This window comes from Acinonyx jubatus, chromosome E4 (assembly GCF_027475565.1).
Source record: "Acinonyx jubatus isolate Ajub_Pintada_27869175 chromosome E4, VMU_Ajub_asm_v1.0, whole genome shotgun sequence".
In the NCBI taxonomy this organism is placed as follows: Eukaryota; Metazoa; Chordata; class Mammalia; order Carnivora; family Felidae; genus Acinonyx; species Acinonyx jubatus.
The window spans coordinates 37,007,976-37,079,693 of record NC_069395.1 but is presented as its reverse complement, the minus strand read 5'-3'; the positions used below and the strand labels follow the sequence as shown (position 1 = coordinate 37,079,693).

Here is a 71,718-nt window from a genome sequence, read left to right as displayed (position 1 = left end):
ACTCGCTACGCATTAGCTGCTCTCATGATGATTGTTCCAATGATTATCATGTACTTTCTCTGCTCAGAAACATTCAGCAACCCCTCCCTCTCTTATAATAAGGGAGCTCTGTTTCCTTGGCCTGAATTTTGAGGCTCTGACTCATCTCTGCGGACCCGTAGACTTCTAAGCCCAAACCTGGGCTCCCTTCTGAGGTCACTGATCTTCTATGTTCTTTCCAAACCCACCACCCTCCTCCTCACTACCTTGACTTTGCTCAGGGTGTGGGCTGTTGGCCTCTAGTGGAAATTCAAGGCTCCCCTCTCTCTTTTCAGTAACCCCCCCCCAAACGCTCTTCCACCCACGTAGGGGGTATTGACTGCCAGGCTGGTGGGGGAGGCCCTGCCAGGATCACAGTGGCTGAGTGCTTGGATGGGGTCTCGGGGTTCCTCTTTGTTTTCACGAGGCCAGATGGCAAACTGAGTCCAGGCTGAAGCAGAGAGTAGAAGTGGGGGATGAGTGGTTTGGTCGGCACTGCCTATTGCCTCAAATAGGCCTTAAGGTCACCAGGAGCTTACTCAATGACATAATAAAAGACATGTACGCGTGTGCAAATTCTGTGGCTGTATCTACTGTCGGCATTGCTGCAGGAAGAAGGGAGCAAACATGCTTCCTGTATGTTTGGACGGCTTCAGGAGCATTTTTTCACTTCATTTCTGTAACAACTCTGTGCAGTGGCCATTGTTCTCTCTCTACAGGGGAGCGAACTAAGGCCCAGAATGCTTAGGCAACTTTCCCAAAGATACACAGCAAAGAAATCATTAAGTCAATAATTCAAATTCAGGCCTTTGGACACTGAGCACATTTGTATCGTACCACAGAGGACTTTGGAATTAACATCACGGCTAAGGTGGAGGTGGGCATGGGGTGAGCATGTCCTTCCTGGTCTGAGGAGGTTTTCTGAGGGTTGATGACTGATCTTGATCAGGCTTATGAAAGGCAGAGACATGAAGGCTGTGCGCAAAACTCCGCTCACTTCTTTCCTAACATTCCTACAGCTGTGTTGGACTACAGAACTCTTAAAACTCTGTTACTCGTCTCGGCTGCCTCTAAGTACCCAGGACAGAGCCCTTGCCAGCCCTATTTCATCCCATGCTGAGCCCTCTGCTTGCTTCAGACCTCCTGGTACCCCAGCTTCAGGGCCTTTGGGGACCGAGGGACAAGATGGGCCTCACTCCCCAAAAGGGGAATCCTGGAAGGCTGCCACACTCTATCTCCCTCCCTGGCTGGCACCAGGCCACATCCCATACCAACGCGTGGGCGTATAGCCATGGGAGCCATAAGTAAGGCCAGCACCCTCCGGCCTCATTCTGGCGAGGGCCACGCTATGCCAGCCTGCTGAGGTCACTTGGCTTCCCCTTCCCCTGGCTTCCAGACCCTCCTCTTGGGTGGTTGCCTCCCATGCGGGGTTGTGGCAAGGATCCTGAGCCAGAAGGTACATGGGGGCGTGTGGCTCGACCCTCGCTGAGGACAATTCCATGGGAGAAGGAGCAGGAGAGCTGGTAAGCAGCCTGCCACTCTCTCTACTGACCGGCGTGCAGTGGGGGTGGGGTACCAGAAGGACTATGGCAACTTTGACTCTGAGGCAGCCTGGAGCGGCTCTTCTCCACTCACCCCCTGCCTGCAGCCTTCCCACCCCTGTCTGGTGGGCCCTGCCTCATTCTGTGGGCTCCTGCAGCCCAGGGCTGCCTGGGGATGGCAGGGTGGCTACCGTGAACAGTGCTCCCACAACTGCCCCTCAAAGGTATGTGGGGTCGGATGCGCGGCTTGCCAGCAGCCCTACTGGCCAAGACCTGGCGTGGTGGGGAGGGAGGTGGGGAGATGCGTGGAGCTTGGGAGAGGGTGGGTCCTAGAGGCAAGCATTTGGGCACCACTGTTTGCCTCTGCGGTAGGTCCGTACGGAAAACCTCCCGTTATGCTTCCCCCCTGAAGCGAAAATGTTCCTAAGGTCCATTCCCCGGCTATTAGGTCACTGGACAGTCTCCAGGGACTGGGTAATGCTGCTTCTTCCCATAAAACAAAGCTATAAACTATGGTTCTGCCCTCCTGTGGCCGCAGGCCTGTGCCCCCAGTGCTCACGCCTCTCAAGGCCGAAGTCAAAATCTACAAGAAGTCGAAATCTACAACGAGCTCAGCCAGGGAACCCCAGGGGTCTTCACACGGCTATCTTCCCCATCTCCTCAGCCCGGGGGAGTACAGAGGTAAGGGATGAGCTTGAAGAGGTAGAGGCAATGAAATCGTCCTTCTCATTTTCACACAGGGAAACTGAGGCTGAGCAGTAGAATTGCTTGCTGAAGAGTCACATCGACAGCCCGTACCTGGAGCTGGATGTTACACATTAGCTCCTCACACGCACTGCACCTCTAAGGCACATAACATCACCATGCTAGCTTGCCAAGAGAGGAAACCAGACTCAGCGGTTTAGGTAATTCCCTAGTATCACACGGCTCAGAAGTGGAATATGGATTCTACCTCTGGCCAGTGACGTCTCTCCCCTCTGCTGCTAGCCCTGGGGCCATCATGCAAGTGCTTTGAGAATGAATCTGCACCCTTGAGGGTCCCCAGAAAGGGACACAGTAGAGGCACTGCGGGGGGGGGGGGGGGGGGGGAGGGGAGGAATGGACTCAGCCAGTCAGCTCTGGGTTCCTGCTGGCTGTGGGTCTTTGGGCAAGCTGTTACCGCACTAAGCCTCACTGTCTTCATTGTTAAAGTGGGTCTAATAGTAGCACTTATGTTATAGGTTGTAAAGATGAATGAGCTCACGTAGCGAAGGGCTCAGTGCCAGGCATATGTTTCGTGTTTCAATACTGGAGTTTTTATTGCTGTCACCCCAAGACGTGAGGTGCAGGCATCATCTCTGTCCTAGTAGTCCATCCTGTCCCTTCCCCAGTGGTGGCATTTCAGGAACACGGAGCCATGGCCATGAGAGATGGACCAAGGGTAAGGGGACACTGATTTCCATTTTACAATTGTGAGTCTCTTGACCTCATGAGCAGCAGCAGGGCCCAGGTTCCATGGCCACCTCCTGCTCCAGCCCCCGGGGCAAGGATGGTCACTAATGCACCAGGGCAAGGATCTGATAGCCTCAGCTCTCCCTCTCCTTCTCTCCTTAGCCTCCTCTGTTTCTCTTCTCAGTGGCTACAAACTGTCAGGGGTTGGGTGGGGCGCAGGGGAGGCCGGGGTCTCCAAGTTCATGGAGCCCCAGACAGTGGCCATGAGCCCAGCCAGCTGTGGTCCGGGGGCCACCCAGGAGGGTGTGGAGGGCTCGAGGCTTACACATCCCTCTACTGAGGACAGCCTCCCCCCCTCTGGATTCTGATAGTGAGTGCTCGGGCCGTGCTGCTGACAGCTGAAGTCAGATAACCTCCTGTCTTCCTGTCGTCTCTGCCGAGTGAGGGGAAGGAAAACCAAAACCACTGGGCCTGAATGGGCCTGGGAATAACTATCTGGGAGTGTGACAGCTGGTCTAGAATAAAGTGCACTGCTTTCTCTCTTTTCACCTTTTTGTTTTGTTTTGTTTTCACCCTTTGAATAGCCTTCTCTAGTGGCAACATGCAGAAGGGAATTATTATTATTATTATTATTATTTCTCTTCGTGATATAATTATAGGAGCTCCCAAAGCACAGCCTCACACCCTTGGCACTGCTGGGGAAGTTAGGTATGTAATTACATCACCCACCTCTCCTCCCTCCCTCCTCTCTTCACTCTCCCTCCTGCCCAGCCCAGCCAGGTCCCTCCCCCAAACGCGTTCATGGGATTTCTCTGGCTCTGGGCCAGTGAGATCATTGTGTCTCTCTCCCTGACTCCCCACTGCTTCTGGAAGGCTTTCCTTTTAGCACCATCCTCCGCTGGGTCCAAACTCAGCAACTCCTGCCGTTAAAGCTCCCGGAGCTGAGATGACGAGTCTGGAAGGGCTTTGCTCTGGATTCTCAGCCTCAGGGGGGGTATATGCAGAACGCTGCTAGCCATGGACCAAAGTCAATACTGTACAAGGTGGAGGAGGTACAGGGACCTGGGCATGCGGGGGTGGGGAGTAGGGGTGGGAGTGGGCCTTGCAGTCAGTTCTCTGACTGGGCCCCTCTTCTGGAGACTCCCTCAGGCTCTGCAGTCCTTCCAGAAGCTGAGAAGGGCAACCTCAGGGAAGTTGGCCAGGCATTGAGCGGGCCCTGTGGCCTGCCTCTGGTTGGGAAGTCTGGCTGCAGCTCCTTCTAAGAGTTGCCTCGTGGGGAAGGAAGGTTGCTTGGTTACCAAGTGGCTTCTTGGCCATTTGTTGTGGATGCAGTAAGTGGCACAAGGCCTGTGGAGATAAGGCAGCAGTGTCCCCACCCAGGGGCCCCACGGCAGAGATACCAGTTGTCTTGTTCTGTTTCTGGAGGCGATGACTCACGAGAGAGGCAGGGTGGGGAAGGGAGGGTGCCTGCAGCCCCAGCTTTCTGTAGGAACACATCCCAGGAACCCCTGAAGCCTGGGAAAGGCCAGTAAGACCTGGTGCCTGCTGCCCCACTCCTCAGGTGCTCCATTATTGGCCCCAATTCTCTTACGACAAAATCACTCGAGAGCTATGCCCTTGGCCCTCCTTACTGCTCCCGTTGAGTGTGCTTCTGTAGAGCCAAGTCAGTTGGGGGATTCAGATCATCTGTAGGGTAGAGAATGCCAGTAGGGACAATCTTGAGTGATGACCTGAGTGGTTAGGAAGGAAAGTTGCTGTTGGCTTTTAGTAAACCGTTTTTACCACTCGGAGAATCAGCAAAAAATTGGGTAACGGAATAAAGTTCTAATGTGGTAGCCAGTCAGAGGCATATCATGTCTACAAAGTCAGAGACTTGTTCTCTTTTCTTTATACTCTTTCTGTGTTTCTGCCTTCTTCCCATCCCTTTGCTCAACACCTGTCCTTCTATGATCTGGGCATCCCAGGTGCCGGGGGTGTTAGATGACAGGCTTCCCCATGAGCAGGGGACACAGTGGGGGGCAGAGGAGGGACAACGCCAACCTGTACGTCAGGTGTCAGATGGCCCGTGGCACTAGAATACTGAATTCTGCCTGGGGTGGAGTTGAGCATCAGAGGAAGCTTCTAAGAAGTGACATCTGGGCTAGGCCTTCAAGGATGAGACACTCCCCAAGGGGACAAGCCAAGGAAGGCACTGTGGGCCCAGGGAGGATTGCCAATAAATATATAGAACATCCAGGTTAAACTTAAATAAACAGTAAAAAAATTTTAGCGCATGTCCCAAATATTTCATGAGACACACTTATATTTAAAAAGGTGTTTGTTATTTATTCAAAATTTACATTTAACTGGACATCCTGAAGTTCGATTTGCTAAATGTGGCAACTCTAGCTCCAGGAACCAGCAGGAGCAAAGACAGAAACAGCATTTGAAGGAAGGAGGAATGATCAGGCTGTTTAAGAACCACAGGGCCTTGGGCCATTGGCAGCCATGATGATTTTGTTGGGTAGGTCCCCGCTTCGCTTAGGATTAGACCACCTGGCAGCAAATGGCAGCTGCCCTTAGCTGCTGCTCTAGCCCTTTCTCCCAGGACCACCTCACCACGAGCTAGAGAAATCCAGTTTCAAGTATTCACAATTTCTTTTTTCATAAGCTTCTGTATCCAGCCTCTTCCCTTGAGTCAATATTCAGCAAACACTTACTACATGCCACTACTGTGTTTGGCATTGGAGAGACAGTGGCACATGGAACAGACATAGCCCTTGGCCACATGGAATTTACAACACATACCTTTTAAACCTTTTCTGATAGTATATGTGATGGGCGGAAGTAGCCAGTAAAAAAAAAAAAAGCACACATAAACATAAAAACTAATTTTCTCTTCTCTTTCTCTCTCTTGTTTAATACTTATTTCAGAGAAAGGAAACTTTCTTAGCCAGAGACCTCCCCTGGAATTCATAACTCCTTCTGCATTTCCACCATGGAGCTGGAACAACTGAGTTCTCGGAGCGCTCTGTCATTCCGTCTCGTGCACCGGATTGAGAACCCCCTGGGAACAGAGCACTGTTAAAAGATACAGAAGAAGAAAGAAAGGTGACGGTCCCAGCCCTCAAATGCTAGTGTGATGAGGGACACAGAGTGCACACTAAAAACAAATACCCTCCACCCTCCAACGGGAAACCACCTCTAATACAAGTATTTAGTTACAAACACAAATCAGTAACAACAGTGGCGTTATTTCTGTCAAGGCTGATAATGGCCTCCAAGTGTTAGGCAAGTACTGGGCACTGAGTACTTCTCACGCATCGTTCCATTTAGCATGTGCCCCAGAACGATGCTGTAGGCTCCATACTATCATTAGCCCCAATGCACAGTTGAAATGGCAGCCCGGAAAGACAGGGTAATTTGCCCAGGGTCCAAATGGCAAGCGGCAGAGCCAGGTCTGAAGTGGGGGCTTCAAAATTGCAGACCTCACAAACTTAACCACAGCATTAAAGACCTGGAGGGATGGTCTGTGCCACTGAAATCTGGAATTGCCTGTAAGTAAATGCAGATGTGTGTGCATTTTCACAAGTATGTTTGCTTCCACACCAAGGAACTGGTCTTAGCCAAACCCTTTCACCGGCTAAGGATGGTAACTGAGCCAGGAGACTTTAGGTAAATCATCTCAAGGGTGAAAATGCAAACCTTCTCTCCTTGTTCATTCCTCCCCTGGAGAATCACTGTCTGGCTGGAATCTCTAGGGTAGTAATTCTGAAACCATCGGCTTCCCAGTACCTGAGAACTCGTTAGAAATGCCAATTTTCCGGCCATCAACGATTTCCACTGAATCAGAAACTTCCATCCTCGGCATCTGTGTGTAACAAGTCCCCCAGGTAGTTCCGATGCCCCTTTAGGTCTGAAAGCCACTATTCTAAAAGGACTTGCGATTTTTAACAGCCACCAAGGTTCTAGAGCCCCTGCTCTATCAATGAAGGAGGAGGCAGCTCTAAACAGCTTGTAGTTGGGACTAGGGTAAACCAGGCCTCGTGCCTGGCACATGACAGATATTCAATGAATGTATTTGGATAAATGCATACCTGGTACGCAGGGGCCACAGCCCTGTAACCATGCCAGGAGGGTCTGTCACTTGGATAACACGTTGGCTGGACTGCAATATTGGGCAGACCAGAGACGCCCTGAAGAGCAGAAGGGTAGTGTTTTCCTTCCACTTACATCTCAGGATGGACGGAGACCATGAGAAGGGCTCACCATGCTTCTGACTTTTGGAGGGGTAAGCAGGAGGTATCCAAAGAGTTAAAAGTTACCACAGGGATAGCTGGCTTATCTGGCGTTGTGCTGATAAACCAACTCTGAGTAGAAAGCTCTGGCTTGCAGCATTTGCTGATTCCTGTGATGTCAATACCTCCGCCATGGCCCATGGACGCGCAGTTGGCTCTCAGGGCCTGCTCCATCACACCACTGGCCCTAGCAACTTGCTTAAAACCATAAGACTACTTGTTTTCAAGTGTAACAGTAATATATATGTATGGAACAATCAAACAGCACAGGAGGCCTAAAAGGAGAAACTACCCACCACCCCTGGTCTTACCCCCAGAGGAGACCCCCAGAAGATGCAATAGCTTCTGGTTTTAGTTCCATAGCTCCAAAGGGTGAGCTTAAATGGGCATGTATTGGTCTAGCATCCCCAGTGTCCACTGATGGGACTAGGGATCTAGCTCACCTCTAGCACCTTCCACCCCCTGCCACTCCCACCCGCCACAGGGTTATTTTGGTGATACTTTGCAGTTCTTCCATTGGTTACCTTCCTGCTTTTAAATAATAGTAGTGGGCACTTGCCTACTGTTGGCTCTTAAAACAGGTGCTGTTAGAGCCATTTTAATTTTTTTTCTTTTACATTTATTCATTTTTGATAGAGACAGAGCACAAGTGGGGGAGGGGCAGAGAGAGAAGGAGACACAGAATCCGAAGCAGGCTCCAGGCTCCGAGCTCTCAGCACAGAGCCCGACACAAGGCTCGAACTCACGGACCGCGAGATCATGACCTGAGCCGAAGTCGGACGCTTAACCGACTGAGCCACCCAGGCACCCCTTGAGCCATTTTAGACATAGTAATGATTGGATCTTCACAGCAGCCCTCTGAGGTAGGTTCTGTTTTCATTCCCATTTTATAGATGAAAAAACTGAGGCAGAGAGAGGTTAAGTAATTTGCCCAAGCTAGTAAAAGGCAGAGATGGAATTCAAATGCAGACAGAGTGGCTCCAGAGTCCATGCTTTTAAACTCCTCAGAGAAAGATCATATAAAGTTACTTAGTGTGGGGGGCAGGGAAGAGCTGCACGTCAAACAATCACAGGAATATAAATATATCAGTAAGCTGTAGACTATTTGCTTTTATTGCCCTTAGAAAAAGCAAGCCAAGGGGCGCCTGGGTGGCTCAGTCGGTTGAGCGTCCGACTTCGGCTCAGGTCATGATCTCGTGGTCCGTGAGTTCGAGCCCTGTGTCGGGCTCTGTGCTGACAGCTCGGAGTCTGGAGCCTGCTTCAGATTCAGATTCTGTGTCTCCCTCTCTCTCTCTGCCCCTCCCCCACTCACACTCTATCTCTCTCTCTGTCAAAAATAAATAAACATTAAAAAATTAACAAAAAAAAAGAAAAGAAAAAGCAAGCCAAGGGAAGGACGATGTCTACAGAAGAACGCTCCTGCCCTCAGGTAGACTGGGCTGGAAGTGTTCAGGGCCCTGCTCACCATTAGAGATATGGCAGGTGAGAGTTCCTTAAAGGCCTGTGGCTAAATATCATTTATATTTGCATATGACATCCCCAGGTAATTTCATGAAGGTGTATCTACGGATGTGGCTTGTTTTTCCCACTCATCCACCCTGTATGCTCTGGGTGGGCCCCTTCAACCTGGAAGGTTTGAATCTATTTTCATTTTGGGGAAACTTTCTTCTCTTGGTTCTTTGATAGTTTCTTCCTCTTTATTTTCATTCTTGGATGTTGGGATGCTAAGATTGATTCTCTGTCTCAATTTCTTTTCGGCTTATATCCTGGAAGATTGGTTCACCTTTTTCTTTTAGCCATTCTATGCAATATTTTATTGTCGCAATCATGGTTTTAATTTCCAAGGCCCTTTCGTCCTCTTTAATTGTTCCTTTTCCACACCAACCTATTTTGGGTTTATAGATGAGGTCTGTGTCTTCTCAGACCACTCTGAAGTTACAAATTAGAGTTATCTTAGAGGTCCTTGAATTGGTTCCATCTCCTTTGGGGCCAGTTGTTCTGGTTTCTTATCTTGACTTTTCTACTTCCTGGTTTTTCTGTTCTTTGAAATCAGCTCACAAATTCACCATTCATTTGTTCCAGTTCCTAGCACCTAGCCCCTCTTCTGTGTCTCTGCACGAGGCCGTGTGCCTAGCGTTGCGAACGATGGTAAGTGCCTGTCCTCATGGAGCTCTGCATTTTGCAATAGACCCTGTCATGATAGATCAGATCCCCTGAGCATTGGACCATCCCGTGTTTGTATCTTCCACACTGTACGTCACATTTTGGTCTCTTGTCTACCAGCCTCACTAGACTGGTCAGGAGCTCACATTGTATATATTGATCCCAAGGAGGTCCTTCCGTAAAAGTCTGATACACCTTGGTTGAATGAAACAGACTTGAGTTTTGTTACTATTGATATATTTACACACACACACACACACACACACACAGATGCTGTTGAGATGTGCCAGGGCTTCTGGAAGGATGGCAGAGAGCGGAACCAAATGGCGTTCCTCTGGAAGGTTTGGCAGAGGCATGAAAGTCAGAGTAACTCCAAGCCCACAGCCGCCCTGCTCACGTACCCACTCACTTTCTGAATAAACAGAGCCACCGTCTCCTCCTCTCTCTCCAGCAGCTACAGACTGTCACTTTTGCCTACTGTTTCCGAGCATCAACCTTCTGCCTCCTACCGCCTGAGAACCCGCAGTTCCGAAACCATCATCACGAGGAGGCAGGGGCAGGAATGCAGTTATCAGGTGCTCTCGGCTGCTTCCCTTCCTCTTCCTGCTTCCCCAGAGTCACCCCCCCTTCTAGATGACAGTGGACCACGGGTCCAGGAGCTCAGTTCATTTGTTCCTGCATTCATTCATTCAGCCATAAATCCTTTTCTCAGGAAACATTATGTATTGGACTTCGTGCTAGGCCCCAGAAATGTAACAAAAAAGATACGGTGCCCTTCTTACAGGTTCCGGGAGTTCACCGTCTAGGAGACTAAAGCATTTGACATTTTTCTAGGAGTGAGCAGCATGACTCTACCCGCCCAGCCTGCACCAACTCTGTGTCATCGAATTTAACCTCTGCTCCTGGGCCTGCCTCCACACTGCCTCCACACCTCCTTAGGGACGTGTTCAATAGGTAGGTGGTGTTGGCTGAATGAATGAGTGTGTGAGGGAATGAATGAGTGGCACTGCCCAGCATGATGGGGACCTGCCTAGCTTCTTCACCCCAAGGGCGCAGGGATGCATCACCCACTCCCAGAGTTCATGGAATCCCACTGAGAGTCTGAGACCCGGAGCAGAGACGACACCGCCCGCAGCCTCCTTCCTCCTGCACCCACCCTGGGGGAGGGGCGGACTCTCTGGGCCCAGGCGCCGGCTGGGGAGGGTTGTGCTCATTAAAACCTGGATCAAAGCGAGTGGAGAAATGCCGAGTCTCATTAACAACCGTTAACAACGGGCCAGCCGGCCAGGCCCAGGGAGTGAGGAAGGAGGAGGGTGGGTGAAGGGAGGCTCTAGGGTGCAAGGAGTTGCTTCTAATGAGCTTCCGCCTTAAAGAAAGAAAAACAGGTGTTAACATCAGGTCCAGAGCCTGGACCTTGCGATGCCGGTTCTGAGCTGGGGCTGTGGTCAGCCCAGAGGAGGCGGCCCAGGCTTCCTGGGGCATTCTGCCAGGTGTGGTCACAAAGCCAAACTCAGCTGCGCAGTCAGTGGCCAATGACAAGTGACATTGGAATTCCCCATTTTCCTGCCCTCCCCTGTCAGAGCATTGGCTCTGCCCTTTGCTCCCCAGGTAGTGGGGATGGCTTCTCTGAGAAGCTTCTCCACGCTCATGTGCAGTGGAGCTGGGCTGGAGTGTGGGCTCCGAGTTCTGTGAGGCTGGGAGCTCAGGCCAGGAATCCAGAAGAGGGGCCTTCTTCCTCCAGGATATATGAAAGGGCTGCAGGAAACCACCGACTGCTGGGAGGAATCTGAGGGCCAAGTGAGCCTGCTGAGCAGAAGCTCCCCTCCCAAGTCTCAGGGCAGCTCTTGGCAAGAGCACAGGCAGGCAGGGACAATGGGAGGACAGGAGAGTGTGCAGGCCCAGATATGGGGGCATTCAAGGCTAGGACTCCAGCCCTGTGAACATCGAGGAGCAGAGTAAGATATAGAGGTTCTGCTTGTAGGACCAAGGCTGCTGAGCCTGTGAACAGCGTGGCCTGGACCAAGGGGCATGCCAGGAAGAAGGTCGGGTGCTGGGGTGGATGAGTAGCCCAGGGTAGAGATCTGTGCCTGGACGCCAGGTCCCAGAGGTCCAGCTGTCACAAAGATTACAAAGCCCTTAATGGAAGGCTCTTGGAAGACCCCAGGAGGGCAGGTGGGCAGGTTTCCTGGGGCTGGTTGAAAAGCTTAGTGGGGTCTGTTTGCAAAACACCTGGAGAATCTGGGTCTCTGGCTCATCAGGCTGGAGAGTGTTCCACCTGGCTCATGGTTAGGTGTGTGGGCAGCAAGGACCGCAGGGGACATGAGGAGGTTGCTCCCCAAAGACCCTAACCCTTAGTCCTTATACTGGAAAGAGAAAGAGAGCTGTCTTCAAGAAAAGCGCAGTGAGTTGGGAGTTCTTTCCATTTGCACGTTTTCATACCCCCCTAAGAAGTCAGCTTTTCCCCTTCTCTAGCTCCGCCTCTCCCTCTCAGCCATCCCACACAGCCCTGACCATACTGGAGACCGCAGTGGTCTCCAACACGGCCTAAGCCCCAGGGGCGGGGCGGGGGGGGGGGGTGGGGGGGGGGTGCAGAGCCCTACTTCCTCCATGCTTTTGGAAACAGCGAGGGACAAGGTCCTGCTGAGGCTCTAGACACTCGCCCTGTGCTGAGTCTGAGTGAATGTGCTTAAGTGTGTGGTGTATACGAAAGGGTGTGTGTGAGTGTGAACATGTGTCAGTGTATGAGATGTGTGTGCATGATAGCAAGTGAACTAGTATGTGAGGGCATGGGCCTGTGGGTACATGAATGTGTATTGTGCATGTGCGGTGTGTATGTGATGGGCGTGAGTGTGTAAGGAGGCTCCCCAGCCCGCCAGGCCCTACACTCCCTACAAGGGACCCTTTGCAGTGATCATGATGCTCTCCTGGAGCAGTGCTTGTTGGGATGGAGAGATCAAGTTTCTAGGTCTAGCGCTGGGCTCTGTAGGGCTGTCCCCAATTCCCTAGTTAAATGGACTGACAGCTTCCCGGCTTTGTCTTCCTCCCTTGACCCCATCCCATGAGTGTGCGTGTGCCTGCAAGTACACATAAGCACACTGTGTGGTCACTGCGGGTGGGCCTCTGGGGGACTTCACACAGCTGACCCCAGGTGCACACGTCTCACTGTGGGCATGGGTGGCTCCTGTCTCTGTGGATGAAGATGTTCTCATCCACCGTGAGGATACTGGACATGGCCTTTGAGCCTGTGTCAGGAGCTTGGCTCCAACAGGCACACCAGTCAGTGGGTAGGAAGTTGCCTTAAGTCAGAGGGGCACTGTGTGGCCCCCTTGAGAATTGAGCCCACTGCCCTGGTCACTTGAGCCACCCTCTGAGGATGGGAACAAATTGTTCAAGCTCTGCACTTTACTGACAAGGAAACTGAGGCTCAGAGAAGTGATGTGACTTTCCCCAAAGTCACCTGACCGAGCTGAGGCCAAGTTACCGTTTCCAGACTGCTCACCCAGTGACCCTTGCCACCTGCCCCCATTCAAGGGCACTCAGGGCCAGTGGCATCAGAACTGTCTGGTGGCTTTGTAAAAACTCAGATTTGCAGGCCCTACCTCAGATTATGAGCCAGAACTCACAGTTGGGGACCTGAGGTCTGCTTTCTTACCAAGCGCTCCAGATGTTTTTGATCCTTAGCCAGTTTGGGGGCACTAGATGGGGAGACCAGGGTCTGACTGGGTCAGGCCTCCTGGTGGAGTAAACACGGCAGGCTCAGGGAGGAGTGACCTCCCCCACCCCTCATACTCCCCCGAACTGGTTTTCCCAGTATATTCTTCTTACCCCCTCGAACACATATCAGAAATTCTCAGGGTGCTTGGGAAAGGTGAGCGAGTGACGACCTTCAGCCTGTTCCCATCAGACATGCCAGGGCAGCTGCCCTCGCCAAGGTGGTGCACATTGCAGCTGAGGAGGCCTAGAAAGTGCGCAGAAGTGGCACTAACCACTAAGTGCTAACCGAGGGACCGTTTTGGCCTGGGCACCTTGACTTTGCCTCAGGCAGGTTGGCCCAGGAGGGAGCCAGTCACTCCAGCCCTGGCTGCCAAGAGCAGCCCTCACAAGATGGCTGCCGGCCAGCCGTCCGTGTTGTTTGGCTCAGGGGGACTGCTCTCTCTGACAGGAAGCCTTTAATCTCCACAGTGGTAATCACGAGTTGAGAGGGACCAGCTTCCCATTCCAGGGAGCTCAGTGGAATTGTGCAACACAGCCTTTTGCAGGGAGAGCCCCCTTTCATCTGAGCACACCAAGTGTCTTGTTATCCATGTGGCCTGGGAACAGAGAGAACACTTGTCAGCATCTGTCCCCTGTGTACGTGCAGCTTAGCTATGGCTCTGGGAATTGATGAACAAAACAGGATTGGGGGGGGGGGGGCGTGAAGGCTGAGGGTATGTAGCTGGATGGCCCATAATCATCTGGAGTGGGCACTTTCATCTGTAGTGGGCTCTCCACAACTGGCTTGAGACTTTCCACATTCTGGTGGGGAAACCTCTCAAGAAAGAGGGTCCCTTTGGAATAGGGTAGGAACTGTGTCTCCTTCTTCGTCTGTTTCGGGCTTCATACAGGGGGGCTCTTTGTAAGCCTCAGCCCCCCCCAGACTCTTCCCCGCAAAGTGTAGAGTCCAAGGAGCCTCTACATCTGGCTGAAGCTGTGGGGAGGTCAGGTTCAGAGGACTCTGACACCCACTCCCAGGAGAAACTGACACAGAGGGTATGTGGTTAAGTGAGCCCTGGAGGTATATTCACTCACTCACTCATTTGTTCCTTCAACACACCTTTACTGAGGGCTTCTTATGTGTTCTAGCCTCTGAGGAAGAGAGAGTCCTTGTTCTGTGGAGCTTATATTCTTACGGGAGGGCTTAGATAGAAAGTAAATAAACAGGTTAATACATAATTAGGAAAGGGCTATGGAAGAATGAAGTGAAGATAGGGAGGGGAAGGACTATTTGGGGTAGGGTGGTTAGGGAAATGGGTCCAGGACGCACCGACTTATTCTACTGTTAAGCCTGGTATTGAAAACATCCTAGATTCCCTCATTATTCGTAGAAATCAGATGTGAAACACCCATTGAGAGCCCTCCTTTGTCCCCTCACTACCCACTCTGTAGACAACTTGCCTGAGAGTTGAATATTCCTACATCTAAATTAATCAACCACAAACCACACAACTTCTTTCTGTTATGACAAAAATTGGCAGGTTGATTCACCTCTGTTCCCTTTACAGCTACTTCATCCAAGCCTAGGGCTGACGGTGAGTTCTGCTTATGTCACCATGGGCTCCATTGCAAGAAAGTGTCCCCTTTAGGTCATCTCCTAACTTTCACTTTCCTGAAGCGACGCCTTGGATCGGCCCTGCGTGGTGCCCCCCTTTTATGAGGACAGAGGTGCAAAGGTACCATTTGTGATAAGGGAAGGTCTGCCAGTACTGATACCGGCACCCCCATGCTGATAGGTGCTTGGTCGGGATATGAGGCAGGAGACATTCCCTGAGAGGCAGCGGGTGGGGTGGATTTAAAGGCAGAGCTATAGCCGGAGTCCCTGCCCGCTGTGTGGCCTGGAGGGACCGCCTGTTTGGGAGTCGGGAAGACCCAAGTTGCTACTTCCTGGGTTGCCTCAGTCCCTCTAAGCCCCGGTTTCCTCACCTGTAAAAGGAGGATCTTTACCTAGCTTGAAGAAACTGCACAAGACCCTGGCGGGGGGACAAACACCTAATAAATGACACTGGCTGTGGCTCCCTGGGCAAATAGCTTAATCTCACTCAGCTTTGATTCTTCATCTGCGAAAGCGAGATAGCAATGTATTGTCCTCCTGGGGTCACGTGAGGGTGAGGTGACACATGTAAAGTGACCTGCCACAGCGCCTGTGTCTAATCTACATTGGGAGCGCATCCCAAAGTGAGCCAGCAGGTAGACAGGACAGAGAGGGGCACGATACTGCCTAGGAAGCCCTCGGCATCGCAGGGGATGGGCCCTCCTCCCCGGCCACTGGCCTGGCCTAGTCAGCAAAGAGAAAGTGAGGGAGGGGAAGTGAGGGGAAGGACTTTCTGGATGTTTTTGCTGATTTCGGTTTTGGTTTCAGGATGGGAACCGACATCAGTAACGTGCCAGCTGAACAGATCACATAACCAAAGGAGGGCCGCATGGTATTAGGCCAGAGGTTAGAGAAAAGTGCAGCCTCACGGCCTCTACATCCCCTGCTGGAGAGAGAGTTCTGCTTTTCCAGGTTCACCATTAGCCTTTCCATCTGCTGACTCATTCTCACACAGCTCCAGCCCCGGAAAGCTGAGCATGTGGAAGGAGGCCTATTAATAGCCTTTTCCTGGGACACTCATCCTGACTTTTCCTAAGACAGTTTAAATGCAACCACTGATGCCCTACCCCTCACTCTCCTCCCCACCCACCGCTGCCCTCACAGAGACTGAGAAGGAACAGTTCTGGGCACTGAGTAGTGCCCAGAAGGTTCTGGAGCTTCCCTTCTGTCACTTCTAAATTTGTTGGGGTTTCAAAATGGAGGCCTGTTAACTTTGGTCAGAGAGCAAGGCGTGGGGAGCTCTTTCTTTAGTGTTCCTAAAGGGCTCCAGCAGGGTCCCCACACAGCCTTTACGTGGGAAGCTGTAACAAGTGAGAAGAAGGACGCAGCACAAATCCTGGAATATGTCCCGAGGCCCATGGCCCGGCAGAGGGCAGAAATCCCCAACGGTGGAAAGCAGCCGTGCCAGTCAGTATGGCTGGGTTTGTGTGGGAAGAGGTTCCGGGGTCCCTGGGATTCTGCCCACTCCAGGGTGCAGTCGAACCCAGCTCAGCAGACAGGCCACAGAGCAGAGAAGGCTCTCAGACCATATGCGGACATGCTGCTGGCCTCTGCCTCCATGACCATAGCCCCACACAGAACAACCCGCTCTGGGGGCATCATCCACTGAAGGAAAGAACCGTGACTGGGTGGAATAGAAGCCAGGACAGGACAAACTGAGGTCCCCTGAGCAGACCTAAAGAGATAATGAGTGGGCCAGGTTCTTGGATAGTACTGGGGAGCTGGCCCACACAGTCTCTTCTGTATGGGGGCGTGGGTAAGAGGCAGCCTCATGTAGCACAGAGCACTGTTTTTTTCATCTACTGCTTATGTGACCTTGATCAAGACATGACCCCTCTCTGGACCTCAGTTTCCTCAACTATAAAAAGATAGTGCTAGACAAGAGGCGTTCTAAGGTCTCTTCTGGACCTGAGCTTCCTGGTTAATATTATGCACCTATTTGGAAAGTGTGGCTCTGTATAGGGTGAAAGAGAGGAATGGCTAAGGGAGTCAGTGGGTGGACCGGTGGGGGTAACAAGGGACAAAGGGGAAAGAGTGGGGGTTCTCTCCCTCTTTCCTTCTCCCCTCCCTTTTGTTAGAAAGGCTTACCGTGTCCCCTCCCACCCGACCTCGCTGGCAGGGCCACTGCTACATGGGAAAAGCAGAGTTTCATGTGTCACTTTTCTGGGCCTGAGACATGCCTCTGCTACCAGGCCCTGTCAGCCGAATCTGCTCCCTCTTCCATCCACACTCTGGCCCCCAGTTCTCCCCTTTTCCTCTACTGCCCCTACATTCCAGTCAGGATTCAGAGGCTCCTGGGCCACGAGGACTCTGCAGGAATGAGAGTGATGCGAAGGAGGTCTGGGTAATGAACAGAAGAGGCTTGGCCTATTGGGATGGGGGTTGGGAAGAGAGGAAGAGAGAGAGAGAGAGAGAGAGAGACCTAGGCAGAGGATGTGGGTGCTCCCCCCAACTCCACACCCAACAACCAGCCAGACCTGCATGGTCCCAAACATTTTCTGCCTTCTCTTCTCCAGCTTTAAAGTGGGCAAACCTAAGCTTTCTGCTCAGGAGGAGGTTAGGGACATTCCCAGAGGCCTCAGGTAGCCTGTTGCTTCACTAGCCCTGGCAGGGAGGCACAGTCACCTCTGTCAGGAGAGTGTCACTGGGGCCCTGAGGGTAGTAAGGGTCAACAGATTAACTGCTGGGGTGAGAATAGCCCAGCCCCCAGTCCAGGATACTTCACCATCATTCAAGGGGAATCTGGGCTGGGGCACTCCTCCTCTAACCCCCTGAACTCAGTTCGAAGGGAAGATGGAAACAGCTAAAATGATTTCCTGGCTGGCGCTCCCGCCCGCATGTCTGTCTAGCAATTGCTCATGCCGACAGAAGCCACCTTGCACACGGCCCCTGGATCCAGATTTCTGCAAAGCGGTGCCAGGGAACCATGGGGGAAGGGAGGGGCATCTGGCTAATGAACTTGCTTTGAGCCAAGAGGGAGTTTTTGGTTCGAAAATGGATTGTGTTTTGCTCCGTGAATATTTCTCTGGCATTACTTTGCTGACTGTGAAAAAGAGGCTTTCGGCCAAAAAAAGTAAGTCTTCCTGGAACAAACAGACGACTGAGAACTAACCCAACACAAAGAGATGGTATTTTTCCCTTTCCGCACGGTATCCACAATTACAATAAACATGTAGCGAGCACTGGCTGAAGGGGAGCCGTGTGCTAAGAGGACAGATTCTGGAATCAAACTGGCTGGTTTCAATCAGAGCCCTCTGACTGGATGTGTGATGTGGCTTCAGCTTCCTCATCTGTAAATGGGGATAATAATAGGTGAGGCTTACGCTGAGGGTCTTTTTTTTTTTTTAACAAAGCAGTTAGAACTGTACGTAGTACATGGTCAATGCTCAGTAACTATTACTTTAACTATTGTTATCTATACTATTGATAACTACATAGCAATAGTTACTACGTATAACTAGATATAACTAATACACTGGCAGCTGTTAATAACTATAACTATTGTTATCACTTTATTACAGACATTTAGGACCATCATTTCTACTGTTAAGGACATTTATAATCTAGTTAAATGGTACGAAACAAACACATGCAAATTTAGATAATAAATAATACTTTGAATTACTCAGTACAGCAGCATACAAATGGGGCATATGATTGATTGCCAAATGGGTGGTACAGCTTCCTGACCAGGCTGTGCCCACAGTCCATTTCTAGGTTGCCGGTTCTCGCCTCCCTCAACCCTATGGAAGGGACAGCCCAATGAAGACTACACAACCCACCCACCGCCTGTCCACAGGTGTTTGAACCAAGGGTGAAAACTTGGCCCAGTAATGGGCCAACCATAGGCCAGCCAGGGACCTGGCGTGGCTTGGTGAATAAAGTTTAGTTATTCTAATCAGATCCTCTCTGGGAAATCTGGATTGGGCCCATGGAAAAAAGGAAACACACGCTGAGGGAACAGAAGCTGAAAGGCCACCCTGAGGTTGAAGTGAGGACATGGGGGGTATGCGTACCCTGACGTTGCTAGGAAACAACAGTGACCAAGAGGCTGCCCGTCCTCAGAGACGGGCCCTCAGCAGACACGGAGTGGAAAAGAGCATGAGGAGGCAACCAGGAGGCTCTTGAGGAGAGATGAGAGGGAGCAACACTGGGAGCTGTCTCGGTTCCTAATGACCTTCTGAAGGAACTTAAGTCAATGTGACTCTTGGGACTGAGAGAGTGGGACTGTAATTTGGAAATGGAAGGGACCATGGGAGCTGTATCCACCTGAGGAGAGAACAGAGGTTTCTGTCTGGGGGGCCAGGAGGACATCAAAGGGGCAGAGGGGCTGGAGGAAGGAGCGTCCAGAGGACAGGCATGGCGCTGGAAAAGCATGAAGAAATGTGAGGAGACTGGATCTAACAATTAGATCAGAATTTGGAAATATTCAGAAAGATACCTTGTTCTATCAGTTAGGATGTCAGTTGCACTTACCAGAAAATCTGCCCAAGCCCAACTTAAATTCTAAGGGAAAAAGACTGGGAAAAGGCAGCAGGTGCAACAGGCTTCAGCCGAAGTCCAACCAGAGTTTAAAGGCCACGGCAAGGACGTTGCATTTATGCCTTCCACTCTTCTTCTGAAGGCGGCATCATCCTAAACCCACCGGCCTGGCTTTGTTTAAGTCAACCTGCCAAATGACCAATGTGCCAAAAACATAATTGAAGAAACATTCTTTTTTAAAACAGTCAATGAAAATGCATATATTTTTAATTTGATTCAAAAGCTGGCTCTCAGCTAATTGGCTTTCAAAAAATTGTTGTTAGGCAAGTTGCCCTGCTTTCAGCTATTCTTGGAAATGAAGATGCCTGGTAGCAGCCCCTAGGCTATTGGCTTCTCTATTTGGGTCCAGGAGGAGAAAGAGCCTCTGTGCCCCAGCCTGACCAGCAGAAGTCCTGCGGTTTGCTCTGGTGGGTCATCTGGGCTCACATACCATTCCCGAGCCAATGACACTGGCCCGGACAATGTGCTGGCTGGTGTGGACCTAGCTCAGTGGCTTTTCCTGAAATAGTCACTAGGGCCACGGTGATGGGTCAGCATCGGTGGGCTTAAGCCATCCAAGCACCACTCTTGACACTGAGGTGGATGAAATCACACCATAGGCACATGGCTGGGAGACTGCATGGAAAGACCTTGGAGGTCACAGCTGCTGAGAAGGCAATTAGCAATAGCCAGCCAAGGGGACTAGACTATATTCTCTAGGCAGCAAGGTGACATGGGAGACTTTTAAATCTTGGATGTAACCTCTTCAGGCAGTATTTCAGGAAGATAAGTCTGGCTGTACAGTGGATAGGAGGAGGGGAAAGTCTGGCAAACCAGTGGGGTTATTGGCGAGTACAGGAGGTTGGGCAGTGAGGATTGAAACTAGGGAACCAAGTGAGAAAGGGAAGAGAGGGGCAACTAGGAAGAATCTTGAAAGAAGAAGTAATAAGAATCTGTGCCTTATTTGGCAGTAAGGAAGTAGGTGGATGGTGGTAGAGGGAGGAGTAAAAAATGACCCCAAGGTCTGTGACCTCGATGAAAATTTGGAGTGTCTGCCTCACTCCTTATCCACCTTCTCCAAAGCTATCCCCTCACTCACAGGAAAGGGTGGCTGTCCCAGTGCCCCATTGTGTCGGCAGCCTGGCACTCCTCCCACTTCTGGGAATGGACCCTTCCCTCCTTTTGGGAACTACCCGGTCCCCACCATCCCTCCATGGTTATTGTGAGGGCACTGTGCTAAACACAACCCCCGTCTAGGGGCACCTGACTGACCCAAGATGGGTCAATTAGAACTCTTCCTCAACTTACCAGAAGAACTGAGAGAGTGATGCCCGCTATTGGCCTTATTCTTCCACATGGTCCAAGGAGCAGAGGAAGCCAGTCTGTAATACAGAGAAGATCAAAGCAGATGCAGATATGGCGTCCGAGAGTGAGCCTGGGAGCAGCCGCCTGGATCCCTGACGACTGTCTGCTTTCTGCATGTACTTCCTGTTCTTGGGAGCTGCAAGACACCCTCTGGATTCTTCATACACATTGTAAGCAACTATTTCCGAAGTCAGGAAATCGAGAGTAGCTGCTCATTCTGAAGAGAGGCTATATCATTTTGGAACTTATTTGCATTACCAGTGAATTTATTGGAGGTATCCAAGCTGGACCATCACTTAGAAGACATGTCACAAGGAAATGCCAACAACTGGTAAGCAGATCCTCAACTAAAGGAGGAAGCCATGGCAGAGGGTGAGAGCTTCCAGAGAGGAAGAGTGGAACCTTGCAGAGATTTATAGATTATTAGGTGTAAGGGGACCCAGCAGAGATATAGTGATTTATCAGAGAGTTAGGGGAACTGGGATGGAATGTCCAAAGAATCCAAGGCAATACAAGGACTTAACCAACAGGGAAATACGGGTGACTTCGGGCAGGCTTTGGAGTTGGCTGATTCAGCAGCTCAGTCAGGTTACTTAAAACCCACATTTATGTCTACTTCTCTGTTCTGCTGCACTGGGCACTGGCTTCATCTAAAAGTTGACTCCTCCTTTGGCTGAGTTACCAGAATGGTGGAAGAGAGTGAAACATTTCCCAGTCAAGGACTCTAAGCTTCTCTCTGCAATCTGATTAGGCCACTTTAGATCACGTGCACATCTCTAGCCCAGTAAGACTCACCAGATAAATGCCATTTCCTGATTGGCTTAGATCAGTGAGGAGCCACTCCTTAAGCTGGGGGGGGGGGGGGGGGGGGGAATCAGAGTCCCCTGAAGCCCCTGACCAAACATGGCTGCTCCACCTGAGGCTGCCAGGAACTTGCTTAGAGTTGTGTTGGGGAGGAAGAAAGGGGATCGGAAGCACCAGAGGCAATACCCCCCTCCACACACACACGTGGCCCACAAGGCCCGCATGTGCTGGCCTTGCCTCACCTTGAATTTTTCTCTCTGTGCTTTGTAAAGTTCCCAGAGTGCACTAGGTTTCTTTCTACCTCCTGCTCTTCTCATAGGCTGGTCCCTCTGTGGGGAATAGTCTCTATATTTGCTGCCTAATTCCTATTCTTGTATCAAGTCTCACTTAAATGTCATTCCTGAAAGAGAACTTTACAATCCCCCCAAACTAAGTTAACCCCTCGCCCCCTTGTGTCCCTATTGGAATCTAATTTCGAGCTGTAATTATGTCCATATTTTATTCATTTGTAGCTCTGTGGGGCAGAGGCCATGTCTGTTCTGGTCACCAATGAGTTTTCAGAGGTTGGCAGATGCTCAAGAAATACTTGATGAAGGGATGAAGTGGATAGTGTACCCACTTCTTCTCACTCATGTCTATAGTCTTCTTCAAGCACCTGAGACATCTTTGGAGGTTACTTGAGTGTAAATATTTCTACAGAACAGTATCTCTTCTAAAAAAATGATGCCTTTAAGAGAACCTAAATAATTAGGGATGCTTTGAAAGCTTATAGAATCCAAGCAGTGGGACTTTTTAAAAAAATCATATATTTGTATCATGTTCAAGTATCATGTTCATGCTTCATGTCAGTTACACAGATAAAGACAAGGCTAGAAAAAAATTCGTGAGCTAGCCCAACACTGTCTTTGTTCCAGTCCCTACCTCATTAGTTAATTATATTACCAAATATTTATTGAATGCCTCCTCTGCATCAACCATTGGGCTGGGCTCTAAGACTTGGCCCTGTTTCATGAAAGTTTACATTAGGGTCATTTTATCTATGAGGGCAGGAACTGAATGGATACATCTTCAGAATGATTTTTCACTACAGAGTTTGAAACAGTAAGTTTTTCTGGTTAACCTTTTGGATAATCCAATTAACTTTTGTTGCCAGAACATTCTAGTCTCCTTTGCTAGTCAGAGTTTCTTCACAGGAGGGGCTTACGGGCCAGCAATCTGTTAGGAAGGGAGGCTGGAAGCTTGTCTTGAAATCATGTTTGCACAGCAAGCACGCTGTTTCTGCTCAGACTGTATGGCTATTTGGCATGGTTAGAGGCAGCTATTGGAAATTATGGGGTAATTAAATCACTGCCTCTTCCCAACCACCCCCTTGGAGCTACCATTGATCCTAGTTAACTGAAGCATAATTGTATTTGGTTTATCAGACTTTCAGATATGTCGGGCTTCAAAATCCACTAAGATCTCAAAAAGAAAATTTCAAAGGGAAGAAGTAGCAGTGATCTTGTCTGATAACTTGTTCATCAATTTCTTTTTCTTTTTTTTAAGTTTATTTCAAGAGAGACAGAATGAACAAGTGGGGAAGGGACAGAGAGAGAAGAGAGAGAGAGAGAGACAGAGAGAGAGAGAGAATCCCAATCAGGCTCCACACTGATAGTGTGGAGCCCAATGTGGAGCTCAAACTCACAAACTGTGAGATCATGACCTGAGCCGAAACCAAGAGTCGGTCACTTAACTGACTGAGCCACCCAGGCACCCCTATCAATTTCTTTTCCAATTGCCCTGTCCTCACCTCTGAGAGGGAGACTTAGGTGAGAAACTGACTCTCAGGGTTGATGCCCATGACAGGCATTAAGAAAGAGAATATTTAGGGGCGCGTGTGTGGCTCAGTCGGTTGGGCGTCCGACTTCGACTCAGGTCATGATCTTATGGTTTGTGGGTTCTGGCTCTGCTTTGGGCTCTGTACTGACAGCATGACACCTGGAGCCTGCTATGAGTTCTGTGTTTCCCCCTCTCTCTGCCCCTGCCCCACTTATGTTCTGTCTCTCTCTCTCTCAAAAGTGAATAAACATTTAAAAAAAAAAAGAGAGAGAGAGAATATTTAATTACTTGGGGGAGGGGGAGTTTTTGACCTTAAAAAGAAAAAAAAAAAGGAAAATATGGTTAGAGTGCCAAGTTATAAATCTGTAAACTGGCAACATGGAAGTATATATTTACCTACTTTATAGGGATATCATGGCATCAGAATCAGAGGAATGTGCTGTGCAAATACAAAGGATGTAATTTAATTGCTTCCAAATGGCCTTTCTTGTTTTATTATCACCCATCCACTCCTCATGTGTTGAAAAAAAAAACAAAACTTGTCTGTATTTATCCTCACTTATGCTGAATGAACATATTTCACTCAAGGAAAGCAAAACTAGACAGGTCTGGCTTAATTGCACAATCAGATATTAATATACTGTTTTTGAAGATAAATGCTTCATGACCTCAGAATGAATCAGCTCCTGGGGCAAGGATACATTGGATGCAGCAGGCGGGATGCCTGCCGTCCGCCATTTATGCTACGTGCTGCAAGCACCGTGGGGCTGAGCCTCACGGTCATATCATGTATCTACCATATGCAAGCGAGGCTAACACAAATGTGTGGACTTGGACTTCATTCTCTTTCTCCTTCCTAGATTCTACTCTGGAAGTTCAGTTCTGTGGTTATGCAGTCCTCCTGGGTGAAGGCTTATAATGATAATGACATTCCTAATAATAGCTAACATTTACTGTGCACCTATCATGGGCCAGACATGGGGCTAAATGTTTTCGTCCTCATCTTTGGAGCTGGCCCCGTACCATTATGAGGTGTATTTTATCATCTTGCTATTTTTCTAATTTTGCAGCTGACAGCATGAGCAGAGAGCAGTTCAGTCTCCTGCCCAAGGTCGCACCCCTGGGGTTTAAACTGGGTGTGCCTGGCTCAGAAGGGGAAACTCCACAGAACCAGTGAGCTGAGGTTTCGGGGTCCTGCACTTACATGGCCCCTGGCATGGCCCAGTGCCTAATTCTGTGTCATAATTTTGTGTTCTTTTTTCTTAAAGAGGCCCCAAAACTGTGTTAGCTGTAGTCCCCATAAAATCTGGATTCATCACTGGCTTGAGGGCAGAGCCTTCATTCATAATCTCCAAAGTGTAATTTCTTTTTTTTTTTAAAGTATATTTATTTTTGAGAGAGAGAGAGAGAGAGAGAGAGAGAGAAAGCGGGGGAGGGGCATACAGAGGGGGACAGAGGCTCCGAAGCAGGCTTAATGTGGAGTTCGAACTCATGAACCAGGAGATCATGACCTGAGCCGAAGTCTAATGCTCAACTGACTGAGCCACACAGGCACCCCTCCAAAGCGTAATTTCTAACCAATCATAAAACACAAACCTGAATGACAAGTACTGTCTTACTTCCAACACAAAGCAGGTGTTCAGTTCGGATTGAATGAAAGCATAGGTGACTGAATAAACGTCCTACTCGGAAACCATCCTATGGATGGATCACTATCATCGGCCAAAAACTATAGGGTGGATTAAAAAGCTCGGATGGGGTGCCTGGGTGGCTCAGTCGGTTAAGCGGCCGACTTCAGCTCAGGTCATGATCTTGCAGTCCATGAGTTCAAGCCCCGCGTCGGGCTCTGTGCTGACAGCTCAGAGCCTGGAGCCTGTTTCAGATTCTGTGTCTCCCTTGCTCTGACCCTCCCCCGTTCATGCTCTGTCTCTCTGTGTCTCAAAAATAAATGTTTAAAAAAAAAAATTAAAAAAAATAAAAAGCTCGGAAGCCAGAGCACCTTGGGAGCCTTTAAAGGAAACGGATTCTCTCCTGAAGTAGGGCACAGAGTAGCAGCTGGACAGTGTAAAAGAGAAGACGGGATTCTTTTCTGTACCATCTCACTATTGGCAAACCAGGGACAATACCACACTGGTAAATTTGCGGTGACTCCCTCTTTGCAGGCACTTCCATAAGAGACACCTCATTTCACTTAGCTTATCCAATTAACAAAGGGAGACAAACAAATTAAAAGGAAGTCCCTGAGGTGGTTGAGACTCTGTGTGCCTAAGTGGATAAACAACATAATTGGAATCACCTACCCTGATGAAAGCACCCTGCTCTGGGCTGGCTGCGAACAAGTAGTTCTAGTTTTGCAAGACTTTGCTAGTGTCATTTCAAGGAAAGGCTAAGAGGAAATGTGTTCAAAATGTGTTTAAAACAAGTTTTTGGTTAGATGGTGCAGATGGTGAGGATTGATACATATTGGAAGTAACTACTGAAGGAAGTTGCATGGTGTATGTTCCTCATGCCTAAAATGCAATCTTGTCTCCAACACAAGACTGGAGATTCCAGTTCCCTAATGGGATGCATGTTACCCCATGATTTACCCCGAACTATGTGCCGGAATGAGGAGATTCTAGACAGTGGACGACCCTTGAGAACAATAGTGGTGGCTCCCAGGATCACCTATGCTTTTCTGGTGACATGACTCCAAAGTGCAAGATCATGACCTGAGCCTAATTCAGACGCTTAACCGACTGAGCCACCCAGGCACCCAGTAAGGAAGGATTTTTTAAGGATGATGCAAAAATCAGAAACCAGAAAGAAAAAAAAATTGACTTGATTATATAAAACCTCTTAAAAACTCAGTACAACAAAGAATAATTATAGACAAGTCAGGAGACAAATGACAAAGTGGAGAAAACACGTACAACACATGTGATGGTTGAAGATATCTGTAGTGGATGCTGGAAAGTGCTGACCAGAGCCCGCCTCCAGTATTGAGGTCAGTCCCCAGCTATCAGGTCATGTATATTGGTGTCTCAGAGCTAGGCTCTTCTCCTCAACTCCACAGCTGAAAAGAGTCACTTTTCCTGGTCATCCTCACTCCCTGGGCACAACCCTCAGTGACTTGTCACTTGTCACTTGTCACCCTCTTTCCTCAAGGCAGAACAATGAAGGGTCATCCTAGCTCCAGAGCTCCCCAGTGGAAGTAGCTGAGTGAAGCCTTCTTCCTAATCCTCCTTTTTGTCCCTCCTTCTTAGCTACTCATCCCATGGGCTCTCCCCAGTAAACTCCTGCATGGGAATCTGTCTCAGAGTCTATTTCTGGAGAACTCAACCTAAGATAATATCCTTAATATGTAAAGAACTTGTGTAAATCAACAAGAGAATTTAAAAATGGGCAAAAGACAAAAACAGCCAATTTTGATCTGCATCATAGTTAAAATGACCTCTACCTTTTGTCACAGAAAGTTCGCTTCTGGAGTTTGTCATAGAGAAATACCCTCACAAGTGTGTCGAGCTGTATAGTTAAGAATGCCCATGGGAGCATTGTTTATAATAGGGAAAAACTGGAAACAATCTTAATGCCCATCAATTTGTTAAGTCAATGTCATATTATGCAGTTATTAAAAACAATGATTTAGATAGCTATAAACATAAAACTATATTTAACATTCAAGCATATTCCTTAAAATACATTCTGTAAAATAGGTCACACAATATATAGCATATATACAGAATAGATAAACAGCTTGGGAGATTATAGAAAAAACTTTAGTAAATATATTTAGGATTTTAGGGGGTTCTTATTTTCCTCCTCATACTTTGCTGTATTTTCTGCAAAGAATTATAATGAGCATTACTTACACAAGCAGAGGAAAAATAGAAGGATGTTACTGGATAAGGCTTTAGAATTAGATTCAAGCGTACTGATTAAAACCCAAGCTTATTTTAGGGTGGGCCTGGGTTGCTCAGTCGGTTGAGTGTCCAGCTTCTGATTTGGCTCAGGTCATGATCTCATGGTTCATGAGTTTGAGCCCTGTGTCTGGTTCCATGCTAACAGTGTGTCAGGCTCCATTGCTGACAGCAGGGAGCCTGCTTGGGATTCTCTCTCCTTCTCTTTCTGCCCTTGCCCTGCTTATGCTCTCTCTCTCTCCCTCCCTCTTAAGATAAATAAATAAAACTTAAAAAAAATAATCGCTCAAGTGTATTTTCATTTTCTCATTTCTAATTATTTCAATTAAAGCAGAATAATTAACCTCAAAATTAACCTTACCAGCAGTATACAAACAAAACCTTACTTTATGGTTTTGCAGCTCATATTAATCCATGAGAGTCACGTACTACCTGCTGGACACGTGCTGTTTCTGTGTGTGCTTTGCCCGAGCAGTACCTAGTCTCTTTATCCAGGTAAGGAGGCCTGGCTTGCCCTTAGGGAGCCCTTCCTCCCCATCCTGAGGCCATGAGGTTTCTGTGAGGCTGACCCCACAACCCCTGTGGAGGAGCACATAACCTGTCCACACCTTGCATCTCTCCGGCCAGGAGGGCATTCAGGAGGCACATGTGTCCCAAGTTTGTCCCAAGAGAGCCAAACGGCAGAACTTCGGTTACCTCTATTGAAAAAGCAATGCTCTCTGTTAACTGGTGTTGCCAAAGTGGTCAAAACTCAACTTGGAGAAATGCTGCTGAGTTCGAAATCAACACAACAAAGCAGAGCAGAGGGATGGAGAGAGAAACGTTTCTGAAGACAGTGTTGGTGCCTTTCAATCCAGCTGTGCTCAAAGATTACTTCTTGTATTTTTTGGTTACATGAACCAATACATGCTCCGTTTTTGCTTAGGACTGTTTGAGTTGAACCTCCTTTGCATCTCGGATGATGTGGTATTAGACACATCCTACTATCACTCCATGCAAAGCAAAATCGTATTCATTTGTTCAATCTTTCGATCATTCCACATAATGTATTGAGCGCTGTCTTGGTCAGCTCAGGCCGCCATAACAGAATACCACAGACTGGGGGGCTTAAACAACAGAAATGTATTTCTCACAAATCGGGAGGCTGGAAGTCCGAGATCAAGGTGCCAGCAAGGTAGGTTTCATTCTGAGGCCTCTTGGCTTCCCGGTGCTACTATCTTGTGCTCACGTGTCTTCTGTGTGCATGCTGAGACAGAAAGCAAGCTCTTTGGTGTCTCTTCTTATAAGGGCACTAATCCCATCATAAAAGCCTCATCCTTGTGATCTCAGGTAACCCTAATGACCCCTCAGAGCCCCCATCTCCAAATGTCATCACATTGTGGGGGTAGGGCTCCAATACATGAATTTTGAGGGGGATAAGGTATTCAATCTATAACAACACCTAGGACCCACAACGTATGCCATCAAGTATGCTCATCCTGGGAATACAGGGGAGAATGGCACAATCTCTACCCTTAACAGGAGAGGTACACTTGGTGGGAACTCAATCCCAGAGAGTCGTCCTTGGGAATGCTCAAGTTTCTTCCCAAGAACTTTCCCAGTTGCCACGAAGCAAAATGTAGGCCATCATTTTTATCTTCTCTCCTGCTGGAGAAGTAGCGTCTGCCTTCTCTTTGGCTGTCTCTGGTGTTCTTTCTTTGGACACTTCTACTGTCTCTCAAGCCAAAGAGGCTGCACCTGGGAGGCCCGAGGTGGGCAGTCTGGACCAGCCCTGCTGTTGGTAGTGATACAGATGCCTTTTTGCCCTGGTGTCCATCTTGCTGCTTGTGCTCTCTTCTTGTTGGATGGCCTTTCCTCTCCTTTGGACACAGTGAGATTGACTTGGGGGTGACTTATAGGAAAAAAGATAAAGGAAGAAATGCTGCCTCGTGCCTATGTCAAAGGGGTTCTGCATGAGCTCCGTCCAGCCTAAACCATGGGTTCCATTTTGGGGGTCAGGGCACGTGTCCCGGAAACAGTCTTTGTTATTGGCCATTGTTCTCTCTGACAACGGGTTTCCTTAGAGAAATCTCATGGAAAGGAGTTGCTGGCCAGAGGCCAGGGTCTGGGCCCTCCTGGGTTCACTGGCCAGATGATACCTTTACCTCATTACCATTCTCAGCCCACAGATGTGTATAAGGCCTTCTAGGGAAAAGTGCTCAGAATAAGAAGGGCTGGGAGTGTAGGTCAGCTGGACAGCTCTCTCAAAAGTCCCTCTGAGAGAATTTTTGAGGCTATAGATCACATCTCCAGAAGGCAAAATTAAGCATCCTCAGCAGATTCCATTAGAATAAGGGTAACCCAGTGAGGTCATGTCTGGTAATTATAGAATTATACTAATTATTTTTTAATGTATTCAAGGCTTGAGAACACTGGATTCTCACTATACAGCATAAACTTTCAGAACCAAGCCCAAACCCTACCTGTAGAAACTGCACAAATGAGAAGTGAGCCCCCAGCCACACTTTGAGATTGAGTGCCCTAAATTCAGCCAAATGACAAACTATCGACTTTATGGAGCTGCCTACTGAATTTTTTGTCTTTCCTCTCAATCTTGGAGAATCATAGAATTCAGCAACCTCTCAGTCCGGTAGTTCTTCTTTTGGCTCTAGGAGAGCTTTTGCCGCCTTCACTCGTCCAGGCCCCGCTTCTGGAGGTTGCTTCGAAAGGTCTAGGGTGGGGTCCCAGCATCTGAATAATCACCGATCAATCCCTAAATTAGCAGATGGGGAACTGAGACCCAGAGAGAGACAGCAATTTGTCTCAGGTGGACAATAACCACCTGTCAAAGAACCAGGGTTAGCACTCAGGTTTCCTGACTCTGATCCAGTGTTCTTTTCACTACACAAGTACAAGCACAAAGAAGTAGGTATCCTTACTCAAACGGCTAGTTACCCTGTTACCCCAGTGCCCACCTTGAAGAATGGAGTGTGGCTCCAGTCTATGCTTGGGAACACTGCTCGGTGATTTATACCACTGCCAAACAGACAAAACTGCCATTTGGGTAACAGCTGCCAGACATATCTGTCCTTCATTTTCAAAGACAAGGCCACTCGCCCTTTGTATTCTACTGTAGTAGACAAGATAGGGAAATGCGTGACACTTGTCTCCCTCTGTTTGCTGCACGTTTACTCTTAATGCCCTGTGGTTTGTGGCTGTGGTTGCTTGTTTACAAAACCTGGCACTCAAAGTCATGGTCAGCCCAAAGCCTCTGTTGCAGAAGAAATCACCATTTATGCTATAGCTTCCCAGAGGGGCCTCTCTGCTGCCATCCTTTCTACTCTTTCCTCCCAAAGCTCCAGCATTGGATTATAGGCATTTTCAATGAATGCAGGAGACGTTGACCCCACAACGTCAATCGAGAAAGAAGTATTTGTTGAGAGGTAGTACATACCCAGCATCATGTTTATGTTACACTCATCCTGTAGTTAGAAGGCATTTCAGGGTGTTGGGGAAAAGGAATATAAGCTGCTTCAGAGCTCTCTTTTGGAAACAGAAGTCCCCCTTATTCCTAGCACACCCAAAAGAACACCAAAATGCATTACTCTTGGAGGAAAACATTCTTTGGATACTCTGGGAAACACTCACCCAACCTCTCTCTACACTGAGCCTGTCCGTAGGAGCTTAGCCAGGTGCCATTATCAACCAGCTCAAAAGTGCCACCTTGGTTAACAGAAATCTGGCAACTACAAGTCATACTGCCTCCTGGACAGTGGGACTTGTCACCCATTATAACCAGCTGTGTTTTACTGTTGAAGAAATCTAAAGACTGAGTGATTAAAGCCCAGCCAAGTTCACTCTCATGGAGTTCAGAGTACAACCAGAGCAGAAGGAACACGCGCTGGGTTTCTAGAATCAAAGGACACTATAGCTGGAAGGGATTTCAAGAGGTCATTTGGTTCACTTGCTCCGCTGTGGGTGAACAATGAAACCATCCAAGACTAATGATTGTCTGGGGGCAAAGGCTTCACAATGCCTCCAACCTCTTGGTTCCTGAAGCTCTTCCTTAAGTCTCAACAAACTCTGTCTCTTGCTGTTACTCTTTCTACCTTCCCAAGCCATGTTTAATGGAGAGAAAAGCGTTTCTCTACTGTGAGGCCTTCCTTGTTCTGTTGAAGAGTCAGCTCAGGGGAAGTCTTGAAAGACCCACTTGGAGAGTCTCTGTGGGGAACTCCAGCAGGCAAAGGAAGACTATTCTGTATCTTTGGCTCTTTTTTGCTCTGCCTGAATGCCAGACAATTGTACTTCCCTAATCCATCCTCTCCAGGGATTATTTTCCCCGGAGAAGAGAAGGCTGAGAGACAAATCATTGGGATGCAAATGCAGAAGATATTGAACAAAAGCATCCGTGACCACAGGCAACTGCGGGGTGAAGGCTTTCAGGTGGGTTGATGGGAGGGTTGTTTCTGCTTCTGCAGGGTTATTCTTGAAGTAAACTCTGATCCAGAGGGCTGCTGTGGAGTCCTCCTTTCCAGGAGGACTAACAGATGGGAGAAGGCTTCACCACAGGGATGATTTCCCTGTGCTTCCCAATGGGAGGAGAAAGATGGAGAAACTTTCCTTGGACTCTTTCCAACTTTCTAGTGGTTCTTCCCCTCGTCTGAAAAAGCACTAGTTCTAAGCATTTTGAAAGACCAGTGTGAGAAGGAACTAATAAGCACATGCAGCTCAATGAGACTCCCTTTGAATTTGGCTCTGGCCCTGCATTAAACCAGCAGGGACAAGCCTAAAATGAGATGGTTCTTATGTGGCTCCCCAGGCAAAATTTTGAAAGCTAACAACTGAAATTTTCTTCCTGATATTTTCCCACCCTACTGCCTCCTTCAATTATTGCAGTGGGAGGAGATGCAGAGTTCTGAGATTAATTCCATGTATCGGGTTTTATTTCATTAAGTCTCTTTTGGGGGTAAACTATCCACTGGCATTTGCATTGCTTGTTCTTGAATGAGGACCTAACATGAAATGCTTCAATTGGGAGAAGAATTTCTCTTAAGACACTTCTTCCTAAAGGTAAAATGAGATATCTCAAACCTTGCAGAAGAGCTTTAAAGAAAAAATGATGGCAAATACATAGCCTGTTCTTTACAGTGGCACCCTTCAGAACACTTTTCACCAGTCTCTTCCAATCTACCAGCAAGCATGTGCATCCATTAGGAAGTAACGACTGAGCCCAGCTTTAGACCAGGCTGTTTGGGGTTTACCCCAAAATGGAAGTTTGGTCTCTGCCCTTAACAAGTGTCCAGACCAGTCAGGCTACAAGACTAACTCAGACTCATGCAAGGCAACACACATTTAGGTGCTAAGAAGTGTTGGTGTTTTTGTGGATAAAAGTAATCAGGAAGCTTTTATTAAAGAGTGTATAGCTTGAGCTTGCTTTTCAAGAAATGACAGATTTGGAAGAAGCAGAGCAAAAAACAAACAAACAAACAAACAAACAGAAATGGGGAGGGTGGGGGAGGCGGGGAGGGGAAGCAAATTGTGAGAATTCAAATGAATTTTAAAACTACTAATTATAGATCACTTCAATCATATAAAAAGGTGCAGAAATCACTGTGCCTCAGACTTTATCAATCTATAGCCAATCTTGCTTCACCTTTCCCCTCATCCATTTTTTCCCACATCCTGGATTATTTTTGAGGCAAATCTCAGACATCATTTCATTCTATCTGTAAATACTTCAGTACTTTACTAGCATTTTAATGTAAGCAAAGATCAAATTATACAGGTCAGAGCGTGTTTGAAAAAACAGCACAAAACTGAAAATCTTGGCGTAATAAAAAGATCCCCCCAAGCCTTAGCCAGCAGCACATGTATTCCCTTCTATTTTATTCAACAACGTCCCAACACATCAGAAGAATCCCTAATTCTTTTTGGAGGAGGTTGAAATAAAATATATATGTCCAGAAATACATGCTTTTTGCTATAATGCTTGGACCTTACTGGAATGTCGGAAGCATATGGACAAACACTTGTCTCTGTACATCTGCTGCAACTTAAGTATATTTCTTTATTCTATTTTCAACATAGATCAGAGCGGTATTTCAGGAAGACATGCCTTTCTTAAACCAGAGTCCAATAAAAGTGACCAGTGGAATCTGAGGATGGTGGGGCAGGGTGGGCCAGGAGGTAAAAGCACAGTGGGGGAGGGGAGAGAGCAGAGTGGGGTGGGGGGATGGAGAGGGCACAACTCTCAGGACTCTGGCTGGATGTGAAACTGAGTGGGAGGCAAAGAATGAAAGTGGAGCATGGTAATCTTGGAACAAGGATGAGTCATGCCGAAAATGAGATGCTTTCCCACTGATGCTTTGAATAATACCCCTTAGACTGGGAAAAGAAATCAAATGAGCACTGCGCTTGATCACCGTAGAGATAGAGAATGACATTCAGAGCACATCGTTGGAGACTGGGCAGCCCTCTTTGCTCTTCCACTCTTCTGGGTGACCTGGAACCAGCCAACGAACCTCTCAGGGTCTCAGACTCTACATCTTCAACCAAAGGAAAGCAGGGCTAAATTATCTCTGGATTCTTGGAGACCCACAATGGTCAACAATTCAATTATTTGAAATGTATTTTAAAATAGATATGAGGGGTGCCTGGGTGGCTCAGTCAGTTGAGTGTCTGACTCTTGATTTCAGCTCCAGTCATGATCTCATGGTTGGGAGTCTCTCTCTCTCTCTCTCTCTCTCTCTCTCTCTGTCTGCCCCCCTCCCCCTGCTCTCTCTCAAAAAATAAACTAAAAAAATTTTAATTGTTTTTAATGTTTATTTATTTTTGAGAGAGATAGAGACAGAGTGTGAGCAGGGGAGGGTCAGAGAGAGAGAGGAAGACACAGAATCTAAAGCAGGCTCCAGGCTCTGAGCTGTCAATACAGAGCCCGACGCAGGGCTTGAACCCACAAACCGTGAGATCATGACCTGAGCCGAAGTCGGACGCTCAACCAACTGAGCCACCCAGGCGTCCCTAAAAAATTTTTTTAATAGATATGAATTTGCAGTGGCTTGTGGATGGTTTCCTGTTAGCAACAGGAAGCAGCAGGAGTCCTTGAGACAACCCAGAACCTGCATGAACTGTCATATGGAGAAATTAAGTAATGGCACTAACACATGTATATCAAGTGTTAGTTACTCTACTAAGCAGCTCGCGTACATTCTCACAACAGCCCTGTGAAGTAAGTTCTAATATTATCACACTATCATGAGGAAACTGAGGCATAGGGAGGGTAAGTAATCTACCCAAGAAATATTGCCTATAGATAGGAAAGCCAGACTGGACAGCAGATCTATCTCAATTCCAAACCCTTTACCACTGCACGACATGCTCTCCTATTGTGCTAAGGTGCATAGAATGACTATTAAAGTCTTGTATTTTATCTTCCAATCAAAATCCAGGAACTTTATTTATTTTAAATGTTTATTCATTTTTGAGAGACAGAGAGGCAGAGCATGAGCGGGAGAGGTGCAGAGAGAGAGGGAGACACAGAATCCGAAGCAGGCTCCAGGCTCTGAGCTGTCAGCACAGAGTCCGACACGGGGCTTGAACCCATGAACCGCAAGATCATGACCTGAGCCAAAATCGGATGCTCAACCAACTGAGCTGCCCAGGCACCACCAGAAACCTTTTAAAAATATCTATCTGACTTAGGAGCCAGGTTGAGGAGGTTTCCCACTGAGTAAATCTGGGACAAATTCAGCACCAAAATTAAGTATAGTGATGAATTATAAGCCACTGTTAAAATAGGATTCATGAGTCCCCTTACTGATGATAGATAGATGATAGATAGATAGATAGATAGATAGATAATAGAGAACTAGAATACGAAGGATTAACTGGTAAACGCAGAGGGATTGCTGGAGCTGGAAAATCATCATTTGGCAATCATCAGAGTAAAGATAGAATCAGGCAGGAACCATCAATGTATGCTAAATCTAAGGGAGAAATGTTAATGAGCAAGACATTTGCTTGGACTTAAAGTATTTCTCCAAAGACTGCTTTATTAGTTCAAGGGAGGGGAAAAATTAATTATACAGTAGAGAAAATTGAACAATACCTTGATGCATGAGAAAAATTTACATTACCAATAAGGGTAGATGGACATTGTGTGCTTCTAGCTGTGATACCCTTAGAAGGACAAAGTGTTAATCTTGCAATATTCCAGCCAAGAATGTATAAACAAAACATCAGACAAATGCAATATGAAAATGTTCTTTAAAAAAAAAAAAGGCCAGGGAAACTGAATTCTTAAAAAATGTAAACATGATGAAAAACAAGGAAAGGCTATAAAAATGTTCCAGATTAAAGGAAGCTAAGGTGAAAAAGAAAACCAAATGCTCGACAAACTGCAGGGACGTTACGCTCGACATAAGATGGGGGTGGGGGGAGATGTGGACAATGCCATAAAAGACATTGTTAGATCAACTGACAGCATTGGAATTTGGACAGTACCAATGTCAATTTGTGAAGTTGGTAAATGTACTGTGGTTATATTGAGAAAATTCCTGTTTTTAGGCAATGCACACAATATTTAGAGGTGAAGGATCCTGATGTATGTAATTTACCATCTCATGGTTCAAAAGAGAGAAAGACAGAAAGAAGGCAAATTCTAAAGCACATGGGATAAAATGTCAACAAAAGGTGAATCTAGATAAAGAGTATATGGGGGTCCCTTGAAACTTTTTCTAAGTTTGAAAATATGTCCAAATAAGGAGACTTTTTTTTTTTTAAGTCAATCTGATATCACATTAACAAGTGGTGGTCAGTCTCTGCGTTTTTGGACTATGTGGAGGGAAAAAAAAGAATGACATACATTGAGTCATGAGAATAATTGTCATCAGATGGGAGAAGCTTAAGGCTGAGCTGATTCCCTGCAGTTTAGGGGTTCACCAATCCAAACAGGGAATTATGTGGGTCACAGAGAAAACAGACTCACAAGTGAACAAATAACAGAGTAATTCCACTGTGAGAAACATCAGGAAACCATCTCTGTATGTGTAAGGAAGAACTTTCCAGGCATGGAGGCATGGGCCTATATTCAGCACAAGTCTACCCAGCAGAATAATTAACCTGTTCAAGCTCATCTCCCACTTGCTGCTCCTTGAAATATGTTGGAACTAGAAGGTTCTGTGCCAGTTGGGAAAGGCAGTTGACACAAGGAGCAAACTGCTAGCATTGACAAGGATATGATAAATGCTAGGGCATGCGGAAACTCTAGAACGAGTGACAAATTAGCAAATTAGTGGGCAGCTTTTGATGGTGGGGTTATTATTATGGCCGCAGATTTGAGTTACTTACTATTTGCTAGGCCCTGACAGTATAGAAAGATAAAGGAAATAATCCCTGTTCTCAAGAAGCTTTGGGAAGAGAGAGACACACAAAGTTACACCACAGGACAGCAGGTGACAAGTATCAAATGGTTGTTCTTGGCACTGTGCTAGAGTTGATGGAATAAGACCATCGAGAAAAGCTACTGTGGGCATGAAACACCAGGTAAGTGGTAGCGGTATGCCCTTCCTCTCTTCCTCCTTCCCTCCCTCCCTTCTTCCCTTCCTTCCTTCCTTCCTTCCTTCCTTCCTTCCTTCCTTCCTTCCTTCCCTTCCCCCTTCCTTCCTCCCTCCTTCCTCCCCTTTTTATTTCTTTCAATAGATATTTATTCTGTTTTCTAATTGCAAGGTACTGTGCTGGACAAAGAGAACAGTGAGATAAAACATGATGCTGAGAGGAAAAAGGAAAGGCACATTTGGGGATTAATTGATGATAATAATGGCTAAAATATAATGGGCCCCATATGAGTTTCCTGTGGCTACCATAATAAATAATCACAAATATAGTGGCTTAACACGACAGAAATTTATTCTCTCACACGTATGAAGGCAGAAGTCTGAAACCAAGGTGTTGGCAAAACGGTGCTCTAGGGGAGATTCCTTTTCTTGCCTCGTCCAGCATCTGCTGGCTGTTGGCACTCCTTGGCAACCTGTCTCTACCCTCACATGACCTTCTCTTCTGTCTAGTTACCCCGTGTCTCTTATTAGAGATGATCTTTTCATCTCAAGATCCTTACTTACATCTTCAAATGACCCCTTTTCCAAATAAAGTAACATTTGTAGTTTCTAGGAATTAGGACATGGGCATATCTTCTGGTGGGGGGCAGGGGGGGGCAGCATCCAACCCATTACAGGCTCTTTCCATGTTCCAGGCCTTGTCCTAAGCATATTATATGTATTAACTAACCTAATTCACAATAACCCAGTAAGATAAGTTATTATTTTGGTCCACATTGAGGAAATGGAAGCTTGGAGCCATTAGGTAACTTGGAGCCCTTACTTAAAATAATTTGGCTTGAATCGTGGGCTTGTGTCGAGGAGGAGTGAGAGACAAGTTTGGATAAACAAGTTAAAGTCACATGCAGAATGCCTTCAATTACACCTAGATAAAATGTTGTGCCTTATTCTGTGGGTCATGGGCAGCCACTGAGGGTTTTGAGCATTGATGTGTGGGGATATTGATCAAAAAGCACTGCATTAAGCAGACTGGAGGAGGGTGGGAGTGGGAGACGTATTAGAAGTGCTCACGTAATTGCTATGAGAGATATGTAGGCCTAGACTGGAGAGCTGGCCACAGAAAGAGCTCATCCTTCTCTTCATCCCAGCATGTGGAGCCAGACTCCCTTTTCCATTAGACTTAGCTTTTCCATCTTCCTAGATGCCATTCCAGGAGGCAACTGAGAGATCGGACCATTTCCATTTGCCCCATTTTAGCCCACACTGGTTTTTCCATTAAAGGGTTGCTCTCAAATTTGAAGGCACCTGAGCAGCGCCTAGACATGCAATCCCTGTGATTTTGATGGTGGTCCCTTTTAAGACAATGGCACTTTGGGGACTGAAGGATGTCTCTCTTGAGGTTAAGAGATGCTCAACTCTGACCTTATGATGGAATAAGCCTTGAAGCCAACTTAAAGCATAAATACAGTCAATAACAAGGACTCATGGGAATGGTCATCGATGCGGCTGCCATGAAGCTAGACCTTTGCTTTCTTCCTCCAGAATCAGCAGACAGGCAGAGGGAAATATCTCTAGTCTTACTTCTCATCTGTTCTTCTTAGTGACTATTGCTGCTCCTGTACAACCTGGATATTAAACACCCCTTACTCATTTTTAGTCTTTTCATCTCCTTCTGATATGTGATCAGTAACGCCTGAAGAAAAAGGCATTTCCTATTGGATAATAAAAGGTTTGAGTACGAGAGACCCCCAGTCATACTCTGAGTCCTCAGCCCAACCTGTTATTTAGACTTCAGAAGCCATTAATGCTAGTCAGAATAATGAAATGTTTCCAAAAACTGTAAGCTCATTATTTTTCTTTCTGCAACAGTGAAAGCAAAAACTTAAATGCTTATTCACACCTGGAGTTCGATTAATTTTAAGGAATGCTTTCCTACAAGGACAAGACATTTGGTTCATTAAAAAGTTTTTGATACAGAATACCATTCATTACAAAATAAAATGCAAGTATGGCAGGTGAATATAAAATTAAAAAGTAAAATGAAAACATTTTTAAGTTTGAGGAGGATATCTTAACTCCTAACTCCATGTAATATTCTTCCTGGGTAAAAAAAAAAAATTTTTTTCTAATGCCTTTGTCCCCAAAGTGTGGTCTAGAGGCCACCAACATTGGAGTCCTGCAAGAGCTTTTGGAAATGCGGGATCTCAGTCTCCACCACAACCCCTACTGAATCAGAACCTGCATTTTAACAAGGCACCTCAGGGAAGGGGTCAGTTTTTCACTAATGTTAGTCTTTTGGAAGATATCTGAATGGTTACAGAAACTAAAAGGAAGAATTGGGATTAACTAATTCATTCTATAGAATTATGTGTGAACAGACCCAATTTTGGAACACATCACTAGAGAATCAGACTTTGGAGTGACCTGTTAAAGAGGTACGTGTCACTCACAAGTAGGCCACCTCCCCTTGGTCCTTATAGTAATTACAAATTAATAAGAAAATCATAGAACCAGAAACTTTTAGAACTGAGATGAATGGTAGAATTTTATGGTTAGTGCATGTTAGGTTCTGAGCCTCGTATTGGGTTTGTTACTCATGAATTTGGGTATGAAGTTAAAAATAAACATGTTCTTGGTGAGATTAGATTAGGGCCTCACAAGCCACGGGACCTTGAGCAAATTTCTTCATGTCTTGGAATCTCAGTCCATAATCTGTAAGATCCAGTCGGCAAACTTCATAGCCTTGTCATGCATGTTAAGTGAGGAATGTTGAAGCACTCTGAAAGCTGTGAGAACCTAGAATGTTATCATATGGCAGATTTCAAGGCCGAGTCCCAGTTTCATCCAATTAATTGCATCTTGTGTGAGATAATATCACAGCCAAAGCCTGTCTGATGTAAAGACAAAGGTAAGCTTGGGTGCCTGGGTGGCTCAGTGGGTTAAGCATCGGACTCTTGATTCCTGCTCAGGTCATGAGCTCACGGTTTGTGGAACTGAGTCCCACATTGGGCTCTGCACTGACAGCACGGAGCCTGCTTGGGATTCTGTGTCTTCATCTCTCTCTGCCCCTCCTCTGCTCGTGTGCACTCTCTCTTTCTCAAAATAAATAAGCATTTTTAAAAAAGAGGGAAAAAGTGAGCTAATTAATAAGAAAGTGTCATGGTGTTTCCTACATTGTCCAGCAAGAAAAGGTCCTCTGATCGTCATGTTCAAGTGTAGATGGAGAACCACTATTGTTCAATGGTCAGGTTCTGTTGACCGAATGTATGAATTACTAAGCTGGACAAAGGTCATTTATTAACATTCATTCATTCAACAAACATTTACTGAGCCAGGCTGGCTAGGGACACAATGGTGAGCAAAAGCACACATCGCCCTTGCCCACACGGAGCTCACAATCTAATGAAATACTCACGTGGATAAACGTTAACTGTGTCATTGTTCTGTGCCATAAAAGCTCAGGCCAAGGAGCCAAGAGAACTTGCACTAGAGAGACTTGACCTGGTCATAGGGGTTAGAGAAGACCTCCCTGAGGAAATGGCCCCTAAACTGAGAGCTGATGGATGAGAAACAACTAACGTGGGGAAAAGGGGATGGAAGAGTGTCCCAGTCAGAGGGAACAGTGCATGCACAAGTCTTTTTGCAGGAGGGAGCATGGTGGTCAGAAAGGCCAGTCCTGTTAGATGGAGTGATGGCTTGAGGCTGGGGAGGACATCCAGGGACTGACCATACCCAGCGCCATGCATTTGAGCTTGGTTCTTCTCAGAACACCTGGAGGCCTCTGAAGGATTGCACTGTGGTGGTGGTGGTGGAGGAGGAGGAGGAGGAGGAGGAGGAGGAGGAGAAGGAGGAGTATTTTGCAATGACCAGACCTGGGTTTTGAAAAGATCACTCTGGCAGCAAAGAAGAGTATAACTAAGGGGCAGGAGGGCAGAGTGTGTGTGCAGAGGCAGGCAGGAGATTTTACAGCCTAGGAGAGAGAGAGGAACTGCTCCCCTCCACAGAATATCCAACTGCCGGTCTAGTTCCCTCCTCCCGGGGCAGCCTTGCTTCTGAAAGTCTCTGTCCACCAACAGGGAGGCAGCCTGTGTGCAATGGACTCTCCCCTCTAGACAGAGAAAGTGAACAGACCAGAGGTCCAGCCAGCAAATTAGTCCATTTTGAATCCATGCGAATCAGTCCCCTGTAAGTGAAATGATAAAAATGCAGTGTCTGAATATGCAAGTTGAAAATTCAGTCCTGGATTCTTGGTGGTGCTAAATACCAGGTAACCTGAAAGGGCCCATCTGAGAGTGTCAGCCAGGCTTCAGCATCTCCCTTAACTCATTTCCTAACTCCCGTGAAGAGGCCATCTCTTTCAACCACTCACTGAAAAGATGTAGAAAGTAAGGCCTAATCACACAGTAACTTTTAAGGACCAGTTCCTCGACCTTTCTAAAACTCATAAGGCGTGTGATCCTTTCAAGATGCCCCACTGGTCAGCATCATCTTCATAGACAAGTAATGGAGAGTCATAGAAAAATGTCTTTAAGTTAAAAAAAAATTTTTTTTAACTTCTGTTCTTTGTACTTTAATTTCAGTCTCCAGTCCCTAGTGTAGAAAGGCTAAAGAGAATGGGTATATTCCATCTATACCTTAAAACTGACTACCTGAGCCTTCAACAATTTCTGGCATAATAAGACATTCACAAATGTCTTTAATGAGGCTTTCCATATAGGTGTCACTGCCTTTATTTCTAGATTTAATTTCCAGGCATGACTGGAGAACTTTGATCCAGTTTTCAGTCTCCCAGAAACTTTGATCCAGTTTTCTTTCCCTTGCTATTCACTCTTACCTGCCATTCTTTAGCTTATCCAAGTACAAAAAGCTCAGCGATTGTCCTGGGCTTCTCAATGTACATTCTAGTCTAGCTGTTCCTGTTTCCCCTTTGCTTCCTCATAGGGTTTCCTGCTCTGACCCTTTCTTTCATATGGTTTCCCTTATACCTCTGAGCCCTTTTGTGATGTTTCTGGGCTTTATTCTTGCATTGTTACTTGTTTATTCTTTTTTCTACTGCCTGTTCCCTCGGGGAGCCGCTAAAATTCAAACCCTGGCCCTCGTGTTGTTGCTAGCGATTTTACCGTGTATTTGTAATAATTGATCACGTACGTTCCAAAACAAACAAAAAACCAAAAACCAAACAGATCCATTCCCCCCATCATTTTTGCTTTAAGATTGAACATTAGATGTGATTTACTGTTAACTAAAGTCAAATGTAATCTGGTTTTCACATGGTTTTCTTCTTTTCCATGCTTGCAGTCATGATTTTTGATAAGCAAGATTCAGAGGTGTGTTAGTATTTAGCAGGGTGGTTGTTGGTTTTTTTGTGGGTTTTTTTTTTTTGTTTTTTTTGTTTTTTTTGCAAGAATCCTTTGCAACCAAGCTACATTTTGGATTGATAATTTGCAGGTTGGAGGAGCTTGGCATTGAGAGCAGGATGAGGTCTTTAGAGGGCTTTGAGATTGCAGTTTGTGTTACACATTTGATTTTTCACTCAAATTGGCAGTCTCTTTCCAAAAGGAGCATTATTCTCTCATCTTTAAAGTATGCTGAGTTTAGTCAGTTTGGATACTAAGCAAATTATCAGGAGAGTTCTCAAGATTTAGGAAGAAAAAGCCAAACCATTTTATTCAACTAGGGGCCACAACCTCCAGGGTTGTTGGTGAGTAATTCCATGGCTTTCTTTTATTTTAACCCACTTGTGGCTGTGTTAACACTGTGCAAGGGCTATCAGCTGAAAAAGGATAAGTATCAGTCTAGCTACCAAAGTACTTAGACTACACAGTGCTAGGGGGAAGAAAAGTTTATTTGACTGAAATGTTTTGCGGTCAGGTAAGTGGGATTACTCTTTGTGGAGTGCATGATTACAACTTTTTACACCCTGGAAAATGTAGCTCCCTCCCCATCCATCCCCGCCTTTGTATGTGAGGATAAAGCACATTGTGAAATGGCTTACAAGAGAAAGAAAAGTCTGCACCAGATGGGTTCTCATGAGTGACTATTGGGTTGAACTGAACCTAAGAGCCTGTTTTTATATGGGTCTAAACATCTTCCAATTCTGTCTGCTTAGGTACTGAAGGGATGGCTGTCCTGTTTGCTGAGTGCTGCTGCCTTCTACATCTCCTTACTGGTTCCTCTTTGGGCATTAAATTCTCACATTTGGATAAATCTATTTTTTAAATAAAGGGACACAGCAGCTCCCAAGAGGCGGCATAATGGTATTCCAACCATTTCCACAGGATGTCTTGACCCAAAAGGGGCTCCCTAATTTCTCTATAGGAGGTGCTGGTTGGAAGGAGATTTGAAGCTGTGTTTACACAACAGGATCAGATAAATGTCCATTGTCCATACCAAAGGAGGGGAGATTATGAAGTGCCAAGACTCATCTCCCCACTCCTTACTACTGCCACCATCCAGATTTCATTGCAAATTTAGCACATTAAAAACAGCCTCAGTATTTTCCCCTTAAAATCAGCTCCCTTCCCTCCCAACTTCACCTGCTTAGTGCAGGATTTTCCCTGTCAGGTTAAAACATTTGAACTACCTTTGTTAAATTCTCCTCCTTAGTTTTCACCCTCCCAATTAATCATCAAATCCTATCAATTCTTCCTTTATAATGTCTTGGAAACTTTTCTCCATTCTTTTCTGTTACTGCAGAACAGAAATAGATGAGGATCCAGCTCTGTAGTGTGGATGGGGAAATGAGAAACACACCACATACAAATAGGGGGAAAATAGAAATATATTTTTTTAATGCAAAATAACAAGGCTCCAAACTAGCCTTATGTATAGATCCTGAGGCACTGGCTAGCTTTGCCTTTGTCTTGTTTTGTCCAAAACAGTGGGGGTTCTTCCTCCTGTTCAGGGGCTGTGGTGAGGCCTTTCAGGGGTCTGGCTTAGGTTACCTGATTCCAGCCACCCCTCTACTTTAGGATCGGGAACTCTTCACTTCCAGATGAACTAATCTCCACTCAGTGCATATGTTTGCACTCTAAATTCATGTTGGTACAAGTTATTGAGTATTTCATTGTAATTTAAACATTTTATACGTTTGTATTTTACCTCCACCGGACTAAGCGCATTCTTCCTTATTCTCAACCGCCCCTCCCCTTCCCCATAGCAACCAACACAGGGTTTGGCTATTTGTAGTCCATAAATAAAATGTTTGTTCAATCATAGAGCCTTAGAATTTTAGAGTCAGAAAGAATCTGAAGAGATCCTCTTGCCCAATCCTTTATGTTTGAAGAAACAGGTCTAGAGAGATTAGTGGACTCTTCTAAAGTCACACAGCTGGCTAGTGACAAAGCCAGCACCAGAACCCAGGTTGCCCCTGCTTGAAGTCTGTAGCCTAAACTGTCCTTAGATAATCAGTGACAGAAATATCTGCCTTTACACAAGGTCTCCTAGGGATGGTGGTGATAGGTGTAAATATTTACTGATATATTTACAAAGACTCAGTTCTCGCCGCTTGCGAGACTGCTCCTAAGGTCTAACTCCTCAGCTCGGTGTTGAGCAGTCCCAAGTTCATGCAGCACTCCTTTACGGATGCGGCCTCATCCCGGTTCTTTGACAGGACCCGCACCCCACCCACCCCAACCCGGGAGTCCCGTACCCACGGGCTCCCCCTCTCGGCCCCTCCCTGGATGCAGTCTGTCACACAGCGGGCGCGGTCTCTGGTCTCTTCTACTGGATGCAGGCCGGTGGAAGCCCAGAGGGAGGGTCTCAGGCCACCCGCCAGGCGGGGTCTTGGCTTTGCGGAGAAAAAATTAGAGGGCAAGCCATTTAGAGAAAGGGACAAAGGTGTATCAAGCATAGAAGTGAGAAGGGAGCTACTCTCCGGACAAAGCAGCCGTCTCTCCTCCCAGGTGAGGAAGAGGACCGCCCCCCTCCGCCTCTAAAGAAAGGTTTTGTAAGTTTTTCAAAATCAGCTAACGTACAGGAGGGGCTTATTCCTAAACTTCAAGTTTATCATTTACACCGAGCGGTTAGTTTCTCTGTTGTCTTAGGGTTGTGGAATTACCCACAGGGAGCAATTTTAAGAATGTCCAGCCTCTATGACTTTTACTGCCAGAGGGAGTCCGGTCTTGTGGTCTTCCATGAGTGGGATCTTGTGACTTTTTATGACCTGCTGACTTTTAGGTTAAGGGTCAGCCTAAATACCAAAATGGCTTTACTTAGGTCAACTTGTCTCCCCAGCCTCCCTTCCCTCCTGCCTCACCACGTGGACTCAGCTCGGAGGATCAAAGTCTGTTTGCTGCCCGGCCCCAGTAGGCGTAAGGGGTGCTGCGAGGACCCGCAGGGCCGGAGGAGCGGCCCCGCCGTGCTGGGGGACCCCGCCTGCCCTGCCCCTCCCCCTCTCCCCCACCCCCAGCTGCACGCGGCCCGCGCCCCCAACCCTCCCCCACGACGCCCGCCGCTGCACCCGGCCGCGGCCCCCGGCCCACGCCCGGCTCCCGGAGGGAAAGGCCCCGCCCCCATCTGTTCGAGCCCCGACACCGCCCCTTCCCGCCCCTCCGGGCCTCCATCCAATAGCGAGCGCAGATGGGCGGGGTGCGGAGGCTGTCGTGAGGGGGCCCTGGCCAATGGGGAAGCGTGCCGGGCCTGGTGGGCGGGGCGTCGAGGCCTTGTCACGCTCGGGTCCGTGTGAAAACGGGGGTTCCGAGTGCAAAGCAAAGTTTTTTTGTAAACCGTCTGCAAAGGAGGGGGGGCGAAGAAGGCGCCGGAGACCGGGCCGAGTGCAGCTGCCGTGGCCGCCGCCTTTTTAGCTCTTCAGGCGTCGGCTCCCGGGTCCGAGCCACAGCGGAGGAGACCAGCAAGGGAAAGACCTGCGCGGAGAGCCTGCAGATGCTCGGAGCCTTCGTAGCGCGGAGCTGCCCGTCGCCCGCCCCCGCCGCCCGCCTGCTCCTGCTCCTGCTCCGGCTCTTCGTCCCCGGGCTCCGGGAGCCCCAGCTCCCCGCCGCCGCCGCCGCCGCCGCCGCCGCCTCGGCCTCCGCCGCCCCTCTGTGGGTGTGCGGACTGCTGGGGCTGAGCCGGGCCTCCGCGCCGGCTCCGAGGACGGACGCCTGAGGAGCTGCGCGCCGCCGGCCCGCCGGGGACGCCCGCAGGCGCGGGGGCTCGGCGGCTTGACCCCCGGGCTCGCCCCCGTCCGGCCGCGGAGGCCCGTCAGCGGTTTCCCCAGCGGCCCGGTCGGGCGGCGAGAGACCCGCGCGGCCCTCCCGCCTCAGTCGCCCGGTCGCCGGCCGCCGGCGACTCGCCGCCACCGCCAGTGTAGCCGCCGGGCCGCGCTCGGCGGGCCCCTGAGCCGCAGCCATGGGGTGCTGGGGTCGGAACCGGGGCCGGCTGCTGTGCATGCTGATGCTGACCTTCATGTTCATGGTGCTGGAGGTGGTGGTGAGCCGGGTGACCTCGTCCCTGGCGATGCTCTCCGACTCCTTCCACATGCTGTCGGACGTGCTGGCGCTGGTGGTGGCGCTGGTGGCTGAGCGCTTCGCCCGGCGGACCCACGCCACCCAGAAGAACACGTTCGGCTGGATCCGGGCCGAAGTGATGGGGGCTCTGGTGAACGCCATCTTCCTGACCGGCCTCTGCTTCGCCATCCTGCTGGAGGCCATCGAGCGCTTCATCGAGCCGCACGAGATGCAGCAGCCGCTGGTGGTCCTCGGGGTCGGCGTGGCCGGGCTGCTGGTCAACGTGATGGGGCTCTGCCTCTTCCACCATCACAGCGGCTTCGGCAACGATTCCGGCCACGGCCACTCGCACGGGGGTCACGGCCACCCCAAGGGGGCCCGCGGCAAGAGCAACCGCACGGGGAGCAGCGACAACAGCGTGACCCCAGGCGAGCAGAGGCCCGAGCAGGAGGAGACCAACACCCTAGTGTCCAATAGCAGCAGCTCCAACGGGCTGAAACTGGACCGGCCAGGTGAGAGGAGAGAGTGGCCGCCGCAGGTGGTTGGGTCAGGGGAAACCGGGACCCTAGGCTGGCCTGGGGCGGGATGGCCCGCACGCCCCCTGGTGCCCGAGCCGGCCGGCGCCGCCTCCTCCCCTCGCCCTCCGGGTCCCGCACCCGCGGGGCACACGAGGAAATAGGACCCCTCTCAGCCGGGTGCTGGGAGCCGGGGTGTCGGTGGGGGCTGTGGTTTGGGGAGTGGGAAAAGGGTCAGGAGGTGACCGTCAGCCCGCCGCAGTCCACAGCCGCACTTGGCTGCCCTTACAAGAGACTGCCTGCTTTTGGTTTTCACAGGATCAAAAGCGCTTCCTGATTAAATTTCTTGGCCCTTTTGGGAAACGGAGAGAACCCCCAATTAGTTCATCCTTGGTCGGTGGCTACTTGAAACCTTGCCCTGCCCGAGCGGTTCTTAGGCCCCTTAAGCAAGTTTCTCAGTACGGTATTCAGAGCCAGCTAGCTTTGGACTTTGCCGAGCTCAAAACCCTGGTTGGAGGTTTCTTTTATGAACAGCAATGTGTGTTTCAGTTAGTTGTCTAAAGTCGAAGCCTAATCCTGACAATCCTAGGTTTAGGACCTGTCTGGTCGTGTTTGACATTTCACTGAGGACTTTTCTAAATCATCCTAAAATAAAAGTGATGGCCACTTATTAATCTTATTTTTTACTGTATGCTTTTCATTCTAAACATTATTGCTCCTGAAGGTAATTTGGAAAATGTTGAAAGGCGATGGAAAAAGGAAATCAACCCAAGTCCAACTACCCAGGCTCAAAGACATTGACAATTTGGTGTATTTCCTTCCGATTTTTTTTTTTTTCCATTTACATTTATTTGCTTGGTAGTATGATGCTACACAGACAATTGTTGCTGTTTTCAAGATGCAGGGTGTCGTGTTAATGATTCAACTTGTACGTTTGAAAAGGTTTAATAAACGATTGAATTTCCCCTCACCCATGCTCTTCAAGGTGTTATTGCAAAGAAAATTAAGCTGCTCTGTGTGCATACAGTAATTCCTTTCAAAGATGGATACATTTGGTTTAAGAGCTAGTAGGGTAGATGGTGGTCATTTATTGTGGCTTTTCCTGAAGTTTATGATTGTTGATGGGTTTGTGTTGTTGATTTTTTAGTTTCTGAACCCTCTCCACCAAGATACTCTATGGTTTACATTCATGATAAAAGTTTAAAAGTTAGCCACTACACCTTAATGACAAAGAGTGACTAGAGCTGTGTGTCAGATCAGGCACCGTGGCATTTGATTTAGGGGGATCGTATTAAATTTTATATTTTCTGTTTGTATATGCCGAAAAGTATAGTGGACTGTTCCCACCCCCACAGAAAAGATGAAATTTTGGGGGGAGGCGGGCAGATAGGAGAGTGGTCAGGAGGATGGGGAAGTGTAGTGTCTTCTTAATAACTTGATTTTGCCCTGGCCATTTTGCCCTGGCTCATTCCCAGTATGTCAGTTTATAGATTAAACTGCCCTAGGCACATTTTTAAATCATATTTTATGAAAAATGTTCACCTCCTTGACTAAGATGGAGTTAGATGAGGATGTGTGTGTAAACACCTTAAATGTATTTGATACAGCAGTTTTCTTTCTTTGTAGATCCAGAAAAGTCCAGAAATGATGCAGTGGAAGTACAAGTGAATGGGAATCTTATCAGAGAACCTGACCATATGGAATTGGAAGATGATAATAAGGCTGGACAACTTAACATGCGTGGAGTTTTCCTGCATGTCTTTGGAGATGCTTTGGGTTCAGTGATTGTAGTAGTAAATGCCTTGGTCTTTTACTTTTCTTGGAAGGGTTGTCCTAAAGGGGAGTTTTGTGTGAATCCATGTATCCCTGACCCCTGCAAAGCATTTGTAGAAATAATTAATAGTACTCATGCAACAGTTTATGAAGCTGGTCCTTGCTGGGTGCTATATTTAGATCCAACTCTTTGCATTGTAATGGTTTGTATACTTCTTTACACAACTTATCCGTTACTTAAGGAATCTGCTCTTATTCTTCTACAAACTGTTCCTAAACAAATTGATATCAAAAATTTGATAAAAGAACTTCGAGATGTTGAAGGAGTTGAGGAAGTTCATGAATTACATGTTTGGCAACTGGCTGGAAGCAGAATCATTGCCACTGCTCACATAAAATGTGAAGACCCGACATCATACATGCAGGTGGCCAAAATCATTAAGGACGTTTTTCATAATCATGGAATTCACGCTACTACCATCCAGCCTGAATTTGCTAGTGTAGGCTCTAAATCAGGTGTAGTCCCATGTGAACTTGCCTGCAGAACTCAGTGTGCTTTGAAGCAATGTTGTGGGACCCGGCCACAAGCCCCTTCTGGAAAGGATGCAGAAAAGGCCCCGACAGTTAGCATTTCCTGTTTAGAACTTAGCGACAATCTAGAGAAGAAGCCCAAGAGGACTAAAGCTGAAAGCATCCCTGCTGTTGTGATAGAGATTAAAAAAATGCCAAACAAACAACCTGAATCATCTTTGTGAGTCTTGAGAAAGATGTGGTATTTGACTTTTGCTTTAAACTGCAAGAGGAAAAAGACTCCATTGAAATTCTAAGTTTGCCAAGTAGTGTAATTGAAGTCCTTGTCTGGTCACACAGTTTAATTCTATTTTTGTAAGAACATAATGGGACTGCTTAACATAGTTCTATATTACAACTTTGTGATTATTAGTGCAGAGTACAGCTATGCTGTAACAATTTTGGAAAGCCAGTTTTAACACTATGTTACATTTTTGTTTAAAGTATAAACCTTATATAACATAATGACATTTGATTTCCAGTTTTTCCATGGTAAAAAATTAATTAGGGGGATAAATAAATTAAAATTGTTACTGGAATTTCTCTGCTTTTCTTTTCCCCCAGTGTTATACTTTATTTATTAGAATTAGAATCACTAAACTTTGAAAATCATCAACAGGTTCGTTTCCTTTGATGTTTCGGGTAATATTTATTTGCCCTCTGAGATCATTACATAGCATAATGGCAGCATGTTTTTAAGAATGACTCATGGATATTATTAGGAAAGGCTCCCCTTTTTCTTCACATGGGGTATTTACGATACTAAAGATCAGTTACTGTCCTGGATTCTGTCTTGCTGAGTATTATTCTAATAAACAATTGAGATAATTAACAAGTTGAACTATAGTTTACATATGATAGGGCATATAAGAGTAAGAGCAGGGAAGAAGGTTCACCAAATTAAATATATAGATTGTGGTAAGTTAATATTCAGACTGCATTTCTAAATTATTCGGAGAATCTTAACTCATATCTTCTTTTACCAAAGTTAGTCTAAAATGTGGACATGTTCACCAGCATCACTTTCTTTGAAAGATTGCCATTAGAACATTGAGCTGAAAGTTGGCTTACGAAATATATACAGTAAGTATTTTTAAGGCCGTTAAAGCTAACCTAATAATTACCTGTTAAATGGCAAGCTTATTCATGTAATCTTTTCAGTTGTAGATATTTACAAAAAACTTAACGTTAGTCGTTTCATGGTGACCAATCATGAATGGATCCAAACAGCTTTTTTCGAGCACAACCAGCAGTTCTTGTGCTTTGCCCAGAGCCACTGACTTAGGGGGGAGAGAAAAGAAATCTAAGGGTTAATGCAATTTGGATGCTAAAGTCTTAGAAAGTGAAGTTAACGAAGGCAAAATTAATCATTAAGATTCTGTAGGTCATCCAGTCTTGACCTATCTCGGATCTTCTAATAGTGGTCTATTTTGTAAGATTGCCACAGTACCTACACAGCGTGTTCCTGGCTATGACATTGTTGCTGTGGGTTTCAAATCCATACACAAATATTATTTAAGGCTAGTTAAGTTATATTTTTCTTGACAGAGAGGGGCTATGCTTTGTGAAGAAACTAGAGTTTTGTCCTCAAAAGGATGAATAGGAGTGTCGGTTATCATGTATAGCTCTATTTTTCTAGAAATAAGGTATCCTGACTACTTCAGTAACTTTTATAGCTGACTACTTTTGGGGTGGCTGTCTTTTGGGATTTGAAATAATTCATTGTTTAATGGGTCTTAAGATGAAGGCATCGGCATTGGGCAGTTAACTTTTTAAAGGGATCTTTTGTGGTAGATGGTGTGTTTTTTTCTAGTCTAAGCCTGTTGCTGGCAATGGGCCTATTTAAGAACAGCTGATTTTTCCAATGAGAATGAGGTAATTTTAGGAACACCGTTTGTAAGTTCACATTTGCTATAATGGGCCAAAACCGTAACCTGCCAATTTGCAATACATCTTGATCTTTTAATACTCTTATCTGATAATTGTGTAATTCAATTCCTAAACTGGAAGTTACTTTGAATTTTGCAAAACAGTTTTTTAAACATGAAATTTGGGAATCTCCTTACTTGGGTAAACGAGAAAGAAAGCTTGAAACTGTACTGTTATCATGTACATTCCTGACTTAACACTTAAAACTACAAAACATTTCATTAAGATCTTAAAACAGTCTATGTTACAGAAACATTTTGGTAACAATGCATACAATAGGATAATTGGTAAAATACATTCAGTGGGGTTTTCTTTACAAATGCTCTATTGGGTCTTTCTTAAAGGTTGTACAACATATAAGACATCAGCTAACTGAGTTTTTGTTTTTGTTTTTGTTTTAATGGTGTACAGGCATGGAACAAGGGCTTTTTTTTTTTTCCCCCAAAAGTGCTTTGAAGGTAAAAGCCTTTAGATTTCAGTTATTTCACTTTGCGTAATTTTTAAGTAGCTTATATGTAACAAAGTGGTACCACAGAATTCTTTTTTCAGAGGACTTTGTCATAATAGCAAAATCAGTGGGCACTGACTCACCTTTTGAGTTTTAGCAGAGAATTATTTATTTCTTTACAATGCACTTTCTAACCCATTTTTAGCATTATCTTTTAAAAAATGCTTTTATATTTAAATATTGTGGGATTTAAGTGTCTTTTCCAAAATAGCTTATTCCTCCCTGAAAGAAAATGAGGGGAATACCCTGAATTAGGAGACTTAAACCCAATATTTAAATATGCTTTTTATAGCAATGCATCAATTTTAGGAGGTGCATCTCTCCTGCTGGCTCTTTTATATTTGAGCAAGATCGGTGTGTTTAGAATATGTGTTTAGAAACTTGTCTGTTGTCTCGGTTTCGTGAAAAGGAGGTGCTGCATGTGCCTGAATTAAAACCAACACAAATTTTTCCAAGCCAAATGCCGCCTTAGTGATGAGAGTGATTTCATTCTCCACTGTCACCTTATAGCTTCTATGATTGTTTAAAGGTTTTTTTTGAAGGGCATCTGCATTGTAAAAATACGGACCAGGACCTTTTAAAAAAGTCAAAAAAGGACAAAAGCTTTGGTGTATGAATTTTAGCGTTTTAGAAAACAATGTCTGGATAACTAAGGTATGTAATTTGAATAGGAAAAATTTCCATCAAGAGCACCTTGAAAAATCTCAATAGGTAGAAGACTATGGTTATAACATGTTTGTATCTTGTTTAACATGCCCAGTTAATTTTGAATTTTTGAAAGTTTGGGGGGAAATGGCCTATGGAACCCAGTGTGAAGTATTTGGTAGGCTAACCGGTATTGAGTTGAAGATTTTCACTGTTTATAAGCAGATATCGTTTGAATGATATAAATGTCATTTACCTGCTGTCTTAAGATGTTCACACATACACAAATATGGAGAATAATTCTACAATATGGAAATATTTATTTTAATAGAGTTTCAGTTAAGTCCTAAAACAGTGTTAAAACTCTTGGGAAGGTGGAGGGTTTTTTGTTGTTTTTTTCAGTGGAAAACTGTCAAATACAGTGTTTGGCCACCTGAAATGGGAATTGTAATAGCACTATTTTCATGTAGCGCTACCAATATTATGTGGCAATGCTATTCTGTCGTACTAACAAGCTCTGGAATATTTAGCGGTCCTTTTCACTGGCACAGGACCCTTTTGTATGTCATTCACTTTAAACTTTTAAACCAAAAATTTTGTGGTCCAGTGTCTTTGGCAAAAAGATGCTGAAGGGAATGTAACATACAATTGTTATGTGGCTATATATAAAAAGACACAAATTGCCCTGTTATGGTTCTGCCTTGAAACAGCACAATGAAGCGTATCAATGTATTCTGTGATTCTTTATGAAACTTCCATGTTGTGTTGTTTTGTGTCAACCATAGCCTGTCCTTTGGGCCAGATGTGGCACAGTTAAATGCAAGTATCATCTCATTAAATGCAGATGCAGATCAAATGTCCTTTAGTGCTGCAACATTTTACCTGACTTTTTGTATGTTTTATGACTGTGCGTTGTTTTCCAAAGCTGTTCCTACCTCACCATGAGGCTTTATGGATTGTTATGTATTATAAATGTTCTTTATGAGACAGACTACTGTGTTTCTTCTCATTTATTAAATGTCAAGTAGAAAAATAAACTAATTTTAATATCTACTTCATCATTTTATGCATGTGGCCTCCCCTCCTATACTAGGCTGGGTTATGTAGACTTAAGGTATTTAAAGGGAAATTGCAGCTTAACTTAAGTGTTGCTAGTGCACAGAGTGACCAGGTTATAGGATGGTAATGGGGAAGGAAAAAAAAATGTGGGCAAAAATTGCAACCGAAATTGAAGGGCTAACACTGCAAAGGCTCACTAACATGAAATATTCAGTGGCTGTGAAATGTTTTTGTTACAAATATTAAGCTCACATGTTATATAATTATAGGTTGACCTGCCTCTTTTGGTACTTGCTATTTGTAAGCATAGTTACTAATATGGATTATTAAATGTTTTACTATTACATGATCATCTGGAACTACTAACCCAAGAGTACATTACTACATTAGTTTGGTTATATGAGTTCAGGACTGTGATAAATGTAGTCTCTCATATAAAGAATTTCTTTAAAGAACTTGTGCTTCTGGCTGGGAGATAAGCAGATAAAAGTTGCATAAGAAAAAATCAAATTGGCAATAAATGGCAATAGATAATAGAATTGGTAAATACAGTAATACTCCAAAGAAGGGATGAAGATCTTTGGAAAGGATTCATGTACATGGGGGCTGAGAGACAAGGGCATGAGATAGTACAGAGGGCTGAGGATCGAGAGGTAGGAACTTGCTAACTGGTGCCATGTGAACCAGTTTGAATTTGTTTTCTAGGAATGGAGGAAGCCATCAATATTTGGAAAAATGAGAAGGTGGAAAAGGACACAGGTTAGCTTTGGCATGGCAAGTAGACAGTGTGAGACTGGAAGTCAAATCAGTTCATTAGGTATTCAATGCTAAGAGAATGAACTAGTTCCCAAATACCCTTGCCAGCATGTACATATGCATACCACATTTCAGTTGATTTCCAAACACATCCTTTGTTTATACCTTAACTCAATTTCTGAAATCAAAATGCACAGATATAATCAGTAGTATCTTATAGCTGTTGGCCAACTTATTTTCTTATCTGAATGTCATCTTACTATTAAGAGTTCAGAAAAGAATTCTCAGGCAATATGGTCTTTCAAGAAGTATTTGCCAACATTCCCTACAACATAATTTCATGTACTATGCATTGCACATCTGGATGAAAGCTGTTGCTTTTGAGTTAAATGAAAATACTCTAAAAGTCATGAACATTTTTTAATGAATTTTGTAAACATTTCTGAGTCTTCAGAATTGACCATAATTTTTGCTCCCCCACTGTAGTCTATGTAGCTTTTTTTTTAAAGTTTATTTATTCATTTTGAGAGAGAAAGAGTGTGAGTGGGGGAGAGGGCCAGAGAGAGGGAGAGAGAATCCCAAGCAGGCTCTGTGCTGTCAGTGCAGAGCCTGATATGGGGCTTAAACTCATGAACCATGAGATCATGGCCTCAGCTGAAGTCAAGAGTAGGCTTAACTGACAGCCACCTAAGCGCCCTGAGCCCTTTTTTCTTGTAAATCAAGGAATTTATGGCACTTTGTTGCATTTGCTTATTTATAAACTTGTTTACCTTTTAGATTACAAACTATGAGGTCAGAGCTGTCGTCTATTTATCATCTATATCATCTATCATCTATATTTATTATTTGAGAGAGAGAGCCCACAAGTGGTGGAGGGAAAGAGAATCTTAAGCAGGTTCCACACCCAGCCCAGAGCCCAATAGGGGGCTTGATCCCACAAAGTGTGAGATCATGACCTGAGCCAAAATCAAGAGTCTGAAGCTCAATTGACTGAGCCGCCCAGGTGCCCCTATCTTTATTTGCTCAGGATTTAGCACAGGGACCGGCACGCTGTAGGAATTCAAAGGTGTTAAATGAATATTGAGGAATGGTGGGAGTGGAACAAAAGAACACTATTCATAGCTAAAATATACCTAGCACTGAAAATATAGTAATATTATTAATAGCTATAATATTCTGGGCACTTATGAAAATATACAAAGCAACACATGGTTTCATTTAATTCTTTCAAACCATTAGGCATATTTCATTATTCCCATTTTACAGACATATTCAGCACCTTACCCAAAGTCCTCTAGCTAGTAAGTGATGGAGCCAGAACTGGAATTCTGCAAGGAATCCATCAAGTAGCTTGCTTTCCCATCACTTTGAATCACCAACAACTAAATAAGTAGATTCAAAATGAAGAGTTCTTTTTAATTTTCATCTAATTTGCCTTTCCAAATAGAAAGGCAAAGGAAATGAGGAAAATAAATTTTAAAGCATTTGCTATTTATTTTTAAAAATTATAGTCGTTACCACATGAAGAACCTTTCTACCTAAGTTAGGGACGCCTGGGTGCCTCAGTCGGTTAAGCAGTCTGACTCAGCTCAGGTCATGATCTCACAGTTCGTGGGTTCGAGCCCCATGTTGGGCTCTGTGCTGGCAGTGTGGAGCCTGCTTGGGATTCTCTCTCTCTCCCTCCCTCTCTCTCTGCCCCTCCTCTGCATGTGCTCTCCCTCTCTCCCTCTCTCTCTCTCAAAATAAATAAACTTAAAAAAAAAAAAAAAAAAAAAGAACTTTCCTACCTAAGTTAGGTTTACTTACATTATGGTTTAGTGTCTTTTTTTTTTTTTTTAATTACATGGGGGAGAGGAATAACAATCTTTTTTAGAATTCAGAGCCTCTCCTGGTTTTACTCTAGCCTTGTGGACAACTGCTAATCGTTACAAACTAGTGGCATTTTCACCTAAGTTATCATATAGCATTGTTTGAGGTATTAACTGCTTTTGCTAGAATACAAAAACTATAGCTTAAATATCCTTTAATGCTGAAAGCAGTAGGCCTCTAGGGGAATGAGGAGTAGAGGTGATTGAAGAAAGTAAATATGGATGAGGAGGAGGAGACACAGGAAGAGGACCATCTGCTTTTCAACAGGAATGCTGTGAGCATTTTGGTGAGACGATTTATCATAGTTAGAGGAGTGTCCCATGCACTGAGTTTAGAGACCCTGGCCTCCTTCCTCACATATGCAGGTAGTTCCCCCTTCCCCCGCCCATCAAGACACCCTAACTGTTTTAAATATCCCCAAGGGAGGCAGAATGGCCCCCATGGGAAACCATAAAAGGCTAACCAGTGAGAATTCCTCCAGCCTCTCCCACATGATCCAAATGCTACATCTGGTCTCCTCCTTTTACATAGACTGTTACCACAGACTCTTCCTGTTTTGTTCAAATTTTAGTTTCATCCTTAAGTCCAGGAACCATGCTTCCATGCTGCATGGTCACATAGAAAGTCTAAAGGTGTGATTTCTAAGACTTCTAACCATTGGTAGGACCAGGTAGACAGGAGCTCTTCTGATCGTTTGGGAAGATTGTTCTGCTCAGGAAAGCAGTGCAAATGTGGCCATCTGAATTAGTCATGGAAGCCCTTGGCTGTCTCTTTTGAAATACAAAGTAGAAATGGGTTTCTGGCAACCTAAAAGGGTTTAGAATCAGTGATTTTTATTAACGTGCAAATTTAAATATTCAAATAGAAAAACTGAGAATGGTTGCACTTATTTTTTTTCTACTGGTGAAAATATCTAGGACAATATTGAACAAAATTTATCAGGAATTTTTATAGCCTGAACCAAGAGTGACCTTCAATGGCACCTGCCCTGGGCTCTTGCATCAAGTTTTAGATTCCTCTGGAAAGTGATAGTGATGCAGCAGTATCTATTGATGAAGACATTGGGTCCTGAGTTTCTACACATTATTAAAAGTCATCGAGCTGAAAAAATTAGGTAGTATATTATGGTAGAATAATGATCCCCTAAAGATGTTCGTGTCCTAATCCCCAGAACTTGTGAATATGTTACTTTACATGGAAAAGGTACTTTACAAGTATAATTAAGTTAGAAATCTTGAGATGGGGGGCGGGGGGTGGTTATCTTGGATTCTACATGGACCAAATATACTCATAAGGGTCTTTAAAGGAGAAGGCAGGAGGATCAGAGTTAAAAGATATGATGACAGAAATATGGGTGACAGAAGTAGGGTTGGGGTTAGAGAAATTGGAAGATGCTATGTTGTTGGCTTTGAAAATGGAAGAAGAGGCCACTAGCCAAGGAATGCAGATGGCCTCTAGCGGCTGGAAAAGGCAAAGAAACAGATTCTCCCCTAGATCATCCAGAAGGAGTATGAATCTGCTGACACTTGTATCTATTCCATAAGACCTATTTTGGACTTAAGACCTCAAGAACTATAAGGTAATACATTTATCTTATTTTAAGCCACTAAGTTTGTGGTAATGTGTCATAGCAGCAATAAGAAATAAAGGTAGTGTATGTATATTAGTGTGTAACTATAATTTACACACTAAATTTGTGTATTATTTTGCTCTCACTGGACTTACATTACTAACTTGTAATTAAATTTTATGAAAAAAGGGCTAGACACTATAAAAGGTGATATAACTTTTTGTTTTATGCTTCTGCAGTAATTCACATTGGATAAGTAAGTTAATGAAACATTGCTCTGCAGGTAAGAAGGAGATGCTCAGGTTGAATATATGAAATACAGTGATGGATTTTCTTTAACTATACATATGATCTGACTTTGTATGTTGAGATACCAAGCTTTAGGGATAATTCTTTAAGGGATTTGGTGGGCATCCAGACTTGCTCATGTGTTACCACGAGACCCAATCTGAACGAAAGGAGAGCACATGGTGAGTGAAATAACCTTGTATGAATTAAAGATGTCATTCTGAGTCCACCTGAGGTAACTATAGAGTGGCATTCACCACAGCAGCCGCCATGTTCCTCTCCTTACATTTCTCTCTTTTGTCCCACTTGGAGCCTGGTCACTCCTTCTTTTCTTCTTCCTCCCCTCTCCATTCTCTTTTTCCTGTTCTTCCTCAGCACAACCCCTTATTAGGCATATGACCTTGGGAGGTTGGATACCTCTTGGAGTCTCATTTTTCACATCTGTGAGATGGGACAACACATCCTTTATAAGGTCCTTGTGAGGATTACATGGGACAAAAACTAAAATGTATCTAGCACATTCTGTGTTCTGGCACTGTGCTAAATGTTTTTAGCCCATGTAATCCTTACAATCACCCCATGAACCAAAGGCTATTATTATCTCTTTAAAGATGGGGAAACTGAGGATAAGAGAATTGAGTGACTTCTGGTGAGTGGAGGAACCAGGACTGAACCCAGCTCTGGCTCAGGCAAAGTCTGTGCTCTTGGCCATGACATCAACTCTACTGAGAATCAGCCCAGTCTCTCATCTACAAGGATCTTCAAATTCAGCAGTATGCAAAGCCTTTAGCTCTAGAGTCAGACCGCCTGCTTTCAAATCCCAGACTCCACACTAAGACACTTAAACTTTCTGCCTTCTTTTCCTCATTTGCAAAATTATAAGAATAGTATTTCTTTTGGAGGGTTGTTTTAAGATTAAATGAATTAATACAAGTAAAGCACTTTGAACTGTTTCTGCTCCTTATGTTATGTGCTCAGGAAATATTAGCCGATTATTTTATTCCCTTCCTATTTCTTACTTTCCTTCTTCTTTCCTTCCTTCTCTTTTCTCCTCCTTCTTTCTCTTCTTTCTTTTTTTCTCTCTCTCTAAGCCCAATTTGTGACCCTTAAAACCTTGATTAATCCTTTTCTTAACTCTTGGGCTTATACCAGTTCTCTTCATTGGCACCACATTTCTCTCCATCTTTCAAAATCATTAGACATTTTTTCCCCTTCTGGTGATGCCTAAAACAAACACCACCTGCAGGAGACAGGAGTATCTGGAAGATAAAGAGATGTTTACCAGTAATCTCTTCTAAGGCTGCTATGGGGAAAGGAGGGAAGGTGGGAAAATAATTGAGGGTCAGAACAAGAAAGACAATTCCAACAATCACACAGGCCACGGAGAGAACGGGTGTGAGGTGCTTCCATTGGCTGCAGTGTGTCACATGCGCTGCCTGTTCTCTGGCTGGGGAGCCTGGTGGTGATTTCTGCTAAGGGCAAAGCTTGGACCCAATAGCTTGGAGATCTTTCTAGCTGAGATGTGAGGATTTTCTGAGAAGTCCTTGTGAGGGGCAGCGGTATGGCACAGAGAAAAGAGTCCTTGGTGAGTTTCCACTGCTCTGACCCAGCAAGCCGGGCACCACCACCTGCAGTTCTAGGGAAGCACATCCAAAGGAGGTAATAACATTCACTTGTATGCTTCTTCCTCTTCCTCCTCTCCTCCTCCTTCCTCTTCCCCTTCCTCTTCTCCTCCTCCCCCTCCTTCTCCTTTTCCTTCCCCTTCTTCTTCCCCTTCTCTCCCACCCCCTCCTTTTCTTCCTCCTCCTTCTCTTCTTCTTCTTCTCCTCCTTTCTCTTCTCCTCCTCCTCCTCCTCCTCCTTCTCCTTTGCCTTCTTTTTAAATCAATGGATAGTATAATTTTTACTTTTTTTTTCTAACTGGATTGTTTGAGTACCTCTGAGTGTGCAGGCAGCAAGCATGTTGGGGTAGGTCTGGTGAGAAAACTCCTGAGTCAGCAGCTAACACATATTTTTTTTTTTTTTTTTTTTTTTTTTACTGAACACCACTTGTGCTGGGGGCGGGGGCTTTAGCTGCCGAAGAGTTTTAAATTGTGTTTTCCCTCTCTTAATTATAACTTAGTGACAAGTCACATAAGGAGCACCCATTTGAAACAGAAGTTAATGAGCAGCAAAAAAAACCACACAATGATTTTGCATATTTGCTTCAGTGTCTGCTTCCCTGCATCACTCAGTTGCATTCGTTAATAACTATTTTATAGAACATTCTAGTATCCACACTCTTACAAAATCCAACGTACAAAAGAGAAAAGATGGTGCTGATTCCATCCCAAGAGGTCTTTCATTTATTGGAAGTCAAGACTGCTCTTGCCCACAGGGTGGGATTTGTGGAGAAGGGCTTGCAAAGAGCAATCTGAAACTTGTCTTACATCATCGTTCAAAGCACAACACGAGCATTTTGTATGTATAAAAAAAAAAAAAAGAGCTAATTTTGTGAAGTGTATAAATTAGGTTTTGAAAGCCCTTTTTGTCTATTTTTGGTGCTGGAACACAGGGCAATATTTCAACTTGTATTTTAAAACTATGTGTGTGTATATGTAACTATATGTGTCCACAAAGTTTTTTTTCTTGCTTAAATAAAAAAAAATTCAGTTGAACAACATATGCCACTTGTTAAGCAATGGAACGATTTCAGTGATACATTGATTTCAAGTAAAAATATTGTTTCCTGTAAATCACTTATTCCACGTAAAAGTGACAAAGTACCAGGGCCCTGTGCCAAATAAGATCCTGGTGGCAGGAGGGCTGAGAGTGCATGCACTTGAATGTGAAAGGCTGCAGCAGGTCATAAGGCTGGTAGGGCCACAGGTGTAGGTTGTCCTGGGTTCTCAGCTGTCCTGGTTCTTTTTTTTTTTTTTTTTTAATGTTTATTTTTGAGAGAGAGCAAGACAGAGTACGAACAGGAGAGGGGCAGAGAGAGAGACACACACACAGAATCTGAAGCAGGGTCCAGGCTCTGAGCTGTCAGCACAGAACCAGACTCGTGGCTCGAACTCACGAGCTGTGAGATCATGACCTGAGCTGAAGTTGGTTGCTTAACCACCTGAGCCACCCAGGCTCTCCAGTCCCGGTTCTTTTTCAGTAGCAGGAGCAGTACCTCCGGGATGGTGGTTGGGAACAACTGTGCCTAGGGCACAGGCAGGAGGGGAAGTTGAGGAACAGTGTGGGCACCTTCTCGCCATCAGCACCCAGCATCACTCTGCATCCAACGTGGTGGTTCGCTCATGGGTTTCAGAGACACAAAAATGAAGGTTGGAGTCCTGTGACCTGTTTCCTGTCTTCATCACCCTGGGCACACCGCTTTGATCTGCTTGGGGTTAATGGGATTGTTGTGGGGATTAAAGGAATAGTGCATGTACAGTCCTTGGCACAGAGCCTGGTATTAAATCAATGCTCGGACATTATTATCAGACCTCACTGCGATCCCACGAGGCAAATACTCTCCCTTGACCAACAACCAAATGAGGCTTAGTGAGAATAAGTTTTAATCTAGATTACTTCCTTCACTAGATTAAGTATCTAGTCTGGGCCTACCTTCAAATAGTGGTCTCCAAAGCTCTAGATTTTTTCCCTGAATGCCACACTTACACCTTGTGGGGGTTTTCCAGGATTTCTCTGTTCTCCTCTAAAACCCAGATGGATTTAGTCATTCAACAAGTATTTACTGAGTGCTTATTAAACAGCAGACGCTGTTCTGAGTGCTGGCCCTGTAGCTGCGAGCGCAGACACAAATCTCTGCCCTTGTGGAGTTTACAGTCTAGCAGATAAGATAAAGAAGTACGATGTATATTATATTAGCTGATGATAGATTCTAAGGAGAAAAAATAGAGCAGGGATGAGCGCTATGGGCGTGTTTGTGTGTCTGTCAGAAGGAAGGAGTGTTGGCGTCAATATTTTATATATAAAGGCCAGAAAACCTGAAAGAATGAAAAAGAGATTTGAGTAGAGAGCTAAATGGGGTGCAGGAGCAAGCCCCTCAGATTTCCGGGGGAGAAGCCTTCCAGGCAGAGGGAATAGCAGGGTAGGACCCTGAGGTGGGGTTTGCTCAGCTCTTGGAGGACATAAAAGCATGCCCTGGGGAGGGGGGGAATGGTCTGTGCACCTAGAATTATTTGATCAGCCTGAGAATCAGCTTTCTTCCCCCAAAACCTGTTTTTCTAACACTTGGACTTCCCTTTAAGGAGTTGCTGCCCCTTGGTTGGGTCACTAAAGCCTGGGGCTGAAGCAACCCTGAGGAACAGGGTTGGCTTAGTGGCCGTCTGATTTGTTGTGTAATAGCATTGACTTCCTAGGTGACTCAGCAGGGTTCTGTGCTTAAACGTCAACTCTGGGGATGATGAGCTCCAGCCCCAAGGCCTCTCAGGTGTGGAGGATTCCCCACCCCAGGACCAAGGAAGGGGCTATTTCTTCGAGCCTGACCTTGATGTCGCTTTGCTGCCTGGACTCCTGGAGCTTTGAGCAAATGCTTTACCCCTAAAGTAGACACCTTCCAGCTTGATTTTGCCTCCCTGGACAAAAAGAGAACCTGCTGAATGCGGTGGGTGAGTGAGAACATGGACTTTGGAACCTGAGAATTGGTTTAAGTGCTCGCTCTGGCATTTATGAGTTATGTAGCCTTGAGCAAGTGATTGACCTGCAAAATGAGGACATTCTTGCTGAAGTCTTAGGAGACTGAATTAAAGCACAGGGATGTAGGAAGTGTGCCTTGCACAGTGCTGGCAATTGGTAGAACTTCAATGAACGGTCGTATGATTATTTTCATCCTCTTGAGCATTCTTGAACTAGCAAAACAGCCCCTCCAGCACTCTGTCCAATTCCTAATCCTTATCCAAATATTGATACAATTGTGGTCCCTGTACATCCAGAATCACAACTGAAAAATGGGTGGCATGATCTCCATATGCAAGGTAAACATGCACTGGGGGACTAGGCTGGGAGTAGGGGCGGAGCCACTTCAGATCAGCTGGTTGAATTCAATCAACTTTTGATTCCCTGCCCTCATCTTTTATAGAAGGAGTTGGATGTCTTTCCCATTTGACCTTAGAATGTGTTATTCTCCATGTGCCCTTCCTTAGGCTCCTCATTTACAGATGGATTCTGGTGAGTGGAAACCTGGTTTGAATATAGCAAGAGAGATCACGATTTCAGAAAAATCTATGTCGTGTATGTTTTAAGAATGTCGATTCACTATGTCCTAACGGTCTGGTTTGTCATCCAGATTTTTAATATTTTGACATGTGTAATTTTGTGTTTGCAGAATTATCTCCTTTTTATCAGATACTTCTGTGAATTCCACGGAGTCAAGATCCAAAGGCTTTCCCCTAGAGTTTTACTTTCCCCATATACACAGGGTTTGTAGGGGTAGAGGGGCGGTCACTAGCCTGGGATTTAACTTTTCTTGGGGGAGACCCATGTGGGGCAGTGGAGGTCACTGAGTTAGTGCTAGTCAGCAATTAAAAGCCTCCAGACACAAGAATCTGCATTCCAGCTGCCATCCCCTCTGTCCTAAGGCGCCCATCAGTGTGGCCAAAGACATCTACTCAGCTCTGGAAGTTTAAAAAATAAACTTCTTCTTCTTCTTTTTTTAATATTTATTTATTTTTGAGAGAGAGAGAGACAGAGTGTGAGCAGGGGCAGAGGAGGGTCAGAGAGAGGGAGACACAGAACTCATAGTGGGCTCCAGGCTCCAGGCTGTCACACAGAGACCGACATGGGGCTCGAATGCAAGAACCATGAGATCATGACCTGAGCTGAGAGTCAGATGCTTAACCAACTGAGCCACCCAGGCATCCCAAAAATAAACTTATTCTTAATCATACAATTTATATCCAGATTCATTCTCCTAGTAAACAATTTAAACGATACTGACAAGGTTCAAGGACGTTTCTCTGTTTGCAAGGAGATTTTGAAAAAATAGTGGATTTTGAATACCTCAAAGGGTTTCACTTTCTATTGCTCTAATGCTATGGTTTTGTTCTTTGATCTAATCACCATCCCCTTATGATCTTCAGTTTGGTGTGTGTCATTCAAGACATTTTGCTATGTGCACGTGTGTGTATGTACATATCTATGTGTTGATAACCTATGACTGTGTGTGTGTATACAGGTATTAAGTTAATATGAATACTATATTTACATAGGTATTCAAGCCCTATTCATATATATGTGTATGCATATATTACTAACATATAATTAATACCTTTACTAATTTATGCAGGATTATTTTCTGTGGAGATTGTTTCTCAACTGAATCAGTTTGCAACTTGCTTCTTTATGCAGCAAGATGCAGTTCATAGAGATTTACTTTTCCATTTGGAGCTACTGCATAGTTTCTGCTAGTGATCAGTTTATTTGGTCAGGCTTCTGCTGATGAGTATTGAAGGAGGTCTAGTTTTCCCCTCTTGGAGACAAGGCTGCAATGAATTATCTTCATGGTTTTTTTTTTAATGTTTATTTATTTTGAGAGAGACAGAGACAGCGCAAGTGGGGGAGAGGCAGAGAGAGAGATAGAATCCCAAGCAGGCCTCACACTACCAGCGCAGAGCCTGACACAGGGCTTGAACCTATGAAACTGTGAGATCATGAGCTGGAACCAAGAGTCGGATGCTCAACTGACTGAGCCACCCAGGTGCTCCTGCAATGAATTGTCTTTAATCGCATTTCCTTAAGCGCTTGTGTCTGCCTTTCTAGAAGGCTGATTTTAAGAAGTGTCATGGGGGGTATATACAGTTTAAACTTATTAGATACTGCTGAATTGCCCTTCAAAGGGCCAATTTGAATTCCCACTGACAGTGCATGAGAGTACTTGAAAAGTTTTCATATTATTAAACTAAGATTCTTGCCAAAACTTTGTGGTACTTCCAATTTGGCTTTAATTTGCATACATTTGAGAACCAGTAGATTGGAGTGTCTTTTCATGTCTTCATTGGCCACTGATATTTCCTCTTTAGTGAATTTCCTTTTCAAATTCTTTCCGTAGTTTTCTCATTTGGGTTGGTTATCTCTTTTACATGAATTTGTAAGAGTTTTTAAAATATATTCTTTTTGGGATGAGCACTGGGTGTTGTATGGAAACCAATTTGACAATAAATTTCATATATTGAAAAAAAATAATAAAATAAAATATATTCTTTTGGGGGGCGCCTGGGTGGCTCAGTTGGTTAAGCGGCTGACTTCGGCTCAGGTCATGATCTCGTGGTCCGTGAGTTTGAGCCCCGTGTCGGGCTCTGTGCTGACAGCTCAGAGCCTGGAGCCTGTTTCAGATTCTATGTCTCCCTCTCTCTCTGCTCCTCCCTGCTCACACTCTGTCTCTCTCTCTCACAAATAAACATTAAAAAAATTTAAAAATAAATAAAATAAAATATATTCTTTTTTTAAAAAAGCATATTCTTGATATTATTTATTTCTCCTAGGCTATTGCTTATTCTTAAATTTTGATATTCTTGTGGTATCTCTTCGTACACAAAGCATTTATATTTTTGAAGCAGACAAATTACATTTTTCCTTTATAGTTTTTGCTTTTTAAATCTAGTTTCAGTAGACATTCCAAGCCCCATGTAATGAAAATTTGTTATCATGTTTTATTTTAATATATATGCATATAATTCACACATACATACACATATGTAATTCACATGGAATTTATTTGCAGGTATAAAATGTATTTTTTTTAATGGGTAGGGTTCAAATATATATATTATACACATATTCAATTATATATATATTCAATTTTGATCGAGTATTTTAAAGCAACTCACAGATACATTACTCATTATTATATGTTATTTTTTAAAGCCTCATCAGTTCAAAATTTAAATAGAAGTATTCATATATATTCCTACCTCACAAGGCTTCTTAAAAAAACATAACAACATATAATAATCATACCTGACAAAATTAGGAAAAATGTCTCATATGTCATCTAATACCCAGTTTAGGTTAAATTTTCCTTGATTGTTTAAAGATATATTTTCATGTTTGAGCTGGGATCTAAACAGATTGGTGAGTATGTTTCTTGATTTTCTTCTAACCTGTAGGAGTTCTGTCTTCCCTCACCATTTTTATTTTTTATGAGTGGTAAGGAGATATTTTATGTGTGATATTCTTGGCTTCTATATTTTTAATTTATTCATATCACAATACAGATTGCTAGGGTTTTTTGTTTGTGTGTTGGTTTTGTTTTTGAGGTCTTGACTTTTCTTTAAAGGCTTAAGTTTTTTGTGTGTTTTTAAAAATTTTTTTTTAATGTTTATTTTTGAGAGAGAGAGAGACAGAGTGGCAGAGAGAGGGAGACACAGAATCCAAAACAGGCTCCAGGGTCCAAGCTGTCAGCACAGAGCCTGATGCGGGGCTCAAACTCACCCAGTGTGAGATCATGACCTAAGCCAAAGTCAGACGCTTAACCGACTGAGCCACCCAGGTGCCCCGTTAAAGACTTAAGTTTTTAAGTTTTAGGTTCACAGCAAGTTAAGAGGAATGTGCAGATTCCCCGTCTACTCCCCACCCCCAAGGCACAGCCTCTCCCATTATCAACACCTTAACCCAGAGTACATTTGTTACCATCAGTGAATGTATATTGAAAGATCATAATTACCCACAGTCCATAGTTGACCTTAGGGTTCATTCTTGGTGTTGTACATTTTATGGGTTTGGACAAATATATAATGACATGTATCCATCATTATCCCTTCACTTTTTCATGCGATTAATTTAGTAAAAAAACTGATCATTTGTCCTGAAGAGTTACCCGTGTTCAAGGTGTGTGTCTGCTTCCTCACAATGTCATTTAATGTCCCCAGTATTTCCTGAAAAACGGTAGCTAAAGTCTTCATTAGATTCAGGTTCAAATGTTTTGGCATGTATACCATGACATTTTTTTTTTTAATGTTTATTTATTTATTTTGACAATGGGCCGGGGGGCAGAGAGACAGGGAGAGAGAGAATTCCAAGCAGTCTCCACACTCAGAGTGGACCCTGACGCGGGGCTGGACCTCACCACTGTGACATCCTGACTTGAGCGGAATCAAGAGTCAGAGGCTTAACTGACTGAGCCCCCCAGGCACTTCTATCATGACATTAAAAAAATTTTTTTAATGTTTATTTATTTATTTTTGAAAGAGAGAGCAAGAGAGACAGAGCATGAGCAGAGGAGGGGCAGAGAGAGAGGGAGACCCAGGATCCAAAGCAGGCTCCAGGCTCTGAGCTGTCAGCATTGAGCCTGATGTAGGGCTTGAACCCACGAACTGTGAGATCATGAGCTGAGCCAAAGTCAGATGCTTAACCAACTGAGCCACCCAGGCTCCCCTATCATGACATTTTTTAATGGGGTAACTGGTGTATATGAAAGGAAGTGGGTTTTCTGTTTTGCTTTGTTTATATCCTAATTTTGTATTTGGCTATCTTGCTAAGTTCTGTGAGCAGTTATAATAGTCTGTCAGTTAATTTTTTTATATTCTTTAGACAAATGACTATATTATCTGTTAATAATGGCATATTTTTCTTTTCCAGCATTTATACATTTTATATATTTATTGCATTGGTCAGAACATCCTATAAAATGTTGAAGTGTGGGGCACCTGGGTGACTCACTTGGTTAAGTGTCCGAGTCTTGGTTTTGGCTCAGGTCATGACCTCACGGTTCCTGAGTTTGAGCCCTGCATTGGGCTCCACTCTTGATGGTGCAGAGCCTGCTTGGGATTCTCTCTCTCTCTCTCTCTGTCCCTCTCCAGTTCATGCTCTTTCTCTCTCTCTCAAAATAAATAAATAAACTTTAAAAATAAATAATTAAATAAAATGTTGAAGCAGAGGTAATACTTAGTCTTTACTGACTTTAGTGGGATTGCTTTAGTGCTTTACAAAAATATGCCACCTTTGTTAAGTCTTTTGGTTAATGCCTTTTAACAAGTTTATAAAGTTTTGTTAGTTTGCTAGGAGTTTGTTAAAAAATCATGAATGGACTTGAATTTATCAAAGGCTATTGTTTATTGTCTATTGAAGTGGTCATCTGATTTTCTTCTTTAATTTTATTAATATAGGAAATTATACTAATAGATTCTGTATATGAACTGTCTTTGAGTTCTCAGTTCAATCCTCACATGGTCTTCTAATACAATGCTGATCACAATGTTGGTTTCCCAACATTTTCTTTAAGATTTTTGCATCTATCTCATAAGTTATATTGGCCTTTAAATTTCTTTTCTTGTGATATCCTGTTTGGTTTAAGAATCAAAGTTAAGCTAGCATCTTAAAATGAGTGAGTGGTTTTCCACCATTTTTCCAAGCTGTGGAAGAGGTTATATCAGGAATATTCATCTCTTGAAGGTCTGCTAGAGTTGTCCCTCATAATTATTAAATATATTTTTTATCTATAGTCATGTGTCTTTCATTTTTCTTAATGTTTAGTTTACTTTTTCTTTTTCTCTTTCATTATATTTGCCAAAATATCCATTAGATTGAGCTTTGCAAATAAATCATTTAGTTTTAGACACAAGTGCAAATTTGTTTTTAAGTTATTAATTTTTAGTTTCAATCTTATTTTGTTCCTTTTTTCTATTTCAATTGAGTTTACTTTGTTTCTCTTTTATTAGCTTAGTTTTTTTTAAGTTTAACTCATTTGTTTTTGAACTTTATAATTACTTAATGTGTATTTAAGATTATAAATGTTCTGACTACTGGTTTGGCTGAATCCTTGAAGATTTCAATATGCACTACTCTTATTCTGTATCATTTCCACGTTATATGTTATCACTATTTTGACTTCCTGTTTAATCCGAAGGTAAGTAGAATTGGGGAAGCTATATTTTTGTATGGTTTCAGATTTATTTTATTATAGTTACTGAATGAGACATATGAAGTCAACATTTTAGAATTTGCTGAAATTTCTTTTGTGGTCATGATCATGAAATTATCAAGTTCTGCAAATTTCATGTGTATTCCATTTGTTTGTTGAGAGAAATTTGAGTTGTGTTATTAAAACCCTCCCCATACCTGTAATTACTTTTTGTCTGCTTGATTAGTCATTTTATGAAAGAAATGTGTAAAACTCTCCCACTATCACAAATATTTGTCACTTTCAGTTTTACTTTATATATTTCAATCTTGTGTTTTAAGCATATCAATAATCATCATTATATCTTCCTGAGAGATTGCTCCTTTTATTAATATAAAACATTTCTTTTTATCACTTTTAATGCTTTGAATTCTAGGTAGTCTGACATTTATGTTGTTACAACTACTTTCATCCTCTTTATATTTGCTTGATATATCTTCTTCTATTTCTTTATTTTTTTCATTTTCCTGTGTCATTTTTTTAAGTGCATCTCTAGTTTAAAGTCTATGGCTAGATACTTTCTAAAAATCCAGTTCTAGATTCCTTTTTTTAATGGGCAAATTTAATCTGTTCATATTTATTGAGACTACTGATATATTTACAGTTAGGCATGCCATTTTGTGTATGTTTTGTATTTCCATACATTATAGTTTTGGTTTTGCTTTCTGCTTTTTGTTCCATTTAATTTCCTTTACTTGTTAGAAAGTTTTACCTTCTACTTATATTTTTGTAGGTACTTCAGTCCCTTTAAATATTTAACGCATAATATTAAGCATACTTAAAATATTTTTTTCAACGTTTATTTATTTTTGAGAGAGAAAGAGAGAGCATGAGCAAGGGAGGGGGCAGATAGTGAGGGAGACACAGTATCTGAAGCAGGCTCCAGGCTCTGAGCTGTCAGCACAGAGCTGGACACGGGACTCAAACTCACGAACCGTGAGATCATGATCTGAGCCAAAGTTGGGCACTCAATCGACTGAGCCACCCATGCGCCCCAGCATATTTTTTTTAACCATGGCTAGAGTTCAATCTTTTTAATTGAAATACAGTTGACATAAAATATTACATTAGTTTCAGGTGTACCTCATAGTGATTTGACAATTATATACATTACAAAATACTCACTGCGATAAGTGTAGTTACCTTCATCACCATACAGAGTTATTACATTATTTTTAAAAAAAATTTTTAATGTTTATTTTTGAGAGAGAGAGACAGAGACAGAGTGCAAGCAGGGGAGGGGCAGAGAGAGAGGAAGACACAGACTCTGAAACAGGCTCCAGGCTCCAAGCTGTCAGCACAGAGCCCAACATAGGGCTCCAACTCAGGAACTGTGAGATCATGACCTGAGCTGTTGTCGGTTGTTTAACCTACTGAGCCACCCGGGCGCCCTGAGTTACCACCACATTATTGACTGTATTCCCTATGCTGTACTTTTCATTCCCATACAGTTCAATTTGTCTCTAGTAAGTCCCTTGAACAGGAAACTTAGCACGTCTTTACTTTTCTCCTCTCTCATTCCACTGCACAACCATCCATGCTAATATTTTTTACAGTGTATTTCTTTATTTTGATAAAATATATATACCATAAATTTTACCTTTTAACCATTTTAAATGTGCAATTCAGCAGCATTAAGTACATTCACGTTGTTATGCAACCATCACTACTCTCCATTTCCAGAAATTTTTCATCATTCCAAACAAAAACTCTGTACCCATAAGACCATAATTCCTCTTCACCATTTTCCTCCAGATCTTGGCAACCTCTATTATATTTTCTGTCTGCATGTATTTACATATTCTAGGTCCCTTATATACATGGAATCATACAGTATGTTCTTTTGTGTCTGGCTTATCTCACTTAGCATTATGTTTTCCAGACTCATCTGTGTTGCAACAGATATCAGAATTTCACTTTTTTAAAGGCTAAATAATATTCCATTGTATGAATATACCACATTTTGTTTATCTACTCCTTTGTTCATGAACATTTGGGTCATTTTCACCTTTTGTCTGTTGTGAATAACGCTGCTATGAATATTGATGTGCAAGTATATGTTTGAGTCTCTGATTTCAGTACTTTGGTGTATACACCTGAAGTAAAATTGCAGGATCATGGTAATTTTGTGTTTAATCACCAAAATTGGGGAAATCACCAAAATGTTTCCCATAGTGGTTGCACCATTTTACATTCTCACTAGCAATCCTCCAGGATATCAGATTCTCCATACGATCCCCAACACTTGGTATTTTCCATTGTTTTCATGATGTCCATCCTAACGGATATGAAGCAGTGTCTCATTGTGATTTTGATTGCATTTCCCTAGTGGCTAGTGATAGTGAGCATCTTTTCATGTGCATATTGGAATTGGCATATCTTTTTTGGAGAAACGCCTATTGCAGTCCTTTGCCATTTTTCATTTGTTTGTATTTTTGTTGTTGAGTTCTAGGAATTTGTATACATATGATTTTCTCCCATTTCATGGTTGCCTTTTACTCTTGATAAGTGTCCTTTGATGCACAAAAGTTTTTAATTTTGATGAAATCTAACTTATCTATTTTTTCTCTTGGTGCCTGTGCTTTTACTGTCTATCCAACAAATCATCACCAAATTCAGTGTCATGAGGGTTTTCCCTATATTTTCTTCTCTACTAATTTTGGCTTTCACATTTAAGTCTTTGATTCGTTTTGAGTTAATTTTTGTATACGATGTGAGATAAGGGTCCAATTTCATTCTTTTGCATGTGGATAGCCAGTTTTCCTAATACTATTTGTGGAAAAGACTGTCCTTTCCCCACTGAATAATGCTATGGCCTGAATTGTGGTCCCCCACTTCATATGTTGAAGTCCTAACACCCAGTACCTCAGAAAGTGAAAATATGTGGACAAAGGACCCTTATGCATTATTTATTTTTATAAATATTTTTATGTTTGTTTATTTATTATTATTTATTAATTTATTATTTATTTATTTATTTTTGAAAGAGAGAGAGAGTGCAAGTAGGGGAGGGGCAGAGAGAGGGACACAGAATGTGAAACAGGCTCCAGGCTCTGCACTATCAGCACAGAGTCCAACGTGGGACTCAAACCCTCAAACCCATGAACCATGAGATCATGACTTGAGTTGAAGTTGGACACTTAGCCAACTGAGCCATCCAGGTGCCCCTGGACAAAGGAACTTTAA

General features: G+C 44.6%; 1 protein-coding gene and 1 long non-coding RNA gene across 2 annotated transcripts; one reads left to right on the top strand and one right to left on the bottom strand.

The window, feature by feature from the left end:
* Nucleotides 1–43,482: 43,482 nt before the first annotated feature.
* On the bottom strand, nucleotides 43,483–45,098 carry LOC128313125 (uncharacterized). The gene is made up of 2 exons (XR_008293386.1): nucleotides 44,975–45,098; nucleotides 43,483–44,506 (listed from the first exon to the last, which is right to left on the bottom strand). It is a non-coding gene; the product is annotated as an uncharacterized LOC128313125 (long non-coding RNA).
* A 308-nt stretch (nucleotides 45,099–45,406) lies between these two features.
* Nucleotides 45,407–53,156, top strand: SLC30A1 (solute carrier family 30 member 1). The gene is made up of 2 exons (XM_027074487.2): nucleotides 45,407–46,675; nucleotides 48,305–53,156. The coding sequence occupies exons 1-2, from the start codon at nucleotides 46,066–46,068 to the stop codon at nucleotides 49,204–49,206; spliced, it is 1,512 nt and encodes a 503-aa protein (XP_026930288.1). The 5' UTR covers nucleotides 45,407–46,065; the 3' UTR covers nucleotides 49,207–53,156.
* The last annotated feature ends 18,562 nt before the right edge of the window (nucleotides 53,157–71,718 follow it).

What these genes read in the sequence shown, in the direction of transcription:
- SLC30A1 (XM_027074487.2), top strand. Translation starts at nt 46,066, where the DNA reads ATGGGGTGCTGGGGTCGGAACCGGGGCCGGCTGCTGTGCATGCTGATG. An exon ending in GCTGAAACTGGACCGGCCAG is followed by an intron (nt 46,676 to 48,304) that starts GTGAGAGGAGAG and finishes CTTTCTTTGTAG; the next exon opens with ATCCAGAAAAGTCCAGAAAT.